Source organism: Trachurus trachurus, assembly GCF_905171665.1.
Source record: "Trachurus trachurus genome assembly, chromosome: 8".
NCBI classification, from domain to species: Eukaryota; Metazoa; Chordata; class Actinopteri; order Carangiformes; family Carangidae; genus Trachurus; species Trachurus trachurus.
The window spans coordinates 25,157,937-25,218,884 of record NC_139905.1 but is presented as its reverse complement, the minus strand read 5'-3'; the positions used below and the strand labels follow the sequence as shown (position 1 = coordinate 25,218,884).

The window sequence follows — 60,948 nt, the reverse complement described above, 5'->3', positions numbered from 1 at the left end:
AATAATTTATTTTATAGCTATAATTTATTAGATAGCTAGCATGGCTACAAACACGTGTGCATCTGACACGTGTTCCCTCTGAGATGTTTATCTCCAGCAGCACATCAATCACAGGCAGCCTTCAGAGAAAAACCTCTTTTTCCTTAAACCTGCCACTCTATTCTAATAAGGTGGCTACTATATAGCTATACGTTATTAAAATTCCCACACATGCAAATGTCAAAGAGCAAGGTTTGATTTTCATATGTCAACAGAATCAACCAAAGTACGAGTAATAGGTAGGCTAATGTAGTGTATTTAATGTTGTAAACAGAATTTACTGTACTCTTGTTTAAAAAGCTGCTCTGTTCAATTATGCCTCATATTAACAACACATAATAACGTTGTATGGCGTGACACGTCTTCCTCATACTGAGGAACGCAGAGTAAAGTGTCAAACTCTCAGGTCTCTATCAGCTCTACTGAGTTATATTTACGCTCTTGAGGCTCATTGGTGTGGTTTTCTACGAACTCTGTTCACACCATCCTTCGGTCTACAGCTGCATGAGGCCATAATGACAAAAAAAGAAAGATACATTTACTACCTGGTGACCATTACTAGCCTACACTATGTAGACCTACAGAAAGCATTAGCAGCTTAGCTGGAAAATACAAATACTGAGCAGGTAAATAGCCACCTTACTTTAAATTTAAAATTGTGGCAATAAACTACTGTAAACTTATTTAAATAAACTCCAAGTGTGTGAGAGTCATGCTCCTCTGCACCTCTGCCTGGAGCATCCACACCGCTGGGGGGCGCTGTAGTCATGGTAACCGGGCCAGGTGTAAACTGTTCCGACAGGAGCAGTTGAAGCAACTTCCAGACTGAAGCAGGTGTCCTCCGCTTCACACCGAGCCGTGGACGTACCGCTGTCCTGACCGCAGGGATGGAAAAGTGAAGCTTAATACCGCTTAATGAAGAGTGCGCCTGTGTTTGTGTCGACAGAAGTTTGAAGGTGAGTGTTTAAACTTTTAATTTTTATCCTAACAAAGTTGTGACGTGGACTAACAGTGCTCCACATCTAGATAACCTGCTGAGGACAGGTGCGTCCAGTCCAACAGGTGTTATTAATGAGCGAAACAACGTCTGGATGTATTCCGCCTTTTTTTCCTTTTTTTTTTTTTATTGCTAGCCTAAATAAACACAGAAAACTACACTGTAGCCTAATAAAAGCAGTTGTCACCCTACACCCTCATTTAATTTCCGTGTTGGTTCCACGTGCCTCTGCGCCAGGATATTAATCTAATCTGTTGTGATAAATCAGATGGTTTATCTCTGTCACAGTAAAAGACACAGGAGAAGAGTTCAGCTGTAAACAGGATGCAGTGCGAGTCAAACAGAAAACACTGACCTGGATCCACTGAGACCACAACGCCTCCGTTTATTCCATTTAGTTGAATGTTACCCTATTTAACCAGCTGTGTTCTATATTTACCAATGAATTCAATTAAAAAAGTAATTTAAAGATTCATTTATCTTTATAACATGATTATAATTTCATTATGCAAGTCATAATATGATAAAATATACACAGAGCAACTGCCATGTGCTGTTTGGTCTGTTCATTGATACTTTTCAAACAAGAAAAACAGGTCTCAGTGAGATCAATTTAAAAGAAAGAAAGAAAGATTTTAACCTACTGCCTTTATTTGTCATATTATTTTATCTTTATTTATTTTTAAAGCAAGACATTAGACCTTAGAGTTATATAGAGCAATTGTTTCCAACCTTTTTTCCTTGAAGCCCCCCTGCTTTTGTCGAAGACAAGCCAGCCTTCTCTGATGAATCTGATTTTGTTCTATCTTATTTAGTTTTAATTTTATCCTATCTTTTCTGTCCATTTTCCTTGGTTGTGTCATAATTGTTATCACGTCCCTATAAGCAGGTAGGTTGTAGGTTTTTGTTCCTATTGTCTTTGTTTATACATGATTTTGATTATCCAGTTGGGTGTGGTATTGGGATTTTAAAATTTCAATATGCACAAATATAATTTTAATAACCTCACAACCTCAGAACAGACAAAGCTCTGTGGACCCCCTGAAATCTTTTATGAACCAATGATATAGAGTCACTTTAGATTGAGCATAGTGATGATTTTTTTTTCTTGATATTTCCTTAATCATCAACAGAAAAACAAATGATATGTCAATTAATAATGGCAATAATGATAGCCTCAGTAATACCTTACAGAATGAGCGGCACAGAGAGAATCAGCAGTGATTATTCTTATCTGTTAAATATTTCACATTCCCTCTGTTTGTCTCTCAGCTCGCTGCTCCATGTGAAAGCTCTCGCCGAAGGCAACCATGAAGACGAACAAGCAGATCGACATCAGCCGTGCCCTCGCTCTCTCCTCCACCTTCAACTTCCTGTACTGCTGCACCAGAGCCTGCCTGCTCCCCTTCCTCACCCTGTACCTCAGACAGCTGGGCCTGACTCCCGCCATGACGGGCGTCGTCATGGGAGCCAAGAGCCTGATCACCCTGGTGTGGAGCCCCGTGGCGAGCCTGCTCTCCAAGCGCTACAACAAGAGGCGAGTGGTGATAGTCAGCTCTGTCGTGTGTTCGGCGGCAGTCGCTCTGCTCGTGCTGCTCATCCCGCCGACAGATGTGCAGACACAGAGCGGCAGCTGTGGCAGGACCAACCAGAGCCTTGGTGACGGCCCGCTCACGAGCAGCGTTCAACCTCCAGCTCTATCGACTGGAACTCGCCCAAAAGATCTTGTTTCTCCGCCCGGTGTCACTGTTGATGCAAACACACTCACTCATAACCAATCTGCTCCTGTTACAACAAGTAACCAGTCGGTTCATCTGCATGATGATGGTAAATCCCCTCCTCAGCTGTCGCAGGAGAACTCCTCTGTTGTGGTCAACAGCAGTCTTCAAGAGCCATCGATCAGCAGCCCAGATGTGGTCACTGCCTCCAGCACATCTGCAGCTGCGGATAGGAAGAAGAGGTCAGACGTCAAGGAGAAAGGAGGAAAGACGACGGAGGAGGAGGAGGAGGAGGAGAGCAGCTTTCTGGGCAGCCTGAAGGCCATGGACCCCCAGCACCAGCTCTTCTTCATGATCCTCATCATAGTGTCGGTGTGGGAGTTTGCGTCGGCCCCTCTGGAGTGGACGGCAGACGACGGCTTGTATGAGTATCTAGACTTTGCAGATGCGTCGGACCGTTACAGCAGCACGGGGGTGTGGGGTTTAGTGGGAGCAGCGTGTGGCGTTGGCGGCGCCGGGCTGCTGGTCAGCCATCTGAACTGTCTGATACCCGGTCAGATCCCCAGGAGCGCCGTGCACTTCTACTGCTACGCCGGCCTGACGGGTCTGGTGCTGCCCGCAGCCAACGGCCTCCCGCTCTACCTCAACAGGAAGCGAGACCGGGCCAACGGGCTCCTGAAGGCCCTGCGGCTGGTGCGCGCCTCGCCCCGCGCCCTGCTCTGCGCCATCACCACCCTGCTGGTCGGGGTGGCCTGCTCGGCCGTGGATAACTTCCTCCTGTGGCAGATACAGGATCACGGCGGCGATGAGCTGCACATGGGGTTGAGCTTGGCCCTGGCTCTGCTCTCTCAGGCGGCCTTCCCCCTGCTGGCCGGCCGGCTGTCCAAACTCCTCGGCGCTGGAAAGCTCCTGGCTGTGGGGGCCGTGAGTCTGAGTCTGCAGTGCCTCTATTACTCCTTCCTCTGGGGACCGTGGGCCGCTCTGCTGGCTCAGACCTTCACCTGTTTCAGCAGCGGCGCCCTCTGGTGGGCCGTGAAGGTCCAGTGTGAGGACGTGGCCACGCACGAGGTGGAGAGGAGCGTGAAGAGGGTGTACACGGCGCTCTCTCTGCACCTGGGCAGCGGGCTGGGGAGCTTCGCCGGGGGGTTCGTGGCGCAGAGCTTCGGCCTGGCGTGGCTGTTCAGAGGAGTGGCGGTGGGTCTGATGGTGTGGTGTGTGTGTCTGCTGCTGCTCCAGTGGAAGGCCCCACAGCAGCGCAGGATCAACTACTCTCGCCTTCTGGCGGCCAATGCGAGCGAAGCCAGTGACTCTGAGTCAGAACAGGAGAGAGACTGGCTCGATAAAGCCATTGACGACGACAGAAGCAATAACAACTACGGAAGGATAAACCACTGAAGCCACAGAGACAAAACACAGAGTCATTTCCTGTGAATGGATCATCATCTCCCAGCAGATGTCGATCCTTTATAGACACATCAAGTGGCCTTAATTAAAATCTAAGCGCTGACTTATTAACTTACTCATTGCTACAACTTTTTTCTGAAGAATTAGAATTTCATGGCATTGCCTCTCACCTTTTTTTTATATATTTTATTTATCAAATGCAAGTCACAGGCATCTAGAGCATAATAAAATACAATTTCTTTTATTTTCTTTTATAACATTTTACAAACTTAAATGAAACCCCCCCATCCACAGACCCATTGTCCTCTTGTACGATTAGAATGTTACATAAATGAGTAAAATAAAACAAATGTGAAATAATAATAAAAAAAATAAAGAAATAAAAAATATGTACATATATACATAGCTACACTTATATACACATGTACTTACTCTCTGTCATCAGCCTGACAGTTGTCGGCTCTACTGAAGAACTTGTGGCCAGGACTCTGAGCCAAATCCCCATTTGCATAAACAGTCCGTGTGTAAAGCAAACAAGGTAGCAGGATTATGGGTGGGCAGAAGAAGGACTCAGCACCACCAGGCAAGTTTAACAGCTCAGGCATCATGACAGTAAAACACTGAAGGCTTTAACAAGGAGTGTAAACACAGGACATGTGCTCAAGGAGAGGCGTCACCACACCCAAACACTCTGCTGTCGATCTGCTGGAGAAGCCCTGATTGGCTGCTGTCACTCACTCTATTTGTGCCTGTTTTTTTTGTTGTTGTTGGTGTTTTTTAAACTGATGATTATAAATAACTTTGTATTTACCTGCAGCACATTGAGGCTGAGCTGTGAGACTGTTGTATTATTCTGGGGTGTGTCAGGATGTCTGAAGGTGATTGTTTCAAAGTGGACTCATGCTAAGTTTACCTCATGTCAGAGACTCCACTTTGATCTTTTGGGAACCTTTATGATTATTATTTTATTTTATTTTTTCATTTATTCTGTTTCCATATGACCACTGTCTGTGTGTCTGTGTTGTATCGGCTGTAAAAGTCTTTAAAAGGATGATTTTGGATTTTGTGACATGGGGGTTGTGTTATAGTCCTGCACAGTCAGTGTGTTACCTGCAGTAAATATGGATCTGCAGAGGTGTGTGTTGCTATGCATGGGGACACTAGAAATATTGTGTTTTAGACGCCCACTGAAACCTATATCCAATATCTGTCTGAATGCAGGCACTATTTTAAGACATTTATCTTCCTGTCAAAAGAAAGTGAAGTTCTTTTTGACCCCCAGCTGCTGTGTAATACACTGCACACTGCAGGTGTACTCCTTGTAGTTAAGTGGCTGAGAAAAATGTAATGCCAAAGCAAAGTGTCATTTTCAGGAAGATAAAAGTTTTTGGCATGAATTAAACATTTATTCAGATTTTGGATTTGTTTCTGTGGGTATTTTCAGAAGTGTCTAAATGATATATTTCTCTGTCTTTCCTGCTCTTCCAGTGCCTCATAACTGACAACGTGCTGATCCAAATATACTGCAGGTAACACGATAAATCATTACCTCACACAACCCCACATCACATTACACAAACTGTCCCTTCAAAATGTTTCTGACCAAAGAACTGTGAAGAATAAAGACAATCTACTTCCTTGATAGGGAATACATGAAATAGGCTATCATCGGAGCGCATTATTATTATTCTTCTGTTGTGTAATCTGGGTGACATGTTTGGCCGGTTGTGCCTGTGGACACACACCTAAGGACTGAATGAATGAATAAACTTGATGCTTTGTTTTGCCGTCCACTCCCACGTGTGTGTGTGTAATATGTGACTGTGCAGGACAGATGCTCGCTGAGCTCCCCGAACATCTGGCCGCCGCCCTCGTGGTCCCTTAGCCGCATGACATCAAGTCATCCCCGGTTTGTTGTCAACAGCTGAACTCAATCAGGTGCAGTGGAAACTCCATGATGATTGACAGCTCCATCCTCCTCTGGAGGGGTGGGGGTGGGGGGTGGTGGTGGGGGGTACTGGTTAGAGCGCAGCAGCCCATTACAGAGGCAGATGTCTGTCATTTCAGTCCTGTTGTCTCATCCTGTCAAAGAGCTCATTTCTAATCGATTAGTGGATTTCCCAGGTTTCACACTTTAATTCCCAGTCTTTTTCTTCCTCCATCATTGATTACATTTCTGCACTGTTGCTGATTTTGAGTCATACTTGCTCAAACGTTGCAATTTTCGCTCCAGTTACAAATTATTTCCTCTAATTTAAACATTTACATTATGTCCTGATTCACACTCTCTTGGTGCAGTTATGAGGAGTCAGCATTTTTCTCTCAGTGGATTCAAATCTAATTTTGCACAGTGTCTTGACTGTGTGCATTAACCACTGAGCTGGAGCTGTGTGACTGTGTGTGTGTGTGTGTGTGTGTGTGTGTGTGTGTGTGTGTGTGTGTGTGTGTGTGTGTGTGTGTGTGTGTGTGTGTGTGTGTGTGTGTCAGTAGGTGGCGCCTCTGAGCACAGATCAGCTACATCAGCTCGTCCACGCCGAAACATCCAGCACTGTGACCGTGGGGCTGCACTCAGCATCTGCTGCCTCCTCTCCTCTCCTCTCCTCCCTCTCTGTTCCCTCGCAACAGTGCGGTGATGATGCGCGGACTCGGTCGACGCGTTTTCATTTTTATTTTCAAGCAGCATAAATATTAGTTTGATTTTTTTTTCTTTGCAAAGAGTCTGAAAAGGAATTCGGAGTGACAACAATGGAAAAAGAAAGAAAATCATCTCAACAGTACGGAGCTCTGGATACAACACAGGTGGACGGAGCCACGGAGAAATCAGGTGAGTTTTCAATAAGAAGCATGTGTTGCAATGAAACATAGACGAGCTGCATGCGGGGACAGTAGGTCTGTTTGACAGCAGCAACTTGAGTGGAGAGATGAGCTCCAGGCTCCTGCAGATCCCCACTGAGCTTCCTGCTAAAGTTCAGCAGCAGCTTTAATGTAGAAAAGAAAAAGATGGTTTGAATGTAAAAAGATGGTTTGAATGTAGTTTTCTTAATGCCTTCTCTGCAGGATTAAAATGGAACAGTGGCCTTTTATTTTACTCACAATTCATGTCTCCTGATAATATAAAGCCCCTAAATCTAAATGTCATAATAACAGGTTTCTTGAAGAGAGTTGTGGAACTCGATGACATCTGCTGGGAGAATAGACACCGTCTAATTGGTCAAATTATTTAATTCAAGTTACAGAGCTGTAACCAATATTATTTTTATGTTTGATACGTTTTTTTCTCAATCAATTAACAAGTTTCACAAAATAATCAGAGGATGTTTCTCAGAGTTTCCCATGTCCACGATGATGTCATGAATTGAGGTTCAGTGTTGAGTCATTTAAGACAAAAAGAACAGAAAATATATATATATATATATATATTTTTTTTGGGGGGGGGGGGTTGGTCCTTTAAAAAACGTGCTATTGATAATAACTAGGTGTTGTTGTTTTTTGTCTGTTTGTTTGATTATCAACAACTACATCTGGTGACAAAACAGGTTGAGCTGAAATCCCATAGCCTATAACTGGTCAATGTTGCTGCTTTCTCTTCACAGATCAGCTGAACACATCAAAAGGCATATAGAGCAAAAAGTCTCCACTGATACATGAAAACATGGATATACCCTTGTTGGTTTAATATTTGCTTTCAAAAATCTGATTTTCCTCCATAATCATCTCTAAATTAGATCTTAATGAGACTCTCCAGGAGAACTGTTAGAAAATTACTGCTGATGGAGACGCCTGATTAGCTTGATTGTGACATTTAATAGTGTTTCTCTCAGGTCTTTGTTATTGCCACTGTACAAGCTTCATGTTATTAAAGGATCACACAGACACACATTATTTTATTTTATTACTTTCCATTATACACCACTTGTACAGCATGACTGACTTTAAGAGCGCCTGAAGGCTGTGACAGTGTTACAGCTGCTGTCATCCATCAACGCAACACAAACTCACATCTGCACAAACCTCCTGTGTGGCGTGTGTTGGAGAAATTAAAAGCCAACAATAGCTTTGACAAAGTGTTGGAGGCTTTGGAAAGAGATGACGTGAACAAGAAGGAACACATGCAGGTTGTTGTAGCACAAGAACATCAAACCACTAATTATTCTGTGTGTGTGTGCATGTGAAAAAAGTTGTGGAATCACCAGTGTGTGTGTTTGTGTGTGTGTGTGTGTGGGGGGGATTGCGGGGGGGGGGGGTGTTTGTGCTGTTCTCCCCAGTGGTTCAGTGTGTGTGATTGTAATGTCTTTTTACACAAGGTCAGGTAATTAAAAGCCAATCCAAGCTCTGCTGGATGACTCACCGCTCCTGCTGAGGAGTGGGAGGCAGGAGGGTGGGAGGGCAGTGCAGTTATCCACTGACTGATACTCAGTCGTGGGGGGAGTGGGGTGTTAATGTTCAGAGCTGAACAAGGATCATTACAGGTTTAACTGTCATTCATGATTTCACATGCTTTTGTGTTTTCTCCTGCATATTAAGGTAGTTACAAGTGAATCCTATTGAAATGTATATAGCACAAGAACATGGAAATATGGAAATATCACTTTATATTTATGTATATATATTAAAGCAAAAGTAAGCAGAATTTTTGTGTTCATATAAGTCTTAAATAGTTATATCTTCCGACTGCAATCACTTACATAGAGCGTTTGGTCCGAAACACGGGACTGTCAGTCACTCTGCTCTGCTGTAAGCCGAGGAGAAAACCTTCCTTGTATCCTACAACCTTTATCCAATGAGGAGATAGAACGGCATGAAGGGGCAGTCCTCTCTGTGTGTGCAGCCAAGTGATGCGCGTGAATGTGGTGACGTAGGGACGAGGGCGGGGACTGCTAACTCCATCGGCTGACAAGAAGTTAGCCAAAACGACCGGATCGCTTACTTCTGCTTTAACTCATTGGCTGCCATTGACGTCTATAGACGTCAATCTAATTACAACCGTTCACTGCCATTGACGTCGATAGACGTCAATTGCGTTTTTCAACGGGAAGGGCTGGAGGAAGGTCTGGCGGAGCTTGTCCATCAATATCAGGCTTGTAAACTAGTGTAAAGATGTGTAGCGGCCTGTAGGGGGCAGCAGTGCCCTCTTTGGATGAGAGATCAGCATGTATTACGGTATGAGAAGAAGAAGCGAGATGACAAGAGATATGCTAAAGAAACTTATGCACGGAGCCTATGTGTTCCGCACGTCGGCACATTATGTACCGTGTGTGTCGCGGTAGTTCGGAGAGGAAGAGGGTCGCGATCGTGAGAAAATGACGGAGATCATTGAAAAAGACACCGACGACCGACACCGACGCTGGACACCGGTGATCAAGCCGGGCCGAGCGGCCGGTGAGAGCAGCAGCTGACGGTGCGTCACCACAGACCAGAGCCCAGCTCAACTGACGGCTCGGTGGACGTGACCCGAGCGATTCCATCCGGATCAACCAGGAGCAGCAGAGACTCGTCCCCACGCTCCAGAAAGACATGAAGGTAATAATATAATACATCAATGGTAAAAAATAATAAAATAAACTAACTTGCTAGCGAGCTAACTTTTACTGCTTAGAGAAGGGCGGATCGCTTTGATCGGAAAGGTTAAAAAAAAAAAAAAAAACTCCACATCACACTTGACTACATCTATAAGAGATGTATTTTTATGGTAATTCTATATATTTCTATAATTTACAGGTGGTGGATCGAGCAGTGGTCGACCATGGGGCAGAGGTCATGTGACAGCTACAAACGTACAAAAAAGTTAATGCATTTTTACTGATATTTGTAAATAAATTATTATTTTGCCATCAAAAGTCCTTTCTCAGTGTTGTTTTTGTTGTTTTATAGAAGGAAAACACTGTTCAGATGTGTGAGGTGTCACTAAAGCAAAAAATATCAACGTCAAAGTCACTGTTCTGCTTGACATGTTTCTTTCCACAAAAAGCTCGTTTTCTCAGTGTTTTGGTCAAAAACTGCTGTTTTTGGCGAAACCAGCCTATGTTCTACTGCTGTTTACAAAAGAACGGAAAAAGGTAGAAACAAACTTTTTTTTTCCTATTGAACAAAGAGAGTCTACTTTTCTCTTGGTAGTTTCGGTGTTTATATAGTCATAGAACACAATATTCTGTGGGTCTTATAAGATCGTTCAAAATGCTCTAAAATGGCTGGCAGTATGGGGCTCTCTGCTCTGAAAATGGCTGGCAGCCAATGAGTTAATATAATTATCACCCAACAGACAAACTAATGGAGTATTTTTTTTTTTTTTTTTTTAATCAATACTATGTAATTCAGATGTTTTTATAATTTTGACTCAATCACTTTTCTTATAATTAGTCAGAAGCTCCAATTTACTATGGAACAAAATAGCAGAGGAGTAGTCATTTCAGTTTAAAGGAGACATATTATGCCACCTTTCTGCAAATTAAAATAGTTCCCAGGTGTCTTAAAGACATATCTGTGACATGCTTTGGCCAAAAATACCCCAAGGATCAAACATACTCTCAAAACAGCCCTGTTCAGAGTGGCTGGTTTCAGTGCCTGCCCCTTTAAATGCAAATGAACCACTGCTTTCCCCGCCCCACCCCTTCTACTGGTACCAGGTAGGGGTGGAAATATGCAAATGCGAATCCTAGTTACATCACTGGAAGACAACTGAGGAACAGCTCGTAAAATCACATGGAATATTAGAGATTTTTTTTGTCAATTCTCACATTTTGGGGGTCGGAAGGCAAGACAAACCCCCAAATATATGTTAAAGAGCCTTCAAAAAGTGATATTTCCATAATATGTCCCCTTTAATGTGACCTAATCTTTTGACAGGCTTGTCGTTTCCAGTCTTTATGCTAAGCTAAGATAGATAGATACATGTAGATACGTTTACTGTCATTGTCATTTCCACAACAATGAAAGTGCATCTCCTGCAGTGCAAAAATTCAACCAGGCTTCCAGGTGCAGGCTTCAACATGCTGAGAGTTGAGCATGCGGCCTTGGGGCTGGACTATTTAAACAGACTGCTGCCATGACATGTAACACCAGTCGTTCTGTCAAAGATGTAGGATTAAAAGATGAATAATTGTACTTTATTTATTCAATAAAGAAGTTGTGGTGTTGTTTGTCTCTCAGCAGAGGATGTCGTTTCCATGGCAGACTCCACCTTCACAGCGGAGGTCATCGAAGGAGAGCTGTTCAAGATCGAGCGGATACGAGACATCCTGGTCCGGAGAGAGTCAGAGCTCAGATACATGTAAGATCTGATTCTTCACCTTTCTGTAGCAGATTTTTTTTTTTTGGGGGGGGGGGGCTGTGACTGACAGGGGCCCTGAAAAATATCATTTCATGGGGGCTCTGAAATACCTGACAGCGTCTCTGGTGTGTAGCTTTTCACTGAATTATTTATGGCGATCCAAAATAGTGTTTTGTTAGACTCGATAACATTTGCGTAGGAGTTTAAATACATTAAACCCGAGAGGATGATGCGTGCTTGTCTGCTGTCATGTGGTGTTCCACTGTTTGGTCGCCTGCACCCACACACACACACACAAAGTAAAACTCTGCTGTACACACATCTGAACACACCAAGATATTGTTGGGAGTCTCTCAGGGGTACGAGAGGATGCACCAAGTGTCAGCCTCCAACACAGGGAGCAGCCATGTGCACGATGGCAGAAAGTGTGTGAACAATACAGCAGTGCTATTTAAGGGCTCACCAGGCTACCAGCACACACACACTCAAACACACACAGCCTCCAGTTGAAACGATGCCCTTTTCGCTTTTCTCTCTCATCCTTGCTTTTAATTATTTCTTTCTTTTTCTGTGGAGACCTTCCTCATTATTTTGACAGAGGATGGAGGTGGGAGAGCGGAGACTATAAGAACAGAGACTGCATAATGTGACTGTGTGATGATGAAACAAGAGACGCAGAGAATAATGACTCCTGCATCTGTTTTGTTTGTCTGTGTAAAGCCTTCAGATGTGCTGTCTGATCAGTGTTGTGCTTCATAATCATCATCATCATCATCATCATGTGTTCACACGAGTCACGTCAGTTCACACACGACCACAGGGTGAAAAGCGATGCTCAGTCCCACTCCTAATAATAGGTTGGTTTCCTCCTAATCCCCACGGGCCTCCATGTGTTGACATGTATTAAATCAACTGAAACACAAAGCATTAAAAAAATTGTATTGTGAGAAAGCAAGTGGCTCTTACATCCCACAGACAGGTGAGGATGGATGCGGAAAGTATGTAGCCTAACCCAGCGTGTGTTATTAAAGTAATAACTCAACATTTGTGGGAACAGAGTCATTAGCTTTTCCTGACGAGAGTTAGAGGAGAATTGTGTTACCACAGTTAATAAAGTAAATATGAAGCTACAGCCAGCAGCAGGTTGGCTAAGTTTATCTTATTTTATTTTGACAGTTTAGTTTAGCTTAGTTTAGTTTAGCTCAGCACAAACACGCCTGGGTCTGTCCACAGGCCAAATCCACCACCAACATCTCTAAAGCTCCCTGGTTAATACCTTTATTCTTGTTTGCATAGACTAAAAACAAAGTTGGATTACACCAACAACAGTTAATCTGGTTCACAACCATGAAAACAAAGACAAACACTCAAATTACATTTATAGTCCTAGCAGGATAAAAGTTTTATTGTCTTTACAGGCTCACACTAAAGTCACTACAGGTTTTTTCAGTGGTTGGGGGTCTGATTGGTGAGTCACTATTAGAAAACAGATGTTTAGGTCTTTGAAACAGATGCATTTTTAACCTTTTCAACATAATGTGTTTTAGTGTGGGCCAATCAGATTTCTAGATTATTTGATGTGTAGCCTTAAAGCAGAAGTAAGCGATCTGGTCGTTTTGGCTAATGCTGCGTTCCAGGCAGGCTTTGAAACCGTAAGTTACGGCTTCAAGTCACGACTTACGACTTTGTAGCGTTCCAGGCAACCCGCAACTCGCGTTTCTCCGACCTGTTGTCTGTGAAAGTGCACTATAACGGCCACTCGTAACTTCCGACCCGTCAACTCGCACCAGATCGAACTGGTACGACTTCAAAGGTCGGAAAAACACGAGTTACGGGTTGCCTTGAACGCACCATAACTTTTTGTCAGCCGATGGAGTTAGCAGCCCCCGCCCCCGTCATGGATCTATTGGTCCTCGTCCCTACGTCACCACATTCACGCGCATCCCTTGGCTGCACACACAGCCCTTCATGCCATTCTCTCTCCTCATTGGATAAAACTTGTAGGATACAAGAAAAGTTTTCTCCTCAGCTTACAGCAGAGCAGAGTGACTGACAGACCCGTGTTTCGGTCCAACACTCTATGTAAGTGATTGCTGTCGGAAAATATAACTATTTAAGACTTATATTAACACAAAAATATCGCTTACTTCTGCTTTAATTACTGTATGTGGATAATTTAAATTTTTATATTGCCATACTAATTTGTTGTTTATCAAGTACAATATTTTTTGTGAGTGTCCTATTGTCAATTAAGAGGCCTATTATTTAGGCTAATTGAATTTAGTCTCATTAAACCCTTAGCAAAAAAGCATATACATAAAAGTGTTGAAGTATTTCGTTAAAAATAATTGTTAATGTCTCTCTTTCTGTGCTTGTTATGGTGAGGGAATATAAAAATGTATCTTGACTCCTGCTGTAGGCTGATGCAGCCCCTCATGAATGCAACATGAGCAGGACAGCTTCCATGTAAATACATTCTGCATAAACAGGACTGAGCAGCAGCTTATGAGTCATCCTGAAGGATATCAACAGAGCAGTGTGCATATTTCTGTCAGTCATTTTCCTCTTCTTGCTGTCACTGTACAGTAATCGCAGCACACACACGCACACACTTATGTGACTGGCTTGTGGCGTGTTGAGAGCAGTATCAGAGTCAGGCGGCAAAATGAGATCTGATGCTGTCAGGTGTGATTCCTTGGCAGAGGGCAGCGTGGCCGTGTTATTTCAGCCAATAAACTCAGGGACCAGTGTTTTTCTCTGTGATAAGCGCCACCATTTCTCAGTCACACTGCCATTTACAAAGTTAGAAAGGAAATTGCTTTTGCTGCCATGGTATGAAATTAAATCCAGTCCATGTTTTCAAAGGCTCTGGAGGGCAAAACGGCACATTTCAGATAATGTATTCTGTAAGTTGTCCATAACAAATTTAACTCCATATTGGAATAAGCTGATTTCCTGCAAAAAAAAAGTTGTGTCTTCACCGTTTTTGTGGGAATGTTTTTCCCTGTGTGTTCTCCTCTCAGGATGGATGACATCCAGCTCTGCAAAGAAATCACAAGACTGAAGAAGGAGCTACAAAAACTGGTCTCAATTCCAGGTAAATTAAAAAAGCCATCGCTGTCTTTTAAGCTGCAGATGTTTTGTTTTCTTTTAAACTGAAAAGACAACAGCTGTAGCATTGGCCTATGAGGAGAAGTGGAAGGATTTTTAATGAGCTTCAGAATAAACTGGTTGTGGAGGAAGATTTCACCTGTTGTCGCCTCAAACACCTACAGACTTCGAACAGTAATTTGCCTTTGAAGGCTTCACTTATTCCATCTGACTATTCATTTTAAAATGTCTCTTCTCTCTGAAAATATTCACACTTTTACTCACATTTCTTTGTTCATGAAGTTTAGATGACAGCTGTTAACACGGAGGAAGGTTGCCCCGGCAACTACACGCATAAGCAACAGGGATGTTTCTACTCTGTGAACTGTTTAACATTATAGGATGTGAATCTCCTGAGATGGAAGTATTGGCACATCACTTGTTCCAGACTGTAACATCTGTGCAACAGTAATATAGATAATGATTCTATTTTCTACAGATGTTTATGGTTTCCAGAGGATGAACCTTGTGAAATTTGGGGATCACGTGGCTCTCACTGGTCCTTCACGATGAGCTTCACAGTCATGATTTTTGAATGTCTGAAATGAGCATTCTGTTAAATCACTGCTGGAAGAATTTATGACATGTAGCCTATCTTGAATAGAATATACAAGACAATTGTTTTCTATTAACTAACTAACGCTATCTGTCTGACTGTTGAACAGACAAAGACAAGTCCAAGGAGGACAGGCAGAGGGAGGAGGAGCTGCTGCTGCAGATCAACAAGTTGGTGGAGACCAGAGACTTCCTTGTGGACGACGTGGAGTTTGAAAGGCTGAGGTGTGTTTGTTAATCCAATGATGTTACACTGCTGTGACTTTTTCAAATTTTCATTTTCATTTTCAAGATGTTTTTCTGGAGACAGTGGTGTGTAATTCTTCAGATTGATGATGGAACTATACAGGCAGCTTTTAGCATTTTAGTTAATCAGTCTGAAGATCCACCAGGTCATGTTACTTCAATGTCTCTGACATTTGACAGAAACTCCTGCTTATGTGATTCATCAGGTCCTTCAAAGGGGACCTCCACAATCTCTACTGATAAAAACAAAGACATACATTTATGTGATCTTTGCTGATCAATCCAATGAGTGAACGATGTAGAAATACTGTGCTGGCTAATATTTTGCACATTAAAAAGCTTAACAGGAAACACAAATTGAAATCTGGCTGTCTGAATCTTTTTTTTATAGATAGGCGTACTATCATTCCTTCACTGCAGTTCAAGGTGAAAATACTCAGTCATGGCATCGACTGATTATTTAGCTCATGATATGGCATAATATGATATGTGAAAAACATCACAAGGTTCTACAGCTACACAACAGATACATGTGTTAATCAGGGAGAGATGTTGGTGCTCGGTATAGCCTGCTGTGGATAGATTCAGGCTTGTTTTCCTGCCTTCTGTCTTTGGACTAAGGTAACCTAAGTTTAGATAAACTAAGATTAACTAACATAACCTAACCTAACCTATTGCTGGCTGTAGTTTCATGTTAACTGCACACAGATGAGAGGGGTATCTCTGTCCTCTATATCTTGACAAGTAAGCAACCTAAGTCTGCTTCCCAAAATGTTGAGTTATTACCATCATAATACAACTTGACAACAAATTAGCTGACTTCTTATTTTTCTCATGAACTGTCGTGTTTTATATAGAAACACCTCTTGGACATGTAAACAAGGTTAGCACCTGATATATAAACTGTCTTGTTTAATCACCTCAGCTCTGTTCCCTATGCCCTCTGTGTATTTACACTGAATAATAACAAGTGCACCATCACTCAGATCATTTGTTTGTGGTGCTGTGTTAGCCGTCACCACTGATAAGCAGGCTGTTGTTTTTGTCAGGGAATATCTGTGAGTGACATTTTGATTGATCGCTGGGAGGTGAGAGACCAACTTCCTCCAACAGTCAGTGTGGATGTGAAGCTGACATAAGGAGAGAGAGTCCGTCCAGACACTGTTAGTTTCTCTCAAATGATATTTTGCGAATGTAATAAAATGTTGAATATATTAAAAAAAAGAAGGTTGTGTTTTCTTTCTCAGGGAGAGAGAGGAAGACAGAGAAATGGCTGCCTTCTTACAGTCCAAGTTCCCCAAGGTGATGGCTGCAAAAGGTGAGTGTGACCACGAGGTCCGCCACGTGCAGGTCTGACAGCGAGAGAGACAGCACAGAAGTGTTGTGAACGTGCTGTCTCCTGTCACGTCTCCTTCTCCATCAGGTGCTGTGAAGGATCGAACGCTGGCGTCCAAACCCCAGCAGACCCCGGCGCCGTTTCTCACCAAGACTGGACTGACGCTGCTGAAAGACTGCTGCGGCTTCACCTGCTCCGTCATGTGACAGGAGGAGGACACAGGACTCCACCCACCACAGCAGAGAGGTGTGCTCTTTCACCTGTGTTGTTGTACAGTACGTCCGCTCCTGTAGAGAAAGATCACCTGCATTAATCCTCACATTATGCTCATGTGCATATTATGACGTGAGGGACATGTATTATATGACGTGTGTTTGATGTGATTTGCTGCTGTGAAACACCGTGTGCACGTCCGTCGGCAGAGAGGCTGAGCGGCCTGTGGATATACTGATAATGGTTTCTTTCTAACAAAGTGAATTAGATATAATTATGGCTGCTCTGACAGTGCAATGATCCATTTGGGATGTATTAGACAGCACGAGTGTAGAAGTCCCCCGGGGAGCAAATTGCACTCGCTAATCTCCCTGTGCCGGTTGCTGTAGTAGCTGAGTATTAGAATGACATTGATGGGGCTGTAACTTGTGATTATATTGATTCATCTACTGTTTTTAATTCTTTCTTTATGTTCATATTGGATTTATTTAGTTTTGTCTGTAAAATGTATGATGAGTTATCACATTGAATAAGCTGGTGGATGTTTGATGTTTTCACTTGATTGCTAATCATGGTTTCATTTAAAGGGATAGTTCACCCAAAATTCTATCTACTCACCCTCATGTCGACTAAGGGCTGGGAGAATTTTCAGAGTCCTCCGTCCCTTCTCGGAGTTACGGGGGGGTCCACGCAGCAGTATTTGTCCACATAATGGTTGTGAATGGTGCTCACTTTTCTTCGTCCAAAAAGACATTGAAGCCCCGACATGAGAAATTGTTCCGCCGGTCAGTGCAAATCACACGAGATTTGCACTGACACAGGAAGAGCAGTGAACCGAGACACTGGGAGTTTCCGCTACAAACAAGCTTAAAATATAGACTTATTTAATTTTTTTCAGAGCAATTTCTCATGTCGGGGCTTCAATACAAGAGGGACATTACAGACGAGCATAGAGCTATTTGGATGTTTTTTGGTGTGTCTTTTTGGACGAAGAAAAGTGAGCACCATTCACAACCATATGGACAAATACTGCTGCGTGGCCCCCCCGTAACTCAGAGAAGGCACGGAGGACTCTGAAAATTCTCCCAGCCCTTAGTCGACATGAGGGTGAGTAGATAGATAATGAGTGAAATTTGAATTTTGGGTGAACTATCCCTTTAAGTAAGTTCAGTGAACAGGAGCCTTAACAGAGAAGAGATGGAGCCTGTTGAGGAAACGTCACATGATCATGTAATAACCCAGAATTCTGCAGGTTTTTCTCCCAGAAGAGTCCGTCAGTCAGAGGTCCACCACTGAAACCAAAGTCTTTAAGAAGTCTGCCTGACATTCAGTCTATTGTGTTTCCATGATGTAGTGTTTGTGTGACTGTGACTGTGAACTTTGTCATCTTTGCTGTTAAAATAAAGACTTTTAATGCTCCGCTGCTTCTTGTGGAGCTCAGCATTTAATTATGAGTTTTATAATTTGTAATAATAGTAAAAAAAAAAAAAACTTTTAGACTATAGTTTTCCTGCTGTGATCAACCTTAGTTTATTACATTTTACAAAATGATACACCGTTGTCTCTTCACTGGAGGCTATTTTCTTTGGTCCTGGCAGTATTTCAACATGCATTATTATATAAATGACAGTGAATTATGTCAGTAAATGCTTATTACATGCATTTTGGTCAGAGTCTGTCTTTACAGTAAACTGTGAGCTATAGAGCAAAGTGGCTAAGCAGGAAAGTTACTACTACATGATGTGAACACACCCACAACAAAGAAAGTAATATTAGAGCAATGGCAGCCATACAGCTGATATATTTGAACATGTGTACTTTATATGTAACAATGATGGTCACATCTATTTTATGTTTATGCAAACATTTGCCCAGTAAAGGTGCCTGATAGTAGGAACCCAATCTATTTCTATGCTTGCATCATATGTGCTACTGCCATGACAACGGGATGAGGTGGTGCTGTGTGTGTGTGTGTGTGTGTGTGGTGGTTGTTGAGGGTATAATGTTCACTGTAGTGCGGAGAAAACCAGATGGTATCAGTTACACATAAGATACCTCAGCTGCCTGCTTTCACTTCTCAGACACACACACACAGAAAGAGAGAGAGATACACACTGCAGCCACATATGAGTCATACAGTAGACTCTGGGATGCATTCCTTCCTATAGTAAAGCCACTGTCCTTTAAATGGCTCCTAATTGAGCATTGAAGCCAAATAGGAGGAGCTAGATTGACGTGCATGCTGTTGCTCTCCTTTCTCCATCATTTAGTTTAATGCACATTTATACATAATTTAAACACAGTCTGCTGCTGTTGTCCCTAGAGCCTCAGTGTGAGCCTCCTCTCCCTGCGGCAATGCGGTCTGTTTTGTGGGTCCATTCCCATGGCAGTTGATAAAGGCCGTCACAACTGGTTGCAGATTAAACAGACCTGAGCACAGGCGAGCAGCACTCTCCACTGTATTTAATTTGCAGGCTGAGAAGCCTAATCAGAGGCCTCCACACTGTGAATGTGGACAAGTCACTGCCAGCCCACTCTAATTGGATGGTAGAGAAAAAGCTGCTTGTTCTTGTGCGTTCTGCTGGGCTGGAGAGATATCAGGCTTCACCAAGGCAAGAGGAACAAAGTCTTTGTTCTTTCATTATCCCTTTGCCTTCCACTCTCTCTCTCTCTCTCTCTCGCTCTCCCTTCCTCTCTTTATCACCTTTTATTTACCTCTTTAACTCATGCATGTGATGAGTGTTGCAGCACGTAACCTCCAGCAATTTATATTTTGTCCCCTGGAAACAATCTGTTAACGTTTCCTCCGGGGAAAGTAAATGAGAGACCTGTGTGTGTGTGTGTGTGAGAGAGAGAGGGAACAAAGCAGACTGATGAAGGCTGTGTGGAGTAAAGTGAGAGATAATAAAGAGAGAAAAGGTGATGGAGTGAATCTGTGAAGTGTTTAAAAGGAAATCTATGGCTAAATGAAAAGGTCTGGGAGGATTGGGAAGCTGCTCTGGTGTAATGAGAGGTTAGATCAGTTCTCTTTTTCATTAACAGACGGGTAACAGTCGGGCGTTTAGCTCCAATAGGCCTTACATAACTTAAAACCAAACCTACACAATGAAAACATTTATGAATCGTACCTATATCCAACTATCTCACAGCAAAGGATTGTGGTTGAATTTGTGTCCAACAGTGACAAGCTTTTGAATTACAGGAAATCAGCTCATGTTCCTAGTTGATGTTTATCACTGACAGAGATGATGTGATGTCCGAGACATTCCAAGCCACCGGATGAAGACCAGTTCATCGTCGACAATGTGATTTATCTACTACATGTTTTTATTATTAAATACACCACCACAAGAAGAACATCAACCAAACACACAAAGACAACGAGACACTTCTTTCCTCAACAACGGAGAGTTTGAAGCTCTTTAGAGGAGCTGGATGTTGTAGCCACAGCCCAGCAGGTTGGAACTGCTTCAGCTGCTCGTTCCTTTTTTTTCCTTTTTTTAAAAGTATTTTTTGGGCTTTTAATAGACAGAACAGCTGTAGAGAGACAGGAAATGCGGGAAGACAGAGAAAGGGGGAGCAACATGCAGCAGAGGGGCCACCAGTGGAATCAAACCGGGGCTGCTGCGGCGAGGACTACAGCCTCTACCCACTAAGCTAAACAAAGCCCCCCAGCTGCTCTTCTCCACATTAGAAAAGCGCACTTAACCATAGAGTCAAATCATATCACTTAAAATCTTACAGTGCCAAACTAGGTGGCGCTGTAAATGGTTTGCGCTGCTTGAGCATTGTCAAAAATATTGTTTCCAACATGAAACTTAACAAAAGTAAAACTGTGACATTAAACATAAAGCATAGAGACCAAACTGATGTTTCCTCTTGTTTGTATTTCAAACAGTTGGATCAGGACAAAGGTCTGTGTAGGAAGGTTGTTCACCTGTGGGTTGTGAAGTGGCAGCTCAGGCTCCTCTCCACCGCAGAGAAAAAAACACAAGCGCTGAAAGGAACCTTTCAGAGCAGTCTCCAGTCATTACACATGCTGTGATAAAGGTGAAGTTGCCTTCACACTGTTCACACTGAGTTCTTCTTCCTGTGGTTTGGTTTGATGATAACTGGGTCAATATGGTTGGAGGACTGACCTTGCGACTTCTGAGTACAACAGGAACCCACCGTTATCATTATTATTGGTTACAGCCATCATTACAGCAAGAAAACACACATTTCTCCATCTAGTCATATTACCATTGTAATTATTAGTGGTTACAACAATCATTATTTGTTCAGCAAAAATCATACATTTCATGTATCAGTGTTCTTGAAAGGATTTCACTGATTTCAGAGTCCAGGTCCATGTGATTTATTATTGATAGGTGTAGGCTACCTCTTCTCAAAACATTGTTGATCAATCTCTCCCTAACATATCACTGTGAAAACTAAACCACAATTACCCTCTAAAAAGAGGAATGTGTCTGAAAAAAAAATAATTCCAACTTTATGGACAATAATGTATTAGGATTATCATGGTGGGACGGCTGTAAGATGTACTTATCTGTATTTTAATATCATACTTTCTCTGTTCTCACCTTTTGGTAAATGCCAGTGATTCAGCCAACCTGGTGTGATCTGTCATATGTGTATAGAGTCAGGTTTGGACCGCTGCATGTTGAATAATAGTGGACATGTCTTCCCTTGAGGGAAATCTGTTGTTTAGGAACTGTCTACATTTTTATCTGTTCTTTGATTCACCCACATAAGCTACATATGGTTCTTCCTCATGGTGAGAACGGTATCATCTCCAGTGGTGTAAACACAAGAGTGGGCTGTGCAACAGCAATGAGAGCAAAGAAACTATCATCTCTGTTGTGGTGAGTCACTGAGTCTGAGTCACATTGTGACCATGATCAAATTTGACGAATGTCACTCCCCAGTGTCAGTGAGAGTGACATGTCTGTGTGTGTCTGTTTGTGTGTAAACAGTCATTTCCTGGAAATGTACAAACTCGTCCCTGTATTTTGAAGCGGACAATGAATGGATAATGTGGACATTGGTATTCAGAGGTCTTTCAGTTCAGGCAGGAGTGTTTGTCTACTGCAACTAAATAATAAGCTGTTCAGAGTAGAGATGAGCGGCTGGGCCCCTGTTGTTCTAACTCGTTGGAACATCTCCTGAACCCAGGTTAACTCTGTGGTAATGTAATATGCAACACAGCATAGTATTTTCTCCTGAGTGTTAAATGAGCTGTATGATTTGTACATCTGTTTTTCCTCATGTTGTTGTACACTGGTCGCTGCTCTGTTCCATTTTCTTTGTCCCTTATACCCCAGGGAGGGGTCAAAAGGAAATTAATTATGATAAGGAATACTGAAGGCCTTAAATCACTTTTACAGATTGACCCACTTGAAGATGAGGCCTCAGTTTCACCCTCATCAGATCAGCTGCTGTGGCATGTCCATGGTTAAACTTTCAATTCAATAAGCACAAACCAGTTAATGCTCAATGAGCTTTTGGGACCTGGAGTCCAGGACACCTTAAGGCTCTTTCCCTGTTAACTGACCATTAACAGGCGGTCAGCAGAAAGCACCAAGCAGCATCGCCTCATACCGGTGGATGTAAGATCAAACAGCACACCCATGTGACAGAACACAACATTACACAGGCATGGAGCTCTGTGGGAAATGTGATGAATACTGACTTCATTATCCATGTCCCTATCAGATCTATCTAAGATCATTTTGTATTTTTTTCTGGCACTTTTAAACATATCACATGCTCCATATTTCAAAGTTGATTGTGGTGTGACACGGTCAAGAGCCCCACAGCAATCAAGTCAGTGAACCTTGAGTTGAGATTGTTTTGTCAACAGAAAAGTCAAGAACAAGCTGTCGAGTCAGATTTTTGTGCTTGTAACATGTAAATGTAGGCTACATCTGGTGTTAAAGGGACACTGACACACTGATTTTACACATTAACCTTTGAAAAAACAAACAACACTGGTGATGTCATCAGACTGTATGAAGATACAATCATTACAGTATAGCCTACAATCAGTTATAAACAATCATTTATAACTGTGTTAAAGGAGACATATTATGTGCCCTTTACACAAATTAAAATAGCTCCCCAGTGTCTTAAAGACATGTTTGTGACATGCTTTGGTCAAAATACCCCAAGGATCAAACATCACAGCTCTTTTCATACTCGCAAAACAGCCCTGTTCAGAACGGCTGGTTTCAGTGTCTATCCCTTTAAATGCAAATTAATCACTGCTTGCCCGCCCGACCCCTTCTAACTGCACCGGTACTCACAGGTAGGGGTGGTATTATGCAAATTCGAATACTAGACTAGTGACATCACTGGAAGACAACTGAGGGAACAGCTGGTAAAACCACCTGGATTTCAACCTAGGGAGCCTGCACATTACAGATTTTTTTTGTCAATTCTTGTATTTTGGGGGCTGGAAGGCAAGACAAACACCCAAATATATGTTAAAGAGCCTTAAAAAGTGATATTTTTCCATAATATGTCCCCTTTAATAAATACCAATTAGTATCAATGTTGGAAGAATGCTTTATGATGATGCAAACTGTAATGATTAACGAATGGTGCATAGAGTGTGGTTATTTTAAAGTGTTCAAATTTAACTCCTACAAGTGGATGTAAGTGGGTAGACTTAGTGGTCATTTTCTCTAGTTGTGTAATTTCATGAAGGCAACATGTATTTCAGCCTACATTATGACCTGTGTCATAAACAGAGAAGAGAAGAGAAGACTATTCATCCCTCAAGAACACGAATTAGAGAATGAATGGGTCTAATAGGCCTATTTAAATATTAAAAGCACAGAAAAAGGATATTTGTACCAGGTTGCACCGTGATAGACCTATGTGACGTTAGAAAAAGTGTGTTGCTGACAAGCTGTAGGCTACCGCATGTAGCATTAAGGAGAGGAGATGTTGTCCATGATGAAGATCACCTCCATGTGAGCTACTCTGTCCAGCAGTGTTATCATTTACCTGTGTCTAATCACACATAAAGGAGGAGACTTTTACCGCACCCACAGCTCAGAGACTGCTCTGAGCTGTGGGTGCGGTGATATTATTCGGCCTGCTCGGGGCGCAGTAGTGGTGAGGCAGCAGGACTGCATCGTCCATGTGATGATCTCAGGCTGCTTTCCCTTTAAAGAGTGACGCAGTTCAACTAGTGTCCCACTTTGTTGTGTGAGCAGCAGCAGCAGCAGCGGCAGCAGCAGCAGCAGCAGCGGCTCCCGGTCTGCAGGAGAGCGCGGCTTGTTGTTGCGTACGGCTCGGCCCGGGGACGTCGGCGCTCAGCGGGGCCCTCACCGCCTCTCACCATGGAGTTTCTACTGGGGAATCCGTTCAGCACGCCGGTGGGACAGATGATCGGTGAGCCGCTTTATTACCGTCGCATCGTTACATTGTAATGAACCAGACGCTCCAGTCATCTTGGCTGCAGAGCGTTACGCCTCTTGGGCATTCACGCCTGGTCACGTGATCCCCCCATTGATATCAAAGCGTCTAATCTTACATAGGCTATTCATGCGTTTATTACCGCAACGCGTTCAAAGATGAATTCATGTGAAATGTATTAAGACTGACAGAGGAGCAACGGCTTACGGTTTGACTGACGCGCCGTCTGACCAATGATGAGGCAGAGGCGAGACTCAAGAGGCCGGGGATGCTCGCTGTGATTGGTTGTTGCCGGGTGTGTGTTGAGACTGGCGGTAGCTGGGCGGGTCGCAGAGTGGCCGACATCCTCCTGACCCAAATGTGATTTATATTTGGCTGGAGCATAATGATTCAATGCACATGTGTGTTTTCATTGACTGATGGAAACTGGGACTTAGTCGTTAAGACAGGTTCATATCAAGCGCATTTATTCACAACAGATAGGCTATAGTAGCTACTAGTAGAGAGCTGATACTGAACAGCTTGTTCAATCTGTAACCTCCACACTGTGAAGAAAAAAAATCATTCATCCTTTGCTTTCCTTCAATCTGTCTCCAATTCACTTAGACACCTGTAAAATGTCTGTTCACTAGGCATGAGTACCTACATCTTAAACATTTGATAACATATTTAGTCCTATGTTTGAAGTGATTTAAATGTCTTAAACCTACAGCAGTTCTCAACAATGCAACATAATCTCTGTTCAATCTGTAAACAGAAAAATTATGGTAATGGCAATTTCATGCATGGTCAATCCTTGAATGTATAGCCACACAAAACATCTCCTTGCAATCAGCAATAAATCGTAAGTGTTTTATTTGAGGCAAATAGGAACAGATTCAGTCTTACTCAAATGTAGTGAAAGATAAGTAGGCATACGCTCAATTTAACATTTATGGACTGAGCATGTTTTCTGTGACATATTTTGAGCTAAAAAAAGATAAATACATTGATTCAAAAAACAAAACAAAACAATTAACTCAAATTTATGTATGAATCTCAGGATTCACAGGGGTCCAAGAGCCAAACCCTGTGAAATGTCTCATTTGGATAGAAACTTAATTTGTGAACTTATTATGTAATAACTATTATATGGTTTGTTGTATTTTTTCTTTCTCTAATGACTATATAAAGTATCATCAGGATTCATCAGGAATTGTTGTTATGTGTAACATGAAATTATTATATGTCGGCAGCTTCACATTTAATGAAAATGTGATGTCTCTCTGTCTTTGTTTTTCAGAATCTGCCACCAACTCCAGCCTTCCGTCAGACGACTGGGCTCTTAATATGGAAATCTGTGATATGATCAACGGCTCAGAGGAAGGGTGTGTATGCATGTGTGGATGTGCGTGTGTGCGTGTGCGTATGGGTGTGTTTGGGTGTGTGTGTGTGTGTGTGTTATCTGTCTGCATCAGGAACAAGCTAATCCTCTGGAGGGTTACATGTCTCTGACCACTAAAGTGTTGTGATTGCAGGCCCAGAGATGCGATCCGAGCCGTAAAGAAAAGGATTGTGGGGAATAAGAACTTCAAAGAGGTCATGCTGGCACTTACTGTAAGTGCTGTCAGCAGCCCGATGCTTCGCAGCCTCTGTTCATGTTCTAGTCGGGTGTAATCCGATGTCAGCCGTGGTTTGATTTGCTTTATCTGTGTGACATCAGGTCCTGGAGACCTGTGTGAAGAACTGTGGCTACAGGTTTCACATCCTGGTGACGACAAGAGATTTCATAGAAGGGGTCCTGGTACGATCGATCATCCCGAGGAACAACCCCCCACTAGTCCTGCACGACCGGGTGCTCAGCATTGTACAGGTGAGGCACGAGGTGTGGCTGCTTGGAGCAACAACAACAGCAACAAAAAAAAAGTTGTGGCCTTGTTCAGCTGATTGCTAGTAATCTGTGGTTTTCTCCCTCGCTAAGGCGTGGGCCGATGCATTCCGTAGTTCACCCGACCTGACGGGCGTGGTGTCGGTGTACGAGGACCTGCGGAGGAAAGGGCTCGAGTTCCCCATGACAGAGCTGGATGGTTACTCACCTGTGCAAGGCCCAAAAAAGGTGCAAACCTGATATGCTTCACTTTGTTTCACTGCTGGGTGCTTGGTGGGTCAGTGTATCTTTTGGTCATTGGATTTTCTTCTGATTAATGTGAATTAAGTAACAAAAAAAGATTGGTTTATTTGATTTTCACTTTGAAATACCAAAAGACTATAGCAATTAACTACATTTTAAAAACAGTTTGATTTTCATGTTCTAAAAAAAATCACCAGACAACATAAACTTTGTTTGTTTTTTTCATATTCTTGTCATTTTCAAAGCAAAGGGGAGATATAGCAGTTTCATACCTTAGTTATGACTTTTTCCACCTCTAACTCTAGATACGTTCGGGATTCAAGCTTCTGCCACACAACTTGTTATATGAAAAGAACTGTGTTTTTGGTCCTTTTTATAAAAAAAAAAATGAAATAGAACATGAAAATCTAATCTGTTTTTAAAATTAAGTTAATTGCTCTTTGACACTCAAAAAGAAGAATGCTTTGTGTTTCAATTTTCCTTTTTCTTTTATTTCAAAATGAAAATCAAATAAACCAACTGTTTTCTGTTTTTTAATTCCTATTCATCAAAAGAAAATCCAATGACCAAAAGATACACTGACCTTGGTGCTTATCTCTCTGCCTTTGGGTCATTTTTCTTTTGGGTCACCTCTGTTGCCTTTGCCTACCAGACCTCACCTGGGAATGGGCCTGCTGTCACTACTCTGCCTGCTGTCCTCCTTTCTTCCAAACCTCCGCTCATCCGGCCTCAGACCTCTGAGCTAAAACTGGCTCTAGAAGGAACCAATGCCTTCACTCCCAGTCAGGTGATGGGGCTTTGCTGCCTTTTCAATGGGATATTTTAATATTTGAATCACACTGTATTGCACTAAAAACAGACAGACGCTGGCTGTCTCACAGCTCTAAATGTCTGTGATTCACTCTGGCCTGTTACTCAAGCACTTATGAAATCAATATTTGCCTTTTGCAAGGAGGTATAATAGCTGTGTTTATTCAGGAAATACTATTGATATTCCAGGTTACAAAGCTGAAGACAGAGCTGGGAGTGGTGCGTAGCAACCTGACCATGATGTCAGACATGATGAGTCAGCTGGATCCTGTCACGGTAAAACAAGCAGACATGGAGCTGCTAGAGGTAAATAAAATAAAATAGAGAAATAGATGTGTGTTTTCTCCCCTCTGGTTGTTAGAAAACAATATTTTTCCATCCATTCATTTTGAGCAACTTGGCGTTATCCTTAACTGATCTAGTACCGTGTACGTTTTTTTTTTTTGTGTGTTGCATCTGTCCCCTCGACCCCCTCCCCAACCACACATTTTTTTATTTGATTGTCTCATTAGCAGTTATATACAGTTTGTAAGGAAATGCAAGACAGGATAGTGAAGATCGTCCCCAGACTCAGCGAGGAGAAGCTGATTGAAGAGTTACTGGCGACGAATGATGAAATGAACACTGCCTTCACTCGCTACCACAGGTGGACCACATGATTAACTTTCTGTCAAGAAAAAAAGAGAACTGTATTTCAGTATTTCATAGTGACATACTTGTATTCTGCCTTTTACAGGTTTGAAAGACGTCTAACAAATGGACAAAGTGCAACACCGAAGGTAAAGAACAAGTCAAAAACAAAGGAAGTAGATGAACTTTATTACATTTTTGCACGGAGAAATGTTGATTTATTGCACTTTGTCTCTTAGAGCCACACATACGTCAACCTGGCAGACCTGGACCTCACAGCTGAGTCTCAGGAGTCAGGAATCGCATCAGTCACCAGTGACAGCTTGTCTAGTCAGTTGGCAAAACTTAGTAAGTATTAGGGGTGGGAATCTTTTACTATCTCATGATTAGATTAGATTCTGATTTGTGGGGCTACGATTTGATTCCAAATCGATTCTCGATTCAAAACGATTTGATTCATAATGATTTCTGCTTCAGTCTATTGGTGTGCTAAGGATCCTCATGATCTACTCCAGTCTGCTTTGCAAGACAGAATGACTAAAGTGTCTTTTTCACATTTATTGAGTTTTAAACATTTATCCATGCTTAGATGGAATTGTTGAAACTGTTGCATAAAAGCAATATCACATATTGCTTAAGTAACAAAATTAAAAGTGCCTCTTTATTAAAAAAAATAGTGCAGTTAAACATGCTGCCTTTTAAATTCTAAGGAAATGGAGGCCGACAGCCAGCGGATGTGTTTCATTTTTTTATTTTTTAAAATCAATTTTAGGACATTTTATATCGATTCTGAATCGTATTAAATAAGAATTGCGATTCTTATGTGAATCGGTTTTTTTGGCACACCCGTAGTAAGTATCTGTGTCTTTATTTCCTATGTGTAGTTTTATAATAAATAGATGAATGATGCAGTTGTGCACCAGCTCTCATACATACAATTCATCCTGCACATGCAAAGTGTACAGTATATACGCCTCAACTACCTCTGTTCTATTCTTCTTGCAGGCACGAGTGAATCAGATGAAACTTTATCACAGAATATGAATGTCTTCACTCAACAAAGACCAAGGTACACAAAGAGCATAAACAATGGTTTCTGATGATGTTACTGTTAAACACAAGTTGCAAATAGAGTGTATTTGCATTAACTCTACATGGTCAGTTGCTCTGGGGTATGTGCAGTAGAGTAGCTGAACCAATTTGAATAATTTGAACACGAAGGAGAGTCGAGGCAGCTGCAGTAGTTATTCAAAGGTATTTGAAAACAGCTGATAGATTTACATATAGTAAAAGAGCTTAAAGTAGTCGATAGTGGTTGACTGGGTACAGTTGGTGCAAATTGTTAGGATTAGCTTGTTGAAAGTATTGAAAATGTGGTGAAAAGCTTAAAATAATGGAAAATGATGAAATAGTAATTGGTTAGTTGTAATAGAGAAAAGGTGACAAGTTAGAAGTAGTGGATTATAGCTGAAAGTAATGAAAACATAATTGAAAAGGCTTAAATAAATTGATTAATGACTAAAATGATCAGCTAAAATTAATGGATAAATGGATGAAAAGGCTAAAAGTAATAGATACTAGATGGATGAAACATAATAGTTTATTTAATAGTAACAGTGGTGATGGAAAGGTATGTTACTAATCAGATAGGTGGTCTGTAGTGTTACATCAGACACAGTGGTAAGGAACCACTGAACTAACAATAATGCTGTATTAATAACAGAGACATTTGTATTAATTGGTTAAATGACAGTGTCACAGCCTATAGAGCTGTCATGTTGCTCTGGTCTGGGGTAAATTCTCTGGTGGTGGTGTTCATCTTTTGTTTTGGATTTTGACTCTATCTATTTCTCTGATTCCTCCTCTCATCATCTCCCTTTTCTGTTTCACTGCTCACTGTTAATTATCATGTTTCATGTTAGCTAACGCTGCACTCACCCTCTGTTTCAGTGAGCACAGTGAGGTTGCTGTGGACGGCATGGCTCTGGCTCAGGCTCAGGAGAGCAGACTACGCAACACTGGAACGGTGAGTGAAGATGTTGTGTTATTCAGGTTTGACACGGTTGAGCAGGTTTAGTCACAAGACTCATCAGCTGACATGATTGAATTTTTTCATATCTGTGACCTTTGGCACAAAAAAAATAGTGTTTATTTGGCTCAAGAAACATTTCTAGCTTCTGAGATTCTCGTTTGTGATATTCGTGCAACATGTCTGAACCGTATTATATGAATCAGTGAGTTTCAATCAAAAGGCCCCTGGTTTATTAACTGTGTGTTAGTGTATCAGAAACTGTTTCCCTCCTTAAATGAACTCTCTGTTTGTACATGAAGGACGACAGCCCCGCCTCCAGCCACAACTCCTCACCAAAGTTAGATTGGATGATTAAAAGGGGAATGGTGGGTCTGAGTATGAAATGTGTCCTGGTTATAGATTCACCTCTCCACATCCCTCTGTCTCTTGGTTTTTTTTTTTTTGTCATGAGGTTGCAGTTGACTTTTCGGTGTGGTCTGGATTGCTTCTGTTTGGATCACTTTTTGGGTTTGGTGGCTCATGTATAGAGATGAAAGAAAACAAACAGTGGTTTGCATGTTTTCGTTTGTGGTGGTGAAGACACAAAATATTTTGGGGAGTTTCATTTTGTGCCTACGCCCAGTACAGAGCATGACAGTGTTTGGTTTGGACTGTTCCTGACATGCTTCATTGTTGTCATACCTGTAATCCTCTTCATTAAATGCTTTGTGTTTTTGTTTTTTAATGTGCAGTGGTTTGTGGGGATTTGTTTTAATGTGTTTTTCTTTGCCATTTTTTATGCTTTGTCACATCGTTATTGTGTTTTAATAGTTGTTTGTATATTACTGTACTGACTGTCCTGCTGCTCTGCTTCTTGTCTTAGATTCCTATCAACCAGTCCAATGTAATGGATGATATAGAGAACTGGCTAGCACTGGATGACGAGGTAAACAGCTGGATCCTTCAACATAATATAACAACATTAGTCATTTAGTTAAAGGGATACTTCACCCAAAATCGATTCAATTCACCAATTTTCTACTCACCGTCATGCCAAGGAAGGGTTTGGAGAGCTTTCGGTGTTTACATCATACATCCACTGGTTTACAACGACGAACGAACATCTCGCGGCAAATCTCACACATGCGCACAAACATCAACAGAGCCACTGGGAGCTACTGCTACAACAAGGCTAAAAACAGAGATCAAGTACATTTTTTTCCGAACAACTTTTTCATGTGGCGGCTTCAGGACATTTGGGTCAGTACGGACGAGCAGTATGGAGGTATTTGGATGTTTCATAGAGTGTGTTGTGGACGATTAAAAAGTGAACTCTCTCCGCTGCCATTATACCGTATAAAAATCCAGCCAGACCCCCCCTGGAACTCCAAAAGCGTTTTCATAACTCAGAAAGTTCTCCCAACCCCTCCTTGGCATGCCAATGAGTAGAAAATTGGTGAATTATCGATTTTGGGTGAAGTATCCCTTTAACTATACATTTTCTTGTGCATGTCTTGCTTCACTAAAGGAAATAAGTGCTTCATTTCCACACTTAATTCACTGTGAAGCTTCACTAACATCATTTCTCCTGGAGCTTTGCATTTCAGTACAAACCAAAGCCGCTTTCACAGTCAAACACACACACACTGCCACCTACAGCTGAAACTTTGGTAGATTTATAGATATTAGTTGACTGAGAGAGAGTTAGTCTGACAATTTGGCTAATCTGTTGATTGTTTCAGTCTTTTTTTAACTATACATCCCCAGGGTCAGTCTCTCCCTGCTTTTTGTGGCAACAATTAAGTAAATATTTTGGGGTTTTGGGGCTGTTGGTCAGATAAAACAACACAAAAATCAAATGAGAGATGCTGTGTGACATATAAAAATGATGTTGGATGTTAGACAACCAACAAGTAAATCCATGAATCATCAAATCTGCCTGTTTCATTGTTGATCTTTTGTTGTCATCTTGATTTTAATTCTGTTAATTCCGTTAAAATTAAGCTACATTGAGCTCAACAATCAAGATAGTGACACAAGTTTGAACTGAGTTGATCCTTTAACTGTTTATGTCTTTCATGGTGTGTACATGTAAATAACACAAAATATGTATTCTGTGTTTGTGGTTCAGTATGACGACTATGAGGAATCTGATGGTGTGACCAGTGAAGGTGAGGGTCTCCACTCTTTACTTACTAACATGAGCATCTTCTGTAGTTCAGTAGCCTATATTTAATTGGCATTAAGGTTCATGTGAAGTATCTGAAGAGTTCTTTTTTTCTCTACTTGGAGCTACACCCTTTACATATTATGTTATTACTATATTATACTATATTACTATTAGTCTTTTATCTCATTTTAAATATTTCTGCATCTGACCAGCAGGTGGAACTAGAGCCTTTAGGCATCTGGTGCTACAAGCTTTTGTTTTGTTTTCCACAGCTGGATAATTTTTAAATATCTATCCCAACATTCCCCTGTATTTATTATTTTATATGTAACAAAATAAATCTGTTACTTTATCAGTGTAGGATTATTTTTTGCCAAATGCAAGAAGAATCTGTCATCATTAGCACTTTAACTTAACGATTTTCAAGGGTTTTTTCTCATTTATTTACACCAAAGTAGGCTACTTTCTTTCAGTCCCAGTGTAATTTTGTATTCTTCTCTACTTTTTGAACCCATAACGCTAGTGAGTAATTCTTCTTTACAAAAGAAGAATAAACTTTCATCTGACCTAATCCTGCTCCTCTTCTTCTGCAGAGTTTGACAGGTTTTTGGCCGGGCGAGCGATGGCAGCTGAGCGCCTGCCGTCACTGAGGGCTAAATCCCAAGACACCAACCAGTCCGAGTCTTAAACTACACCTAAACCTGCCAAACTAACAAAACTCATGAAGAAGCTCCTGCCGTCTGTGGAGAGATGCAGATGTCTTTTTTTGATGAATGGTTGACTGGCACATTTGATAAATGGGGGGGAGGTGCAACCCCCATTTGAGGAAGGACTTCGTAACAATGTATACTTACTGTGGAGCAAATGTGCGTTTTTTAACTGATAAGTGTAATACTGTTTGATGAAGGACAGAAGTTTTTACTTGACGTTGTTGTGAGGGTTTGTCCATGTGTGGAATGCAAACATTTGCACATTTTATATGGTTACATTCCTGCTGTTGAAGGAGAGAGGGGATATTGTTACATGAAAAAAACATTTTGCAACATAGATTGTGTATTATATTGCTGTTAAATATATATATATATTGTCAAACATGATGGTGGGTTACGGAAAAGAAACTCCCTGGTCAGTAGGAACCATTGTAAACCTGTTTGTAAGAGAAGCTCGGCTGTTACATGAAGGAACAGGTTGGTGCTTCACATCATTGTCGATGAAGGATGAAAGAAAACTGATTGAAGTTTTTTTACATCCAACTTTCCCTTGTAAAGATGTTTTACTTGAACTTTAACAGAAAGTCATGACAGACTGCTGTCATATATTAAACTAAATCTATTAACTGGAAGACTGTCTGTTCTTATTCTGACCTCAATGCATTACAGTTTCTTACCGTCTAATCCAATTCATGGGTTTACACTTACACTACCACTTAAGATCGTGTTTAATTCCTGTCTGGTGTTAATTAGCTTTGACTTATGGGTTGAGTCGTGAACATGGCACACCTACTGACTGAAATCAGATCTCATTTACACACAAACATTACTGATGATAACACTGATTTTCATTGTATACAAAGTTATGGACAATTTAAAACACAGGACATAATTAATGTTTAGCAACATCACAACTGAGTTTGATCCTGAGTTCATGTCTGTTGTTCTTCAAATGAAACCTTTTGGGGGTCACAGGGTCAGGGACAGTGTATGTTTGTTTGTGTGTAGGGAAATAATGACACACACTTTAATGTTTGCTTTATGTTGTAAGATAGTGTGTGTTTACGTTATTTGCATTCAAAAATAATAGATGAGGTCGGTTTAATGTCTCATATCCAGGACAAAAACATGAGCCTCTGTGCAGTTTATGTTGAGCAACACGTTGCTGCCACAGCGAAACGCAACCAGGCAGCAGAATTACTCTCTGAAATCTGATTGGACGATACGACCCACCTGCCAAGCGCTCTGCCATCTGATTGGTCCGTCGCACATACGCCCACCCCTCTTACGTGACGCACCCCCCCCCCTGTACACTACTCTTCAGCGCTGCACGGTTGTCACCCGAAAACACGTCGCTGCCACGGTCATGTCTCTCGGAAAAGCTGCCCGCAGTTTGGTGAGGCCGGTGCGGGGGGTCCTGCGGCCCTCGGCCCCGGCCCCGGCCTCCAGGCGGACCTACTCCGCCGGGGCTGAAGCCAGGGCGGTGCTGGAGGGAGAGCTCGACGGCATCCGAGCGGCTGGGACGTGGAAGGCGGAGAGGATCATTACGTCTAAGCAGGGTCCTCAAATCAGCGTGGACGGCAGTCGTGGCAGTGAGTGCTGGATTACAGTAACAGCAGTTTATTTACGCAGGCTACCGTAGAAAGACCTTGTCCTTAAACGCACCACAGAAATAGAAATGCAGTTGGCGCCCTGCAGTCACGTTATCTTGATACTGGACTTGACTGTAGTTAATGTAATGTAACGTGTCCCCTGAGCTCCTTCACAGGCAGGACTGACAGGACAGGAGGTGGTGGGACAACTTCTTAGAAACATCAAATCCAAGATAATCACAAATTTATCAATGAAAGGTCCTTAAATGGTCCCTAACATTAACTCTCTAAACTCTGCTGTCTTCAGCAGCAGGAGGAAACTGTACATATGAGCCTATTGTTGCAGACTGAATAGCTGTAATCCCTGGTAGCTGTTGTTCCAGCAAAGCAGCCAGTCAGTGTTTATATATGTCAGCATGGACCTGAGCCAGGGTTTGAATCTGCTGATTTATGAATGGAGCTTTGACTGCGGGCCATGACCTCCCCTGGTTGGAAATGACTCTGTTCAATCCATGTGGGGGGGCAGTGACACAGCCACATGCGCCCTGTGCCTCTTTCACTCTTTTGTCACTTGAATTTCTATAGGTTTTACCGGTAATTAGAGCTGCACAAAAATGGAAATATAATAAAAAGTTGCAAAAGGCCAAGTGCAATATCTGATGAAACTGAAATGCAAAAACTAAACTTGTGAATTTGTGACATTGCAAATTCATCTGCCAAAGTAATTGTGATATTTATTTTTTCCACATTGTGCAGCCCTAGGTTTGATTTGCTCTCAAAGGTCGTTGCTCTCCTGAATCAATGTGATAATTATTTGCATAACAGAATCAAACAATGACCGTCTACCTTACTCTCTAGCTTCATGTTCTCCATCACTCTCTTTCTCAGGCATATTGAATTTCTGTGCCAACAACTACCTGGGGCTGTCCAGTCACCCAGAGGTGGTGCAGGCTGGGATTGATGCTCTGAAGGCGTACGGTGCTGGGTTGAGCTCGGTCAGGTTCATCTGTGGGACACAGGTGTGATGCCTAATGCACTCAAACAGTACTTTTTGACACCACTTACTACCTGCAAGGCTCTGATTGTGCTCTGTGATTTACAGAATCTGCACAAAAACCTGGAGCAGAAACTAGCAGAGTTCCACGAGAGGGAGGACTGCATCCTCTACGCCAGCTGTTTTGATGCCAACGCTGGACTGTTTGAGGTAAATCACACTTTGTTCTCCTACTGTCTCCAGAGATACATGTCTCGTATTGTGCTCAGTAAGACATTAAATCACTCTCCCACCAGGTTCTGTTGGGTCCAGACGACGCAGTCCTGTCAGACGAGCTGAACCACGCCTCCATCATCGACGGGATCCGTCTGTGTCGAGCAAAGAGGCTGCGCTACAAACACATGGACCTCAGTGACCTGGAGAACAAGCTCAAAGAAGCTCAGGTAGGCCTGTCACAGTTGTTATATAATCGTCTGATCGCAATTATTTGAGATAATCTCAATTATTTTGCATAATTGTTTAAATTGCTTCCATCCATCTGTATAAAAACAGCACAAATGTCACATTTCCATCACCATATCAAAATCATTTTCCACCATTTGAGGTTTGACAGGTCCTCTTTTAATGACATCACGTTGCGCACCCTTCTTCTGTTATGGTTTAATGACACATGAGTGGGGCCACGAACTGTTTATCTCAAGGCGCTTAATTTCTTTTTTGTCATTTACCTTATTGGAAGCCGGAGAGTCAAAGATGATACAGGCCTGATAAGACAAGATCAAGTTAATCATAGTTACCAATACAAGTAAAAATGAGAGGGGAAAAGAAAAAAACAACAGCAACAACAACTAAACAAACAAAAACAAGCACATACAAAGAAAAATAAATGATTTAATAATTAATTTCTAATATTCGTCAACCACATTATGATGAGCATCTATTGACATTAGCATCATGGATTATTTGCAAAGCCTAAAGGCAAACAGAAAAACTGTTTTTATCCAATGTAACGTTTAAAGCCAATAAATGGCTCTTGTTCTTCATAAGGTGTATGTGTATTATTAAACTATGTTCAGGCTTATACTATAAGAGTGGCATAAAATGATCAGAAAAAGACATGCTGTTAATCGCAATTATTTGTATGACAATTATTCATCAACTTAAATTTCCGGATTGTGTGTCCTAGTGTCAGGTGTGTGGAGCTCTGTGCTGCAGGAAACTCATTGCTCAGGTGAAGGTTAGAGTATAATTGCGAGCCGTCACTGTGTCCTGTCCTCCTCAGTCTTCTCGAATGCGCCTGGTGGTGACAGACGGAGTCTTCTCCATGGACGGAGACGTGGCTCCTCTGCAGGGAATCTGTAACCTGGCTGAGCAGTACGGAGCCATGGTGTTTATAGACGAATGTCACGCCACCGGCTTTCTAGGGGCTCGCGGCAGGTGAGTGAGACGCTGCTTCATCCAAACTGAAGAGAAAAATCAGGATCTTTTTTTATAAACTATTAACTGATGGTTTAGTTAATAATTACTAGGGGTGTATGTTGGCAAGAATCCGGCGATACGATATACAGTATATCACGATACAGGGGCAACGATTTACTGTATATATACTGTGATACTATAAGCAAGACGATATTGCCATTTTTTCTCTTTTTTGACTGTGCCAAGTCAGCTAACGCTTGAGCATTCAATGAGCCACAAACCTATACTCTCACCAGATCTCATTGTTCCGTTGGCATGGAGTCGATGGTTGAATAACTGCTGCTAACTCAGTCAGAGTTTTAAATGCACCACAAAAATGAACCACCACCGTTAATGTTTGCATGTAAATTGATAATTTAATTTCGATACATTGCTTTTGAATATCGATACAGTATTGAGAAACGACATTTCGTGATATTTCAGTGTACCAATATCTTTTTACACCTATGTTAGGTGTTAAACAGGTGTAACACCCTAATAAACAAACAACAAAGAAAAGTTTCACTTGTGTTCATTGCTGAATAGTTCCCTTGTATTTCAGTTGTTGAATATTGAATCCTGTTACTTAAGGACTAAGACTTGCAATTCAGTGGAATACATATTTAATATGACCAACATTACGGATCTAAAACAACTTAAAACATGGATTGAGATTTTGATATATATATGTGTTATAGTGAGTAGGGGGTACAAAAAATAAAATTACCCCCTCTTCAAAATTCCTATGTGTTGAGATTGGTTGTTACACCAGCTTTCAAATTATTGTGTTTAAAATAGAGTAAAAGTTTTCCCTCTCTCAGCTGATGGCGACTGTAGCTTATGAGGTTAAAGTCCACTATTCAGAGGGTCTCAGGTTCGATTCCCTGCTGACTATAACTGATCCATAGTGTGTATGGGTGTTATGTATCTGTTTGTGAATTAATTTGGAAAGTATTTTAGAGCACTCTGAATGGTACATTTACCATTAAGGTCAGTAGGTGTGACACAGTAAGAGGGGTTTACATGTTTAAATTCTATATATCACCATCAGTCCTAGGACATAATATAATGGTAGCACTCTGTGTGATTTTCAGAGGAACAGACGAGCTGCTGGGAGTGATGGACAGAGTTCACATAGTAAACTCCACCCTGGGGAAGGCACTGGGTGGAGCAGCAGGTGAGTCCTCCGCTGTTCACTCTTCTTTTAGCTCAGTTTTTAGTCTCCTCCTTCACCAGCTAGTCTCTGTGACACACAAGGCTTTAATAAAACATTATTATGGTGCTAAAAAAAACAGACTGAGCCTTTCTCTGTGCTCTCATGTTTTTTTCAGGTGGGTACACAGTTGGCCCCAAGCCTCTCATCGACCTGCTGAGGCAGCGCTCACGTCCGTATCTCTTCTCCAACTCCCTCCCCCCTCCCGTGGTGGGCTGCGCCACCAAGGCGGTGGAGCTGCTGCTGGCCTCCAGTGAGATTGCGGAGAGCATGACGGCCAAAACCATGAGGTGCGTTTGTTTTAAAAGGGGAGGGGTGGGTTTTATGCACTGTGGTTTTCTGTTAGCCGGAGACGCCCACTGCTTATCAGTGTCGTCAGCAGGTCAAGAGTTTTTTAGACCTAAAGGTGGCTTTGCTTTTTTTGTGTGTTTGTTCACAAATATTCAAAAACCTCTGGAACATCTTCTGAAATAAATTGTTTTGTTTTTTTGTTATTTGGCTGTTGGTAGAGAAATTCTCTCAAAACTACCTTAAAACAATTTAACATTTAATATTATAGCGTATTTTTATTGGGAAAATGAAATGATAAACATCCAGGAGGAGAAACTGTACAAACGCCTTCATCTTGTTGTTGAGCAGGAACCACATGAGCTAATATTTGAACTGGCAGCACAGTCTGAATGTTCTGAATGTGAGAGGTGAATAAATGCATTTCCTATTATCTTGTTTCTTAACCTTGCTCAGTAGTAACACCCACATACAGCCTGCAGGCCACATTATGTAACTGTGGACTACTCCCTGTATATACAGTGTATATATGTACATACAGTAAGGAAGGATTTTAGAATTGTCTGTAGATATATTCATTAAAATGAGCACATCTAAACACAGTAATTATTCATATGAATATCAAAGACAAACAGTACAACTTGAGTTATTTACATACTAACCCAGTGGTTCACAACCTTTTTTGGCTCGTGACCCCATTTTGACATCACAAATTTCTGGCTACCCTGCAATTACGTGCAGTCATGTGACCATGGCCGTCAATCAAGATAAGCCAGCTCAGATATTTTTATATACATTTTATTTGAATTTATTTATATTCGAGAAAGTGAAAGTATAGAATACATTTGTTTAAGATTGTCTGTGGTGTTTTTAATCATCATTTTAAAAAGAATAAGAGTTAGTTTTAAAAATATTTTTAGTAGTGTTTTTTTTTTTATCAATTACTAGACATTTCAGGCGACCCCATTTGAATTCCAGGCGGCCCCACGTGGGGTCCCGACCCCAAGGTTGAAAAACACTGTACTAACCTGTGCTTTACAGAATATAATAAGTGACAAATGCTGTTTGTACGCACTTTTCAAAGCACATTTAAAAAGTGCATTTTGCATTAGTAACAGCTAGATACTAGATCAACATGAAATAAGGATCCTCCCCTTTGGTTTTATGTTGGTTGGTTTTTTTGTCTTTTTAGGGTTGAATTATGCTATGTTACAGACATTTTATCTGTCTGTGGTCTGTAATATTTTGCTCTGTGTCGTCCATTCAGGTTCAGGAACAACATGACGAAGGCTGGTTTCACCATTTCAGGCTCCGCTCACCCCATCTGTCCCGTGATGCTGGGCGACGCGCGGCTGGCCTCTTTGATGGCCGACGACATGCTGAAGCTCGGTGAGACAGTGAAAGCATGGCATAGTTTGATTTAGGTGTCAATGGATCGATCAGCTGGTGATTTGAAAAAATACGGTTGAATTGTGTCCAATTTTAAAACATTAACAAGGGCAAAGCAATTAAAGCTAGTGGCACATTGCTGTTGTATTACACAGCCTGTTCCATTACAGGGCACCAGTAAAAATTGTGGGAAATCACCATTTGAAAATCAACATAATAGTCACAAACTAAACACTAAATTTGATTTTTCTCAAATTGAATAACTATTTGAAAATCCTGACTCACCCCTGCACAGGACCACACTGCAGTGTCTCTGTTAACACGTCTCTTCTCTCCTCAGGAATATATGTGATTGGATTCTCATTCCCAGTCGTACCAAAGGGCAAAGCCAGAATCCGTGTTCAGATTTCAGCAGCGCACACAGACGAAGACATCGACCGCTGCGTGGACGCCTTCATCCAGACCGGCAGAAAACATGGAGTCGTCTCCTGAGAGGGAAACAAGAGTCAGAATAACGACAGAACCTCGAACCGCTCGCTCTTACACATCAAGCTGCCTGTTACTAAAGACCTATGAATGGTTGTGTTGGATATAATAGTTACATTTGTAGGTCAGCGGAGGTGAATGTTATTTTGTGTTTGCTTTTCTGAATAAAGCACTTTTGCTAACGTGTGTAGATGTGTATTGGGAGAAAAAGGGCTGTTTACTCCAAGTTTCAAAACTAATTCTATGAGGGAAAACATTTCTATTGAGTCTTTGTTATCTGTCAAGAATATCTGAGTCTGTTCAGACCACTTATTCATTTAGACAGAAAATGGCTTTAATAATTGTGAAGATAATAACAATTACTGATTTACAGAAGTGTTTTATTTGAGAGTTTTTTTTATTTACTGAAAAATAAATATGTTTATTTTCTCAATGCCAACATTTATGAAGTTTGCCAGTATGAGCTCTGTTAATATTAAAGCACTTGGTCATTTGCTGTGCTGCAACATGTGATGTCAGCAGCTGAGGAAAATGTCAAAGCACATTTTTCTCAAAAGATGCAACAGTGGATCTCCAAATTCTGGATGTGGAATAAATGGAAGATATTAAAATCCCCCCCTTTGTTCTCATGCATCTGGCTTTGGATGTTTGATCTTCTCTTGCAAAGTGAAGCATGTGCACAGTTTGACAATGGAAAGTTATTAATCTTAGATCAGAATGAATGATGTAAATGTTTAAGCAGGATTTGATGACTTTTAAAACTGTCATTTAAAACACCATTTGGAAAATACACTATTGAATTCCCAAATGAATAACCAAATTTCAAAAATTTTAAAAGACTGTTTAAAGTTGCTTTTCCTCTTTTTAATTGATGTGTCCCCTATCCTCCATACACAGCAACCTTGGAGACCAGTCAGTGACCCAATGCAGTCCTGCAATGTGTGATATGGAAACATGAAACCTCCAAGCACACACACACACATTGTTCATGATGTTTTTTTCTGTGTAACAGGAGACACCTTGTGGCCAGTAGTCAAACATCTGAAATTAGTATTCAGAAAGGGGTTTGAAACTACTGAAAAAGAAAAAAATATGATTATTCGAAGCATTGCGAGTTTTATATGAGTTTCAAACCATAGACTGTAAAAAGGTTCAAACATGTCCATCTTTATACTTGCTTTTGATCAACTTTATATATAGGATACTGTTTTACACTCACTTCTGTGCAATGGTCACAGTCTCTGTTTTGAATGTAAACTATAATTCAGCCTGTTAAACTAACCTGTTACAGGCTGTTCAGGTTTGTATTGAGCTTCATTGTTTCTCACTCTGTCCACGCTGTCTCCTTCCTCCTGTTGTCTCTTTTTCGCGCCATCAGTGCTCACAAACCCCGCCCACTCCCCTGAGGAACGCCTCCACCGAGCCGCACCGGCCAATAGCAATAGGCGTTCCTTGGGTCAGCCAATCAGAGGACAGGAGAGGGGAGGGGCGAGAAGCGACTCGCGGGAAACAGACAGGAAGGAGTTCAGTTTTTGCCGCGAACCCCTCTCTCAGAGCAGCTCCGTGTCCGGCGGCTCTGACCCAGACTTTTAACTAACTAAACCCAGCTACCGAACTCTTGTTTCCGTGTTTACCTCCGTGTTTGGACCGACCTGCTTCACCATGTCTGGCTTTGACGACCCGGGAGTTTACTACAGCGACAGCTTCGGAGGAGGAGAGGGACCCGGCGGCGTGGATGAAGGCGGACAGAAGAGGAGCCAGATCAAGAAACGGTTCCGTGAGTTTCTCCGTCAGTTCAGAGTCGGAACCGACCGAACCGGCTTCACCTATAAATACAGGTGAGTCAGATGTCCGACTGTAAACACACAATGATGCCACATCGTGTAAAGTTTGAGGATGGAGAGAAGGGGAAACAATAAGAGCTGCTAGAAAATAGGAAAAATAATGGAGGTGAACCTCGTGCAACAGAATCACGTATAAAGAAACGATCCACTAGGAAGTGAAGTTGTGCTCCATGGGGCTTGATGCTTATGAACAGTGTTATCATGCATCATGTGGATCTAGATGAGCTTTCTAAAGTCTGTAAAGACCAAGTGACCCTAGTGACGTCATCAAACGCCTCTAACACTAGGCCAAGTGCAAAGTTTTGGGTTTGAAACAGGTGGGCTTTGTTGAGGCAGCAGTGTCTGAGGAAATGTGCTTGGAAATGTAGGCTCCATTATTTCATGGGCAGTAAAAGCAGTCTTAAAGGTCCAGTGTGTAAAATGAGGGGAAAATAATGACATATAGCATTCTTAATCTATTATTATCTATCTATTTATTTATAAACGTGAAACAATTGAAACGTGCTCTCTGGTTGGCTGGATTTTCCACTCTGTACAAACATGGAGATGCAAGATGGCAACACTCTCTAAGCAAGACCCTTGATATATGTATATATAACCAGACGGATTTTATTTTATAGCGATTATACACTTATACAAATATATTCATTAGTAGTATTTCAGATGTTGCCAATAAACCTTGACAAATTTTACATACCGGACCTTTAAATTCTGTCCTCCTGTTATCAGGCTTGAAGAAGTGCAAAAGTAAATCACTCTGTATCCAATAAACAGACATCTGGTCTTTTGTTGATTTCTGGAGATAGTTCTTTATCAGCACCGCCAGTTGTGTTTAGCTTAATTAACATACTTAGTTTGTTTTCACACAACAATTAAAGTATTCCTTATTTCTGTTACAGTCAATTAACTCGGGCTGAATCTACAGTTTTGCCTGTCTGGTCCTAGTCCTGCTTTTTTTCATTCTTGTTTTGTCTGTTTTTTTTTCTTTGCCCTCAGAGATGAGCTGAAGAGACACTACACCCTGGGGGAGTACTGGGTGGAGGTGGAGATGGAGGACCTGTCCAGCTTTGACGAGGATCTGTCCGACTGCCTGTACAAGCTGCCCACCGAGAACCTCCCACTGGTGGGTTTTACTGCAAAGACACAACACCACCCGCCTCCTTATTACAAAGTTTCACACAAAGTTTCCTTTGACCTGCTTCCCGTCCTCTAACGATCTGTTCTACCTCACAGTTGGAGGAAGCTGCGAAGGAGGTGGCGGACGAGGTGACCCGTCCCCGGCCCGCGGGGGAGGAGACGGTGCAGGACATCCAGGTCATGGTGAAGAGCGACGCCCATCACGCGTCGATCCGCAGCCTCAAGGTACCGACGTCCCTCTCTTGACGTCTCCCCGTGTCTCCCGCGGCTCCACCGACAGTTGGTTAATTTGCGGCGTCTCTCTGTCCCCTGCAGTCTGAGCAGGTGTCCCGTCTGGTGAAGGTGCACGGCATCATCATCTCGGCCACGGCGGTGAAGGCCAAGGCCACCAGAGTCTGCCTGCAGTGTCGCGGCTGCCGTGGCGTCATCAACAACATCCCGCTGCCCCCGGGCCTGCAGGGGTACGCCCTGCCGCGCAAGTGCAACACGTGAGTTTGAATCGTCACGGTTACGGCATGACTTTTATTTGACTTTTCACCACGAGGCGGGATGAACTCCTAACTTAACTAACTAACTTTTCTCTCCTCAGTGAGACCGCCGGCAGGGTCCAGTGTCCCATCGACCCGTACTTCATCCTCCCGGACCGCTGCCTTTGCGTGGACTTCCAGACTCTCCGCCTGCAGGAAGCTCCGGACGGCGTGCCACACGGAGAGATGCCCCGTCACCTGCAGCTCTACTGCGACAGGTGAGCGCCTCATTGTCAGATCCTATGCAGGATTTTCTGCAGGGGTGAGGGAACAAATCCATTCATGTAAGAATCACGATTCTTATCCTCTACGATTCTGGATCGGTTCATAATCTTTTTATTTACGTTTCCTCCGTCTCAATACGCGCCCTCACAGGCTTCCGTACACAGCGTTGCAGCACGCCGTGACGCTAAGACGCTCGTTAACCGAAGACTAATGTTAACTGTTAAGATTAAAATGCTCTATTGAATGTCTGCAGGGTTCTTACGGATCCTTAAAAAGTCTTAAAAGGCATTGAATTCATTAATCTAAAAACAAGGCCTTAATTGGCATTAAAATGTCTTAAATCAATTTTTCAAAAGTCTTAAAAATGTTAACACATGATAAGTGGTATTTTATGATTATAATTAGTCTCAAATCTCAAAATAATTGGTAACATTATGACATAGAGAAGATGGTGGCGGCCGTCACCGCTAAATTTCTCACCGCCACCAGCTCCCGTGTTTTTTTTTTCTGGACTTTTTATGCATTTATTTAGAAAGGACAGCTGGAAAGAGACACAATCCAATGTTCATGTAGCAGTCACTTTACCTTGGATCACATAGGAAAGTGGGTAAAATTGTCCCTAACCCTATGTAATTGATGTGGTGTTTTTTTCTTCTTTTTTCTGCATTTGTGTTTATTATGAAGTCAGTCTTAAATTTCATTTCAAGTGGCTTTAAAAAAGTCTTAAATTTAACTTGGCTTAAGCTGTAGGAACCCTGTGTCTGTGATCAGGCTTGTGCCCATCAGCAACCCGACCCTCTATCGCCGATTGAGGGCGATCAATGTTTTTCTTTTTGGTGCTCATGTGACTTTAATTTCACATTTTTCATTGTTTCTTTTAGTAGGGAGGTTAAGCGACTTTTGACTTCAAGTCATGATGCAAATTATGTATATATATAATATTTATTTTCATGTAAAGTGCAGCCAAACACCAGGCTGAAGAGAGGAACAGCAGCAGCTCCTCTGACTAGTCTGGGGCCGTTTAGTAGCGGTTTTGGTGAGCAACCGGAACCAGGGCGAGAGAGACGGGCCTTTCTTTTTTATATATATATATATATATATATATTTATTTATTTATTTTTTGCCTTTATTTGATAGCACTGTGAGATAGACAGGAAAGGGGGAGGCAGAGAGAGGGAGAATGACATGCAGGAAAGGTCTGCCCGACGCGGGACTCGAACCGGGGACGCCTGCGTTGAGGACTGTAGCCTCTACATGGGGCGGCCGCTTTAACCACTGCGCCACGCACCGCCCCGAGACGGGCCTTTCTGTCAAAATAAAAGCACCAAGCTAATAAAATGCGGTGCAACTTTTTAATTTAAAGAATATAATTTACAAGAAAATCTCTGAGCCATTAAGTTAACCTTTTTTTATTGTATTTAATTGTATTACAAGTTATTGTCTATTTTATAAGTTTTATGTTGGTGAATACTTTTACTTTGGTGAATTCCTGATCGAGACCTGGCTCGTTTGGAGCAGTTATTCCGAAACGGGGAGCGTTTAACCCCAAAGATCTGTTCGTTTGGGCAAATGTGAACACAGCAATCGTGCTCGGATGTGGAATAAAACAAGTGGGCCGAGATCGCTGAGAAGGGGCGGTCTGGGATCGCTTCCATTCCAGCCCTGGAGCGGAAAAAATGATATACGATGACTCGGGTTGGCTTCTTTTCTTTTTTTTTAAAAACTTTTTAAAATATTTATTTCAGGTCAACAATATACACAATTGACTCGGATTGGGTCGGGTCAGGGATTTCGCCACGGGTCGGGTTTACATTTTCAGGCCCGTTGAGACCTTTAATCCATGGTTTTTGTTTTTCCCGGGTAACCACCACCTCTAAGATTTCTGACCAATGAGAGAACAGTTGGTTCGTTCATGGCATTTGTTTACAACTTTTGACAGCTTGGGACTGTTACCATGTGAACACAAACGACCCAAAAGAAAAATGAAACGATTGTACCGTTTTAGCCCCTGGACAAAGCAAACGAGCCACAGGTCTGAAGACACCCAAAGAAATGTCACTGACTCTAAACCTTCCTCCTCCTCCTCCTCCTCCTCCTCTCTCAGGTACCTGTGTGACCGTGTCGTCCCGGGCAACAGGGTGACCATCATGGGCATCTACTCCATCAAGAAAATGGCGGCCGTGAAGGCCAAAGGCAAAGAGAAAGGCGTCGGCGTGGGAATCCGTGCCTCCTACCTGCGAGTGGTCGGCATCCAGGTGGACACAGAAGGAGCAGGTGAAGACGGACGTCTGCACTAACACGCTGTGTGTCTGTGACGCACGTGACTCTCACCGATGTCAGATGTTAACATCGTTACTGTGTCTCTCAGGTCGCGGTGCCACCGGGTCGGTTTCTCCTCAGGAGGAGGAGGAGCTCCGAGCGCTGGCCGGTACCGCCAACGTCTACGACTCTCTGGCTCGCTCCGTCGCTCCCTCCATCTACGGCAGCGACGACCTGAAGAAGGCCATCACCTGTCTGCTGTTCGGAGGCTCCAGGAAAAGGTGAGACCACAGACCGTTAGGGACAGAAAGCAGGGACGGAGCAGTACAGTGTCCTGTTAAGTCACGCTTTTGTCTCCCGTCCTCCAGGCTGCCTGACGGTCTCACTCGCAGGGGCGACGTCAACCTGCTGATGCTGGGAGATCCCGGTACGGCCAAGTCTCAGCTGCTCAAGTTTGTGGAGAGATGCTCGCCTATTGGGGTACGGATGGAGCTCTACTTTTTTTTTAATTCTTTGCTCTGTCTTCATCAGAGCTCAATAGAAACAAGAAGTAGAGTTTAGATTGGCCCGCTGATGCTGAGCTCTGACTGTGTGTCCAGGTCTACACCTCGGGGAAAGGCAGCAGTGCAGCCGGTCTGACGGCCTCCGTGCTCAGAGACCCCACCACCCGCGGCTTCATCATGGAGGGCGGAGCCATGGTGCTGGCCGATGGAGGAGTCGTATGCATTGACGAGTTTGACAAGGTGAGGATGTTTTTCATTCATTCATTCAAACCTTTATTTAAGCCTCGAAAATCACTGAGGTTTCCCTCATTTGTAATGATGTCGAGATGGAGAAAAAAATACAGGAACAAGGAGACAACATTAGGAGACGACACTCAGTTGTTTATTTATAATAAACTTTTTTTTATTGATTAACATACAATATTCCAGTCAACATTTTACATTTTGTGTACAATTTTTCAAAATATATAGAACATACCCATACTCCACACAGGGAAGCAAAGACAGAAACCAGCATAAAATCACAAAAAACTTAAAGTAGAGTAAATGACAAGTAATATGTAAGTTTTTTTTTTTCCTACTCCTTATCTTCATTCCTTTCCTGCAGAGTAAGTGAGGTGGTTTAAGGTTTTAAAGTGTCCCTGAGGAGTGAGGGTGGTCTAGTCCAGCATGGATGCTATAGATCAGGAGTTTCAAATGTACGGCCTGCGGGCCAAAACCGGCCCGCCACAGGGCCCATTGAGACATATTTTCCAAGTGTGAAAATGACATTTAAGACAGAAGAAGCTGCATGTATTTTTCATAATGTTTTGTAAAAGGATAGTTCATTAACTGTGAACATCTTAATGATGTTCTTGTATTTCTTTGCACTAAAACAAAGGGAAAATTAGAATTAGATTTATAGGTTTTTATACTGGTTCGGCCCAATTGAGATCAAAATGCGCTGTATGTGGCCCCTGAACTAAAAATGAGTTTGACAGCCCTGCTATAGATGGTGGTAAATGTCCAGTTAGGGCTTTATGGATTTTTAGTAGCATGTGCTGTTTATTTGTCTTGATTCATGTCCCTCAGTATTAAAGACAAAACCTTTGTTCCTCAGATGAGAGAGGACGACAGAGTGGCCATCCACGAGGCCATGGAGCAACAGACCATCTCCATCGCTAAGGTGTGACCTGGTTGTGTATTTGATGAAACACATAAAGCACATTATTCCTACTGTACTGAGGGTGCTAACTGTTTCTCGCCCCCCCCCCTCCCAGGCTGGCATCACCACCACCCTCAACTCTCGCTGCTCGGTCCTGGCTGCGGCCAACTCCGTGTTCGGCCGCTGGGACGACACAAAGGGGGAGGACAACATCGACTTCATGCCCACCATCTTGTCCCGTTTCGACATGATCTTCATCATCAAAGACCACCACGACCAGCAGAGAGACATGGTGAGCAGGCCTGTCGATGTAGTTAGTTTTAAAAGTTAAACATTTTGGCAGATTGCCCTATTGCCATAATCCCTATAGTCATAGGAGTAGGTTCATTACCTTTAATTATCGGTGCATGTTGTTTTGAGATCAGCAGGGCAGAGACGTGAGCTGCTCAGTGAACACAATGGAGGTGAATGGTACAGGTCCCTTGTCCCTCATCAAACTCAACTCATTTGCTTCATGTGTTGTAATGTTACATAATTATATGTAATTATTTCATAGCGTGGTGAATGTGCAGGTCACAACTTGTCCACGAGAGCGTTTTGCGGTTGTTGGATTGTGTATTTGATGAGTTTGATGAGGGACAGGGGACCTATACCGTTCACCTCCATTGTGTTCACTGAGCAGCTCACGTCTCTGCCCCGCTGATCTCAAAACAACATGCACCGATAATTAAAGGTGATGAACCTACTGCTATGACTATAGGGATTATGGCAATAGGCAAATTTGCCAAAACGTTGAACTATCCCTTTAAAGCATCACATCAACACAAACACTGTTTCTGAGTGCGGCGTTGACCTTTTTATACTGTTTGCAGACTCTGGCCCGCCACGTGATGAACGTTCACCTCAGCGCTCAGACGCAGACGGAGGGCGTGGAGGGAGAGATCCCCCTGTCCACCTTCAAGAAATACATCGCCTACTGCAGGACGTGAGTATATCCCAGTGTGCTTTGCTGACGACACACAGAGGGATTTTGGAAGCTTTGCTCATTATTAATTTTCTATCGGGGTGTGTTTCCTCACAGTAAGTGTGGCCCCCGGCTCTCTGCGGCCGCTGCTGAGAAGCTGAAGAACAGATACGTGGTGATGAGGAGCGGAGCGAGGGAGCACGAGAGGGAGTCGGTCAAGAGACCTTCCATCCCCATCACCGTCAGGTACTTCTACACTCTGACCTTCACATCTACACCTCAGTGATCCACGTGTGTTTTACCTCCTCCTTTGATACTCGGCTGCTCTTGATTCTAACCCTGCTGTGTGTGTGTGTGTGTGTGCGTTCAGGCAGCTGGAGGCGGTCGTGCGCATCGCTGAGTCTCTGGCCAAGCTGAAGCTGCAGGCCGTGGCCGGAGAGGAAGAGGTGGATGAAGCTCTGAGGCTCTTCCAGGTCTCCACGCTGGACGCTGCGCTGTCAGGCAGCCTCTCAGGTGACTGTTACACACACATACACCTCCTGTACATGACTTATTCCACTGTGAAGTGAAACTACAGAGACGAGAGCAATGTGATAGTACCAAAGAAGTTACGCAAAAAATTTAAATTGATCTTGAAATGATTTTTCATCACATTTAAAACAGGAGACTGGTTTTAATCATATGGCTGAATTTTTTATTTTGATAGAATGGAACTACAAATGATGTTTTTTGATCAAATAACAGTTAGAGAGCCTGTCCCATGTTGGTATATCTCTTACGCACTGATCGGCAGCTTCTCTCCCTACTGGGATGATCCCTTGCCCAGTGTCTCTCCCTCCTTACACTGTCCTATCAATTAAAGGCAAAAAACACTCCAAAATATTGTTAAAGAAAAAAATTATAATTAATGAATCGGAGTACGCAGCTATCAGAAAAAACAAACACCAGTCGCCAAATTTCAACACATGTGCACATGTTGCTATTAACAGAAAAAACAAACACCAGTCGCCTGTTTTTAATGTTGTGGCTGATCAGCACACATTTCAACACATGTTGCAATTAACAGAGCAGAGTCTATATAGTAAACCTAAAGGAGCTGAAATAAACATTGGGAATACAGTAGTTCAGGATCATGAATAAACACCACATGTCAGTTCTCCGAACCCTTCCTTGGCATGATGGTGAGTAGAAAATGGTGAATTATCGATTTTGGGTGAAGTATCCCTTTAACTGAACTCACCGTCAAACATTTAACATGAAGCAAAATTTAAAATTGTTCAAAATTTAGTGTTTAAAAAAGAAAAAATTAAATATAAGTGTCATGTAAATAGTAGTAGGTGGTGATGGAATCAGAAAGGTCAGGCTTCAGTAACTCTGGAATTAATGAGCAATATGGACACAGAGCTTGACCGACTCCATCTTCAGTGACTGTATCAGCTGTGTAGTAAATGTAGCTATTTGTACTGACTTTGTGGATGATTGTGTAGGGGTGGAGGGCTTCACCTCTACGGAGGACCAGGAGATGGTCTCGCGCATCGAGAAGCAGCTGAAGAGACGCTTCGCCATCGGCTCCCAGGTGTCGGAGCACAGCATCATCCAGGACTTCACCAAACAGGTGAGAGAATCATCTGTGTAAAATAACACACAAGAGTTGAACATGAGCGCTTTATGATATTTGGGTTTGTACTTGGTAGAATAATTTAAGTAGACACCGGTATCAGACAGCTGACCTGTGTTTTCTCAGCTGTTCATGTTAATATGATGATATAATCTATTCTGTCTCCACTGTAAACACGCCTGTAAAGTTTTAGTAGATAACTGACTTTAAAGTCCAGCTGCTGCATTATAAAGTGGTTGCACATTTGCCAGTGAGTGGACACAAGGACCATTGCTGTTCATAGAGTTGTACAGTTTGTGTTTATTTGTTGAACACCAATGTAGCTATTGAATTAGTGAATGAAAAAGTTGGAAATCCAGCGCTGAACTTTTATTTAGTAAAGAAAAAAGTTAAATTAATACTAATCTGATCCGAGTCCTGTGAGTGACCTCTGTATTCTCCTGTTTGTCCATCCACAGAAGTATCCAGAGCACGCCATCTACAAAGTGCTGCACCTGATGCTGAGGAGGGGGGAGCTCCAGCACCGCATGCAGAGGAAGGTGCTCTACAGAGTCAAGTAGAGCAAACGGCCGCTCTGACAGACACTTATCCATACTGTTGTTGATGTAAATAGTTTTGCTCTGCCCACTTGTGCTCCTCTGTATTTACCAGCAATTGATTTCAAACCTGAGATTGATCAGGTTGATCTGGACTTACATGTACCAGAACAAAAAGAAATTATGAAAACCTGTTATGCATATAGCACTGTTTAGATGTTTGTGACAATATGAAAATGTTATTAAGTTTCTTCATACTATGTAAAAATAAAAAAAAGAATTAAAATATTTGAAAATATGCCAAGTTTCAGTTTATTTATTTCACCATGAATCAGGACAAGACAAGCTCCAGACAGTTTTCACAGTGATTGTTTTAGAGGTTGATACAAATGACAATAAAATGAAAATATACATTTTAGATTGTTTATAACTCGACACAAAATGAATTGATGAAGTGATTAGTAAAGTGCTGTGTATTGGTCACAAGTGCAGGTACAGTCAGTTACAAGCCGTATATTCCTATTCCCACAGTGGCCAGAGCCACGCACAGTCCCACGGTGACCTGCATGAAGTGTGAGGATGGGAGCGGGGCAGCCGGGATGTCGCCGTGTGATTGGTCCGTTGTGGCTGTTGTGACACTCAGCATTTTTTGCAAGTCATCAAAAACCTGCGAGAAAAAACAAGTTTGTTAGCGTTCTGCTTCCTCTGCATGTGTTAAACACATTCACTTCCTGTTTTTCTGCACTAATGGTCACTGACACCACGTCGTCCATAGTGTGTTTTACTCTCTGTCCTCACCTGGATGTTGAGCTCGAAGGCCGACACCGCCTCCTCCAGCACCTCCGCCCTCTGCGCCGCCGTCAGCTCGATGCTGTTCATGCGGCTCCTGTACAGCTGCTTGAAGCGGTTGGGGCTGCTCACGCCGGGGAAGGAGAAAAACGAGAGCCCCTCTTTGCCGCTCAGCCCCAGGGACTTCTGGGTAATCTTCCCCAGCACTTGACCTCCTGACAGGTCACCGAGGTACCGTGTGTAGGCGTGGGCGACCAGCAGCGCTGGGTTTTCCCTGCCAATCTGTTAAATGAACAGTGGTGGTTAATAAGGGCGTTACTTTTTTCAGTAACGAGTAATCAAAAAAGTTACTCTATAGTCTAGACAATTGAATCAAGCCAACTGGACTTAGTTTTTATCTCTGAAGACATTTTGCCCGTCATCCAAGTGGCTTCATCAGTTCATGTAGACTAGGCTGGCTAGTCTAGTTACTGTTTCCCGTCATAACGTCGTTACAACTGGTGGAAAAAAGACTTTATCTGGAACTAACCAACTCACTACCCAGTATTCCTCCGCACGGAGCCTGCCTTGTGTGGAGGAATTTTTTTTTTTTTTTTTAATAACACAATAGTTACTTTTCCTGGTAATCAGTAACCTTGATAATGTAATATTCCAGTTACCAACTCAGTTACTTTTTAGGTAAAGTAATTACTAACTATAACTAATTACTTTTTAAAAGTAAGGTGTCCATTGCCCAACACTGAAAATGAGCATGTGAATCAGCTTTGTGTGTTCCTCTGTGTGTGTTTTTGGAGTTATGCGTCATTTCACAACATGCCACTCACCTCTCGTAGCCTCTGTTCGTATCTGTGTGTGGCTGCGGGGACGATCACCCTTTTCTTCCAGTCTGAGCCCAGGAAATGCTCCAGATCTCTCTCCAGAGACTCCAGACGGGCCAATTCCTGAGGGAAGTAGATCGGTGCCACGGCTGGATGGGCAGCATTTCTGTCCAGCTCCTCCTCTAGCACCTTGTAAATCTCATAGAGGGAGCACAGCAGCACCTGACGGACACATACGGACACACATCCACCAATCAGGACAGTGTTCACGGACAAAATAAGAAACATGTGAGCCTAACCCAGGTACAGAGCAGAACTGACCTTGTACTGTGGCAGGGTGATCTGTCCCTTCTGGTAGCTCAGCATCAGCTGTGTGTTTTCAGCTCTGACGTGGTTGTCTTTGGTGGCTGCTTTAATCTGCTCTGATAAATCACTGAAGGCAGACAGGACACATAGTTTAGATTAAGAGAAAACAAGCTTCTTTCAAACAAAACAGGTCTGAATTTAAAAATAGCTTTTATACCTGCCAACTTCCCCTATGTCCTCTTTCCTTGCGCTCTTCATGTTCTCCATCTGTGCAAACTGTAAGACCGTAAAAACAGTGAGTTAAGTTAATCACAATTGATATTAATGTAAAGATACACAACAGTGAAAGCAACATGTTTTATTTACCGGTGATAAAGCGAAGTCCTTTCTCCTTGACGGTGGTTGACGGCTGTCACAGTTGTCACTTCCTTCAGAGTGAAGAGTAAGCTGTGGCCTCTCAGCTCTGCCCTGCCTCTTTTATAGAGCTGTGATACTGTAGCTGCTGAGTCAAATGGGAAGTGTGAGTGCTGACTCACATTTCTCAGACGGCTGCAGCTTAACATGACAAAGCAATGTGAAAAAAACAGAAAACATGAGAAGGCAGAAATTAAAGCTAGTTCAGGTAAAGGAGTCTCTCTAATTAAAGAAATATAGTGTGTGTAAATATAACCATGTAGTACGTAAACTCAAGTACTTCAATACTTTATTTTTGTTTGCTTTTATTTTTTATACTAATTAATACTTTCACTACTTTACAGTGGAAAATACTGTAGGTACTGTTTCAAGAGCACTATATTTATCTATCAATAGTTATGGTTATTTTTCAGATTAAGAGTTTATATGCAAAACCTACAGTATGATGATCTGAAAGGAGCCATTCTGCACATTAATAATATATCTTTTATTTTATTTTTCTTACTTTTTGAACTCAGAGATTTCGTTTGTAATGTTGTAATTTTAGAGTGTGGTATTTTTTGATCTTACTGAAGTAAATGATGTGAATATTTACACTGTAGCCTACTGTATGAGAAGACTAGCGCAAAGAGGAAAAACTAATACAAGTAAAGTGGTTGCAGTGAAAGAGTTACGAAATGTCAGACACATGACAACAGCCTGAGTAATAGACCTTCATCTATCCATCCATCAGCAATATTGAAGAAGAAGCATGTGAACTGGGTTAGAAATAAAACACGAAATTAAATGTAAATTATGTAATGAGAATAACCCACAATTATACTGAGTAATAAAAATAAGAAAATGAAAATTACAAACACTGAAGGACATTAAAGCAGTGTTTCAAACAGGTAGAATGAACTTGGGGTATCAGACTGAGAGCACATGCAGAGTGAAGCTGAGGTGAAATTGGAGACATTAATATAATTTCCATATGACAGGTTCATGTAGCTGAGGTGTACTGTACATTCTTTTCAGACAACAATCTCAACCAATCCCTCTTCATTTTACTGATCCCTTCAAAGTACTGAGCACGAGGAAGGGAATCAGGTGAAGGTCAAAGAGGAAGATAGAACAGTTTCCACTGGAGAAAAAATATGTCATATAGTTTTCATAAGTTTCATAATATTTGAAATATATAAAGAACAGACTACTGTAAAGCATACTGATGTTAAAGAAACAAATATGTATTACCTCTATACGTCTCTATGTGTTGTAGCAACAGAAGTCATTTAAGTGTCAGTGTCTTGCTCATTCTCACAGTTTCTCCATGTTCACCTTAAATCTCAGTTTTTTGACTTTGTAACATCATATTACAGACACCAGTCATGTGACCTAGTAGTTAAATTATGCACAGATTCTGGATTGTTTTAGTGAAGGTGTAGTTGTAAGACAGTTACACTGAATAGATTATTATACGTTTTTACAGAGGAAAAAACGCATCAGACTATCTGAAACACCCCTGGAGGGATGTTAAACTTCATAACAGACAGACAGACCTCCCCCATCACCACAGTCTGCTCACTGGGGGAATGTAGGACACTCTGCATTCAGTGGTTCACTCTCTTCTTTTCTAACCTGCTCTATTCTATGGTGTTTTCTAATAAGCACGCCCCCTTATGCAAGCAGCCCTCCATTGGCTTTAGTCATCCAAGGGGGAAGTGGATTGTGCCAGTGGATTTTCAAGGGGGACTTGACTGCACAAACCTGGAAAAGCTTTTAAGATGCTCGTTTGTAAACATGTAGAGATTTCCACAGAGCCGATGAACGCTGAGCCACAGATGTTTCCCGCGAGGCATCGACGGATGTAAAAGGTAACGTGTTATGAGAAATACACCGGCCGACCGCACATCTGTTTCAGCAGCGGGCGATGGCAGCCGCCGCATCCCGAGCTCAGTGATATAACGTCGGCTGGAGAGTTGAGGGAGAGCCGGGGGGGAAGAGTCTTCTCGTCCCCGGGTCCACTGCTCCCATGGTCTCTGATCTATCGCATTAGCTTCATATGCTGTGAGTTTGATGATATGAAAATTTTGGGATGGATGTGAAATGTGCTCCAGCGTAGCCCACCGAGCCTCAGTGTTGCCAGTTGCCTAACCGTGGCCCAAATGCCCATGCAGGCAGGGAGTGGATTAAAGCTCATTGAAGGGAGTTTACAAACCAACTGAAAACAACATAGCCTAATACATAAAACACATTTTATGATTCAGATTTCCTCCATCATGCCTCCAACTATAGTTTCCCAAATCATAATAAGATGCAGAAATATTATGGTGCTGCTTTACTCCAGATGTTTAATGTTATAATTTATTTGTGGTTTTACTATGTTGTATCATTGTTCGTCCAGCAGGTTATGGATTCGAGCCTTGCTTCGTTTCTCCTTCTCATCTTTCTTATTGGCTCTGTCAAATGCTCCGTTGATGACCACAATGCCACCCGTCACTTTGAATACTGTGTGCTCGGAGCCGGGCCTGCAGGGCTGCAGATGGGATATTTCCTCTCCAAGGCCAAACGAGACTACATCATCCTGGAGAGGAACTCGGGGCCGGGCAGTTTCTTTCACAAGTAAGAAACTTTCTGAAAGCATTTCATAATATGATGCTGGAAAAAAAAACTGTGTTTGAATCACATTTTTAAAGCTTGACACTTTGGACACCAGGTACCCCAGGCACAGGAAGCTCATCAGCATCAACAAGATCTACACGGGGAGGCAGAACCGAGAGTTCAACCTGCGTCACGACTGGAACTCGCTGCTGAGCGATAACCCCGACCTCCTGTTCAAGCGGGTGAGCAGTGAGTTTTACCCACCAGCCGATGCCTACCCCCTCTACCTGTCCATATTTGTGAGGGAGCTCGGGCTGAGGGTCCGGTATGGTGTGGACATTGGGAGGATCAGGTCAGTGCAGTCATCCACGGGCAGGAGCTACATACTGACTGACCAGCATGAGTCGGACTACACATGCAGGTATTTTTCAACATATTGCACCTTTAATTAATATTTTTACATTGATTTGTATTGTGGCTCACATTCCATTGTACCCGTGTCCTCCTCCCTCCCTCAGCGTCCTGCTGGCAGCCACAGGTTTGTGGGTTGCTCAGAAGGTGGAGTTTGTTGGTTCTGACCTGGTCGAGGGCTACGAGTCCATCTCCACTAACCCTGAGGACTACAGGGACCAGGCTGTACTTATTCTGGGGAAGGGGAACTCTGCTTTTGAAACAGCCCAGAGCATCTTGGGAAGAGCTAGTCGGGTCCACATGCTCAGCTCCAGCCCTGTCCGACTGGCATGGCAGACACATTATGTTGGAGATCTCAGGTACTTCATGTTCTGTCTCTATCAGTGGTTCTCTTAGAGTTATTTTTTTTGGCTGTTGCTACAAAGTCATTGTTCGCATTTATAGCTGTTTACTTAGATTAGATTTAGATTTTAGCTTTAGCTTTAGATTTTATTGTCCTTTTCCACCTTCAATACAGCCTTGGGAAATACATCATTTTACAAACATGACATCAAAAGACCACAGACATGTATCATACCCACAAAAACCTGCACCCTACATGTATATATTTACCCACATTTACATATGTATGCGTTTCCCATGTTTACATTTGATTGTTTTGTGCAATGGGAATCGCATACTGACAAAAGTACTGACACTTATTACTTAGACTGACAATACAAAACAATATGGAGTTAGAAAAACACCAACGCTAGTGAACTGAAACACGCGGCAACAAGTGTACGGGAAGTGTCATTGGCGCCATAAAAAAAGTCTAGAAGAAACCTTATTCAGGATCAAACCTAATTCCTTTCCTCATTAAGAGCTGCCTCCAGCGATGTACTTTATATAGTTCAACTTCGCCAGCTGGTCTGCATTTATAACATAATCTCACCCAACTGTCTTTTGTCTTTCAGAGCTGTGAATAATGAGCTACTGGACACTTACCAGCTGAAGTCCCTCGATGGGCTGGTGGAGGCACGTCTGGAGAAAATAGTTATTGCTAAGAGAAAGGAGCAAGGCGGGAGGAGATCAGGTGGAAAGAAGAAAGAGAAGAAGGCAAAGTTGTACCTGACTTTAAAAAAGTACACACAGAACCAGGGTGAGAGGAACAGCTCCGACGTGACCGGAGAGGAACTGCCAGGCTATCACATCGACAACTTCTCAACACGAAACCCCTACGACCGCGTGATCCGATGCCTCGGATTCCGATTCAACTTCAGCATATTTGACGGGTAGAGATTTATGTATTGTTGTGTTTTGTGACAGATTCCCCTTATTTGTATCATTATATTATCTATAAAAACCTGTGTTATTTGGATAACACTTACATTTCATTCCCTAGGTCTGCCTGCCCACCAAACAGTGACAACGCCAAAGGGAGGTTGCCGGGGGTGACGGCCTGGTATGAAGGGAAGAACACGCCCGGTTTGTTCGTGCTGGGGACGGCAGCTCACTCCAGAGACTACCGCTCATCTGCCGGCGGCTTCATCCATGGATTCCGTTACACAGGTTTAAGTCCAGCATTATTACAGCACTAGCCTACTTTCTGAAAAAAAATATTTTTTCATTTTATTGGTTCATTGTGCCCACCCTCTCACACTGATCACATCCTGGTCGGCATTAACACTGAACCACACCTGCAGTGCTTCGATGCCAGTTTCGCATATGACTAAGGTGTTGTTTAACACACTGTATGGATTTTCTGCCACAGTGCGAGCTGTACATCGTGTACTTGAACGCCGTTACCATAGCAACCCGTGGCCGTCGACAAAGCTGTTGACATGGCAGCTGCAGTCCTGGATCCTGAAGCGGGTTGGCGAGGCCTCTGGGCCGTACCAAATGTTTGAGGTGCTGGGGGATGTCATACTCCTTCGAGGGTAAGCAGACGATATTTTGCTATCACCAGCTATGATCATCCGCCCACCATAACTTGCTGATAATTCTGCCCTTATGTCCTGGTTAGGGTCATAGTGGCAAGAAAGAAAATGCCTCCTCTTTAGCTGTCCTGGTGAATACAACTGAATGGATGTGGCCACTGGCTAAGAGGCATTAGATGTCTAAACCATCTCAACTGGCTCTTATGAATCAATATGATCAATATAAAAGGACAGTGGCTGCTGTGGAGGCAAAATTGTCAGAAAGCAATCCAGCCAAAATAAATGTACTATAGGATTCCCCAGTGTGTGTGCATTTAATAAAAGGCTCTTCACCACCTAACCTTTACAAAATAAACAAAACTACGTTTAATTATTTTTTACACTCATCATACTTGGTCCTTTTCTCTCTCTTTCTCTCTCAGCTCTCACTGTGAATACGTAGAAGAGTTTCCAATCCAGGCCTTGCCTCAGTTCTCCTCTCTCTCGGGCCACGAGGTGTCCAGCCATGGACTGATAGTCGTAGTCATGCAGTATGGGAAGAAGAAGATAGACTACCTGGGGCGTAACAGGGCAGAAACAGACTGGACCAGAGCTTGGAAATCCAACTTTCTGCACCCTGTTTTCTACTACTATGACACACTACCTACTGGTGAGTGGGAATTCTGCTTCCATCAAAAAGTAAATATACTCCTTTGGAGTACAATTGCTGCAGTTTTGACTGATTGAAAGTAAATGTAGGTTCTTCTTTTTCTTTTTTAATCTCAGAGGAGGAAATGAAGCTCCGTCCCCATGGCTGGCCTCTCCCCAGGCCCAAGGCCATTCATCACATGGTTGAAGACTTCCTCACAGAATGGGAGGGTCCCATTTCACACGTCCAGCCACTGCGCCGCTTCCTGGAGCACTGTGTCCAGACCGACCTCAGGTCCTTCTATGCAGGTAACGCAGCGCATGACGGCTGATTTACTCCTAGGGCCATAAAATGAATTCAGCTCAGAAAATACCTCAAGTAGTGAGACTGTGAGAAGACAAAAAGTGTGACAGAGCACAGAGGAGCTGTTGGTTATCCTTTAGTGTGTTTGCATTGAGGAAAATTTTTCACATTCATTTCTGTATCCATATAGGACTGATTATATTATTAAGACTGTAACAGTGCCATTTACAGTCTATGCTGCCATACAAAGGCAGAGAGCTGTAACTACACAAAGAGTGGAGATAAAATACTGTTGAAAGTTTTCAGGCTGGTTGACAAACTGTTTAAACTGTAGAAATGTTTATGCATTTTAAGGCAACTTTGCCACAACAAATCATGTCAATTTCACTATTGAGTCTGAAGCTAAAGTTGCAGTTACTGCTAATTTAAGCGAGTTATCTTCTAGACAAACTAGCCCATTTTAATTTGTCATTGTCATTATTGTGAGATTTAGCTTCAGGCCAAACTACAGTACACAGTTTCTTGTATAAACCATGAGATGTGGAAATTATTATACATACTAATACATAATAGTGTGGGAAATTGCATTTTAAAAATATCAGTAAATAAATAAATATAATTGCAGAAAATGAAAAGTGAATTGCAATTCAAAGCCAGTACTGTGTTGTATCACTGTATTGCAGAGCAACTGGTGCATTGACTTATTCCTGTGCCTCTTCTTGTCTTTTTAGAGTCTTGTTTCCGCTCCTCACTCACCCACCGCAAGCCGCCACTGTTCTGTCAGCAGGGATACTTGAAGCATCAGGGCGTTGCTCCCAGCAGTCAGCTGTGGCGGCATGTTCACGACGCGGGATTGATGCCCCCTGAGCAGGATTCAGGCACATCGGACACTGACCCAGCATTCCCCAACTACCTGGCCCAAGCTGGAGCCTCCATGTCTTCAGGACTGAAACTTGACTTCTGATTGTTTTGCTTAAATGTGTTAAAGGTCCTTCATACTTGCTACCTCCAGCGCCTATAATCACTCCTTCCTCAAGACCAAATGTTTTTGACAGACTACAACAGGCCCTACTTCAAAGTAGAAGTTTCCAACTGTATTATCTCCCCTCATCACCGGTTTCAGATTTTTACCATGTGGCTGTTTCAACCAAAGAGTAACTTTCCTTGCTTTATTTTAATAGTGTTCCTTAAGAAATAAAAGTGCCCAAAAGTAATTCACTAGAGGAGAGTAAACATTAGAGGAAAGTCAGCAAAATAAGCACTGCCTTGTGAGGCACCTTGTCTGTTGAATACTCCCTTATTAGTATTCCTCCTAAAATATTTATATGCATTATAATGTGCCATTTTCATATCATGGAAATCTAGATTAAATGAATCTATATAGGTGGAGGGTGGGTGTTTCACAATGATTATGCACTCAGCATTTTACATGATGTTACCTAAATAAATATACATTTTAAAATAAATACAAAGTTTGTCTAAAAAATTATTGTTCAACATAATTCATATTACAAGTTGCGCGTGCGCAGAGCTGTCATCGAGGGCCTGCACGGGGACGCTCTGATTGGCTGCTTGGTTGCGTTGATACTATTGGACCGGAACAAATGAACAACAGAGAATCTGATTGGTCGTCGCCACGCAGCGACTGTTGGCTGTACAATGGGTGTGTTTTTTACTACCTTTCTCCGACGAGATGGAAAACGTGAAAATAGGGGACATTTTGGTGCGGTGAAGAAAAAGCGTCTCATAGTGCTAAAATACTTCAAATAAGGGAGAAGGTTTCAGTGAGGGGGTAAATGTGCAGAGGCGCCG

At 42.4% G+C, this 60,948-nt stretch overlaps 8 protein-coding genes across 10 annotated transcripts in view; 7 read left to right on the top strand and 1 right to left on the bottom strand.

Annotated features, from left to right (window-relative positions):
- Positions 1 to 864: 864 nt before the first annotated feature.
- Positions 865 to 4,261, top strand: mfsd6l (major facilitator superfamily domain containing 6-like). Its single transcript, XM_083977186.1, has 2 exons — positions 865 to 995; positions 2,309 to 4,261. Exon 2 carries the CDS (start codon positions 2,347 to 2,349, stop codon positions 4,147 to 4,149), a length of 1,803 nt encoding a protein of 600 aa, XP_083833312.1. The 5' UTR covers positions 865 to 995; positions 2,309 to 2,346; the 3' UTR covers positions 4,150 to 4,261.
- A 2,642-nt stretch (positions 4,262 to 6,903) lies between these two features.
- LOC310989702 (bMERB domain-containing protein 1) lies at positions 6,904 to 16,918 on the top strand (the record flags this gene model as incomplete). The annotated part of the gene is made up of 6 exons (XM_083976847.1): positions 6,904 to 6,982; positions 11,305 to 11,425; positions 14,449 to 14,522; positions 15,241 to 15,355; positions 16,624 to 16,694; positions 16,800 to 16,918. The coding sequence occupies 6 exons, from the start codon at positions 6,904 to 6,906 to the stop codon at positions 16,916 to 16,918; spliced, it is 579 nt and encodes a 192-aa protein (XP_083832973.1).
- Positions 16,919 to 24,171: 7,253 nt separating this feature from the next.
- Positions 24,172 to 33,341, top strand: tom1 (target of myb1 membrane trafficking protein). 2 transcript variants are annotated; one of them, XM_083977071.1, is made up of 16 exons: positions 24,172 to 24,326; positions 25,633 to 25,717; positions 25,868 to 25,946; positions 26,053 to 26,202; positions 26,311 to 26,445; positions 27,113 to 27,247; positions 27,460 to 27,576; positions 27,783 to 27,916; positions 28,007 to 28,049; positions 28,140 to 28,248; positions 28,906 to 28,969; positions 29,851 to 29,926; positions 30,232 to 30,297; positions 30,795 to 30,857; positions 32,043 to 32,082; positions 32,675 to 33,341. In XM_083977071.1, exons 1-16 carry the CDS (start codon positions 24,275 to 24,277, stop codon positions 32,767 to 32,769), a joined length of 1,443 nt encoding a protein of 480 aa, XP_083833197.1. In that variant the 5' UTR covers positions 24,172 to 24,274; the 3' UTR covers positions 32,770 to 33,341. The 2 variants fall into 2 exon arrangements, with proteins under 2 accessions (XP_083833197.1, XP_083833198.1); XM_083977072.1 differs by lacking the exon at positions 30,232 to 30,297.
- A 769-nt stretch (positions 33,342 to 34,110) lies between these two features.
- Positions 34,111 to 40,827, top strand: gcat (glycine C-acetyltransferase). The gene is made up of 9 exons (XM_083977819.1): positions 34,111 to 34,383; positions 35,272 to 35,402; positions 35,486 to 35,587; positions 35,674 to 35,820; positions 36,660 to 36,814; positions 37,930 to 38,012; positions 38,167 to 38,338; positions 39,604 to 39,725; positions 40,066 to 40,827. The coding sequence occupies exons 1-9, from the start codon at positions 34,158 to 34,160 to the stop codon at positions 40,215 to 40,217; spliced, it is 1,290 nt and encodes a 429-aa protein (XP_083833945.1). The 5' UTR covers positions 34,111 to 34,157; the 3' UTR covers positions 40,218 to 40,827.
- A 960-nt stretch (positions 40,828 to 41,787) lies between these two features.
- On the top strand, positions 41,788 to 51,184 carry mcm5 (minichromosome maintenance complex component 5). The gene is made up of 16 exons (XM_083977031.1): positions 41,788 to 42,049; positions 43,052 to 43,178; positions 43,289 to 43,417; positions 43,508 to 43,680; positions 43,782 to 43,937; positions 46,049 to 46,218; positions 46,313 to 46,484; positions 46,572 to 46,683; positions 46,803 to 46,946; positions 47,806 to 47,871; positions 47,966 to 48,142; positions 48,723 to 48,835; positions 48,932 to 49,060; positions 49,185 to 49,327; positions 50,302 to 50,429; positions 50,891 to 51,184. Exons 1-16 carry the CDS (start codon positions 41,874 to 41,876, stop codon positions 50,990 to 50,992), a joined length of 2,217 nt encoding a protein of 738 aa, XP_083833157.1. The 5' UTR covers positions 41,788 to 41,873; the 3' UTR covers positions 50,993 to 51,184.
- Positions 51,185 to 51,358: 174 nt separating this feature from the next.
- Positions 51,359 to 53,521, bottom strand: hmox1a (heme oxygenase 1a). The gene is made up of 6 exons (XM_083977059.1): positions 53,248 to 53,521; positions 53,099 to 53,157; positions 52,897 to 53,008; positions 52,582 to 52,797; positions 51,767 to 52,039; positions 51,359 to 51,635 (listed from the first exon to the last, which is right to left on the bottom strand). The coding sequence occupies exons 2-6, from the start codon at positions 53,146 to 53,148 to the stop codon at positions 51,471 to 51,473; spliced, it is 816 nt and encodes a 271-aa protein (XP_083833185.1). The 5' UTR covers positions 53,149 to 53,157; positions 53,248 to 53,521; the 3' UTR covers positions 51,359 to 51,470.
- A 1,472-nt stretch (positions 53,522 to 54,993) lies between these two features.
- foxred2 (FAD-dependent oxidoreductase domain containing 2) lies at positions 54,994 to 60,534 on the top strand. 2 transcript variants are annotated; one of them, XM_083977838.1, is made up of 10 exons: positions 54,994 to 55,148; positions 55,682 to 55,896; positions 55,991 to 56,296; positions 56,394 to 56,645; positions 57,243 to 57,560; positions 57,671 to 57,837; positions 58,040 to 58,205; positions 58,628 to 58,854; positions 58,971 to 59,141; positions 59,868 to 60,534. In XM_083977838.1, the coding sequence occupies exons 2-10, from the start codon at positions 55,685 to 55,687 to the stop codon at positions 60,098 to 60,100; spliced, it is 2,052 nt and encodes a 683-aa protein (XP_083833964.1). In that variant the 5' UTR covers positions 54,994 to 55,148; positions 55,682 to 55,684; the 3' UTR covers positions 60,101 to 60,534. The 2 variants fall into 2 exon arrangements, with proteins under 2 accessions (XP_083833964.1, XP_083833965.1); XM_083977839.1 differs by having other exon boundaries at positions 55,004 to 55,148; positions 55,679 to 55,896.
- A 280-nt stretch (positions 60,535 to 60,814) lies between these two features.
- Positions 60,815 to 60,948, top strand: part of ankrd54 (ankyrin repeat domain 54) — a 4,623-nt gene continuing 4,489 nt past the window's right edge. Inside the window, exon 1 of the mRNA XM_083976389.1 lies at positions 60,815 to 60,948. This exon is cut by the window's right edge and continues 571 nt beyond it. The gene's annotated coding sequence lies outside the window, so the exon portion shown is untranslated.

Excerpts from the sequence above, each read along its gene's own strand:
- hmox1a (XM_083977059.1), bottom strand. The coding sequence starts at position 53,148 with ATGGAGAACATGAAGAGCGCAAGGAAAGAGGACATAGGGGAAGTTGGC. Across the intron at positions 53,009-53,098 it reads GACATAGGGGAAGTTGGCAG|TGATTTATCAGAGCAGATTA; the intron begins GTATAAAAGCTA and ends GTCTGCCTTCAG. Across the intron at positions 51,636-51,766 it reads CCTTCGAGCTCAACATCCAG|GTTTTTGATGACTTGCAAAA; the intron begins GTGAGGACAGAG and ends TTTTTCTCGCAG.
- mcm5 (XM_083977031.1), top strand. The coding sequence starts at position 41,874 with ATGTCTGGCTTTGACGACCCGGGAGTTTACTACAGCGACAGCTTCGGA. Across the intron at positions 43,418-43,507 it reads CGTCGATCCGCAGCCTCAAG|TCTGAGCAGGTGTCCCGTCT; the intron begins GTACCGACGTCC and ends TGTCCCCTGCAG. Across the intron at positions 50,430-50,890 it reads TCCAGGACTTCACCAAACAG|AAGTATCCAGAGCACGCCAT; the intron begins GTGAGAGAATCA and ends GTCCATCCACAG.
- mfsd6l (XM_083977186.1), top strand. The coding sequence starts at position 2,347 with ATGAAGACGAACAAGCAGATCGACATCAGCCGTGCCCTCGCTCTCTCC.
- gcat (XM_083977819.1), top strand. The coding sequence starts at position 34,158 with ATGTCTCTCGGAAAAGCTGCCCGCAGTTTGGTGAGGCCGGTGCGGGGG. Across the intron at positions 35,403-35,485 it reads GGTTCATCTGTGGGACACAG|AATCTGCACAAAAACCTGGA; the intron begins GTGTGATGCCTA and ends TGTGATTTACAG. Across the intron at positions 39,726-40,065 it reads CGACGACATGCTGAAGCTCG|GAATATATGTGATTGGATTC; the intron begins GTGAGACAGTGA and ends TTCTCTCCTCAG.
- foxred2 (XM_083977838.1), top strand. The coding sequence starts at position 55,685 with ATGGATTCGAGCCTTGCTTCGTTTCTCCTTCTCATCTTTCTTATTGGC. Across the intron at positions 56,646-57,242 it reads CATTATGTTGGAGATCTCAG|AGCTGTGAATAATGAGCTAC; the intron begins GTACTTCATGTT and ends TTTGTCTTTCAG. Across the intron at positions 58,855-58,970 it reads CTATGACACACTACCTACTG|AGGAGGAAATGAAGCTCCGT; the intron begins GTGAGTGGGAAT and ends TTTTAATCTCAG.
- tom1 (XM_083977071.1), top strand. The coding sequence starts at position 24,275 with ATGGAGTTTCTACTGGGGAATCCGTTCAGCACGCCGGTGGGACAGATG. Across the intron at positions 24,327-25,632 it reads GCCGGTGGGACAGATGATCG|AATCTGCCACCAACTCCAGC; the intron begins GTGAGCCGCTTT and ends TTTGTTTTTCAG. Across the intron at positions 29,927-30,231 it reads GACTACGCAACACTGGAACG|GACGACAGCCCCGCCTCCAG; the intron begins GTGAGTGAAGAT and ends TTGTACATGAAG.